The sequence below is a fragment of the Medicago sativa genome, chromosome 1 (genome assembly GCF_051527215.1).
Source record: "Medicago sativa cultivar Bolivia chromosome 1, Bolivia_mono, whole genome shotgun sequence".
Classification (NCBI taxonomy): domain Eukaryota; kingdom Viridiplantae; phylum Streptophyta; class Magnoliopsida; order Fabales; family Fabaceae; genus Medicago; species Medicago sativa.
In genome coordinates this window covers 86793968-86863800 of record NC_140749.1, presented here as the reverse complement: position 1 = coordinate 86863800, position 69833 = coordinate 86793968, and the positions used below count along the sequence as shown (strand labels likewise).

The 69833-nt window shown below is 34.1% G+C and overlaps 9 protein-coding genes and 1 long non-coding RNA gene across 15 annotated transcripts; 5 read left to right on the top strand and 5 right to left on the bottom strand.

The window, feature by feature from the left end:
- Nucleotides 1-277: 277 nt before the first annotated feature.
- LOC146958639 (uncharacterized) lies at nt 278-2017 on the bottom strand. Its single transcript, XM_085740171.1, has 2 exons — nt 1291-2017; nt 278-1206 (listed from the first exon to the last, which is right to left on the bottom strand). Exon 2 carries the CDS (start codon nt 1040-1042, stop codon nt 395-397), a length of 648 nt encoding a protein of 215 aa, XP_085596297.1. The 5' UTR covers nt 1043-1206; nt 1291-2017; the 3' UTR covers nt 278-394.
- A 2627-nt stretch (nt 2018-4644) lies between these two features.
- Nucleotides 4645-6765, bottom strand: LPA19 (photosystem II 11 kDa protein-like protein). Of its 3 annotated transcripts, none has more exons than XM_085740172.1 (4): nt 6671-6765; nt 6323-6466; nt 5409-5815; nt 4645-5272 (listed from the first exon to the last, which is right to left on the bottom strand). In XM_085740172.1, the coding sequence occupies exons 2-4, from the start codon at nt 6393-6395 to the stop codon at nt 5135-5137; spliced, it is 618 nt and encodes a 205-aa protein (XP_085596298.1). In that variant the 5' UTR covers nt 6396-6466; nt 6671-6765; the 3' UTR covers nt 4645-5134. The 3 variants fall into 3 exon arrangements, with proteins under 3 accessions (XP_085596298.1, XP_085596299.1, XP_085596300.1); XM_085740173.1 differs by having other exon boundaries at nt 6347-6466; XM_085740174.1 differs by having other exon boundaries at nt 5409-5799; nt 6671-6762.
- Nucleotides 6766-15675: 8910 nt separating this feature from the next.
- LOC146958637 (CBL-interacting protein kinase 2-like) lies at nt 15676-18585 on the bottom strand. Of its 2 annotated transcripts, none has more exons than XM_085740149.1 (3): nt 18306-18585; nt 17659-17744; nt 15676-17219 (listed from the first exon to the last, which is right to left on the bottom strand). In XM_085740149.1, the coding sequence occupies exon 3, from the start codon at nt 17196-17198 to the stop codon at nt 15774-15776; it is 1425 nt and encodes a 474-aa protein (XP_085596275.1). In that variant the 5' UTR covers nt 17199-17219; nt 17659-17744; nt 18306-18585; the 3' UTR covers nt 15676-15773. The 2 variants fall into 2 exon arrangements, with proteins under 2 accessions (XP_085596275.1, XP_085596274.1); XM_085740148.1 differs by having other exon boundaries at nt 17663-17744; nt 18306-18471.
- Nucleotides 18586-22354: 3769 nt separating this feature from the next.
- LOC146958636 (protein FAR1-RELATED SEQUENCE 6-like) lies at nt 22355-25421 on the top strand. The gene is made up of 4 exons (XM_085740147.1): nt 22355-22702; nt 22828-25015; nt 25094-25217; nt 25307-25421. Coding segments are annotated over exons 1-4 (2418 nt in total). The 5' UTR covers nt 22355-22701; the 3' UTR covers nt 25412-25421.
- Nucleotides 25422-25924: 503 nt separating this feature from the next.
- Nucleotides 25925-27297, bottom strand: LOC146958635 (uncharacterized). Its single transcript, XR_015021176.1, has 4 exons — nt 27048-27297; nt 26772-26860; nt 26422-26488; nt 25925-26239 (listed from the first exon to the last, which is right to left on the bottom strand). It is a non-coding gene; the product is annotated as an uncharacterized LOC146958635 (long non-coding RNA).
- A 588-nt stretch (nt 27298-27885) lies between these two features.
- On the top strand, nt 27886-32511 carry LOC146958634 (anaphase-promoting complex subunit 8-like). The gene is made up of 4 exons (XM_085740146.1): nt 27886-28108; nt 28214-28526; nt 30631-31878; nt 31993-32511. Exons 1-4 carry the CDS (start codon nt 28023-28025, stop codon nt 32080-32082), a joined length of 1737 nt encoding a protein of 578 aa, XP_085596272.1. The 5' UTR covers nt 27886-28022; the 3' UTR covers nt 32083-32511.
- A 996-nt stretch (nt 32512-33507) lies between these two features.
- Nucleotides 33508-41541, top strand: LOC146958633 (RNA recognition motif XS domain protein). The gene is made up of 3 exons (XM_085740169.1): nt 33508-34428; nt 36482-36789; nt 40834-41541. The coding sequence occupies exons 1-3, from the start codon at nt 33659-33661 to the stop codon at nt 41187-41189; spliced, it is 1434 nt and encodes a 477-aa protein (XP_085596295.1). The 5' UTR covers nt 33508-33658; the 3' UTR covers nt 41190-41541.
- Nucleotides 41542-48814: 7273 nt separating this feature from the next.
- LOC146958632 (FRIGIDA-like protein 4a) lies at nt 48815-51582 on the top strand. Its single transcript, XM_085740164.1, has 3 exons — nt 48815-49822; nt 49962-50137; nt 50703-51582. Exons 1-3 carry the CDS (start codon nt 48925-48927, stop codon nt 51186-51188), a joined length of 1560 nt encoding a protein of 519 aa, XP_085596290.1. The 5' UTR covers nt 48815-48924; the 3' UTR covers nt 51189-51582.
- Nucleotides 51583-56474: 4892 nt separating this feature from the next.
- On the top strand, nt 56475-59980 carry LOC146958631 (cysteine synthase-like). Of its 3 annotated transcripts, none has more exons than XM_085740166.1 (11): nt 56475-56623; nt 56973-57026; nt 57140-57249; nt 57372-57429; nt 57846-58109; nt 58199-58336; nt 58465-58516; nt 58618-58697; nt 59105-59164; nt 59280-59360; nt 59481-59980. In XM_085740166.1, the coding sequence occupies exons 2-11, from the start codon at nt 56985-56987 to the stop codon at nt 59571-59573; spliced, it is 978 nt and encodes a 325-aa protein (XP_085596292.1). In that variant the 5' UTR covers nt 56475-56623; nt 56973-56984; the 3' UTR covers nt 59574-59980. The 3 variants fall into 3 exon arrangements, with proteins under 3 accessions (XP_085596292.1, XP_085596294.1, XP_085596293.1); XM_085740168.1 differs by having other exon boundaries at nt 56619-56739; XM_085740167.1 differs by lacking the exon at nt 56475-56623 and adding an exon at nt 56723-56859.
- Nucleotides 59981-60546: 566 nt separating this feature from the next.
- On the bottom strand, nt 60547-62471 carry LOC146958630 (geraniol 8-hydroxylase-like). The gene is made up of 2 exons (XM_085740165.1): nt 61494-62471; nt 60547-61376 (listed from the first exon to the last, which is right to left on the bottom strand). The coding sequence occupies exons 1-2, from the start codon at nt 62382-62384 to the stop codon at nt 60765-60767; spliced, it is 1503 nt and encodes a 500-aa protein (XP_085596291.1). The 5' UTR covers nt 62385-62471; the 3' UTR covers nt 60547-60764.
- Between the last annotated feature and the right edge of the window lie 7362 nt (nt 62472-69833).

Sequence of the window (69833 nt, the reverse complement as noted above, 5' to 3'; positions counted from 1 at the left end):
TATTGATTCGGATTATATAATCCGAAAATTGTAGATAACTTCCGGATTATATAATCCGAAAAGTGTAAATCACCCTGTTGAAAATCAACAAAAGGGGGTGGTGAACGATGGTTCCGGATTATATAATCCGGAAAGTGATAATCCTGTCCGGATTATAAAATCCGGACTGCATCAGTACAGAGGCAGAAACCATCTGTTTTGGCTGAGCCTCTGTTTTAGAGCAGATTCAGTCAATGTTTTTGGCCTTTGACCATATGCAAACTAAAAAATCAAATTATAACATCAAAATTAACAACACAATATAATTTTCAAACTTTAATAAAACATAATTATCCAAATGGTACATAACATAATTATCCAAAATATTCAAACATTAAAATTACATAAAATACTATCAACCCCTAATAACTACACCCCCAGCACCTCTGCCACCACCCCTGCCACCACCTCTGCCACCACCCCTGCCATCCTCAGTAGCTCCCCGACGACGGTAAACTTTCCCATCATGCACCTCTTTCAACGCATCCTCCAAATGCTGCCATTCCTCAGTCTCTTTCGGCACGAGACCACTTCTCATCACATCATAGACGTGGTCTCTGATGCGGCTCATCCTTCCGCTAAGCTGTAAGTACGCAAGGTCTCCATCCTCCTGAGCAGCTCGCGCATCAAGGACCTCACGCTTTGGTGGCCTCGGCACCGGTACCGGCATGTCTGGAAGAATCATGCGTGGATGGGAATGGCGATAAAACCAATCAATGTATCCATCTACTGCCTCCACATAATGAACTGCAGTCTCTCCCAATATCTGAGGTGTCAGCGCATAATCAAGTGCATGCTGAAAGCGGTTTGTGATCTCCACCAAATTAACACCAGTAGGTGCACTCTCAAGGGGATGTCTCGGTATGGTTTGAACCCACCCAAACTGACGAAGCACCCTCTCCGGCAAATATCTCACCATGCGCTCTCCGAATCTCAGCCATCCAAAGTAAAGGCCGACCTGCTGAAACGGACTTGCTTGACGGTGCGCTCCATTTGGGGCCATGACAACTCGTCAAATCCAGCGCATCCAGATGGGTTCTGTAGGTGTCTAATGTACCTAAACCAGACAGTGGTAAAAAAACACATCGCTCGTGGGTACTGATTCTCTAAATATCCTTCCCAGACATCCTTGCTTCCCATACCTGGGAAGTGGTGAAACACCCAAGCCTGCACCAAAGACAACACAAGTTTATATATACAAACCATATACACTTAAATTTAAAAAAATAAAACATAGTTTTTAATTTATACCTGCAACAAAGTCAGGTATCCTGCCACCTGACTGGTGTTCCAACGTGCAGCATTGTTGAGCTCCTTCTACAAGTGAGCTAGTGCCGCAGCTCCCCATGAAAAACCAGCAACAATCTCAAGGTCTCTGAAGTACTTCAGGTACACAACATCCACAACCCATTGGCTCTTGTCACTGAATATCGTGATCTCCACCAAGTACAGCAAATATTTGCGGATAGCCTGATCCTGCAACCTCTCCACCTCCGGAGTCACATCATACTCGGCCGCCAAATCCCTCCGCTCCTTCAAACGGTCCTTGAAGATCCTCTCCAAGTAGCTAAATCGGCAACGTGCACCTTTGGTCTTTTCGACCTCAAAAAGAGCATCACCCGGATCAGACCCCAAGTACAACTCCATCCATTCCACCGCCTCATCCCGTGATAAGGACCCGTGGGACAGGAGCATGCCGTCAATGGGGAGATGCAGCAAACATGCCACATCATCAAGTGTGACTGTCATCTCCCTAATAGGAAGGTGGAAGTTGGAAGTCTCCTCGTGTCACCTATCCATAAAGGCACAAATCAGATCGTGGTCAAGCAAGCTGTAGCTGGTATCCTGAAGCCAACCAAGGCCGGTGTCATGCAATTTGTTTTTCCACCACCGTGCAGCCATGATAGGTTTGGTGTCATTATCATGCATCACATATATCTTCTTTCCATTGTTGACGCATTTTAATTTTGGACGCCACTGCAAATAATTAAAATTAATAAAGTGAGTTTAAACTCATGGCTTCACAAACAGAAATTACAGTAAATAAACATGCAGATTTAATAGCACATAAACAGGCAGTTTCAGATATAAAGTGAGTGAGTTTAACACTAATAAATACCTCTCCATCAACCGCCTTTCTGGCCACGTGCACATGGTACCTCCACAGCAGGCCAGTCTCGTGTGGGCCACCGAGATAGTCATCTAGTGGCTCAGGGTCTACCACCTTCTTCTTTCGCCTTTGCTGTGGCTCGGCATCTTCCATTTCCTTGTCAGCCTGCAGCTCCTCCTCAAGCTCCTGCTCCTCCATATGCTGCAATTCCACATCAGCCTGCTCCTGCTCCATGTCCATATACTGTTGCTGCTCCGGCTGATGCTCGACATCAGCACGACGCCCTCTAGCACCCGGACGCCTAGGAGGAACACCACCTTCCTCCTCCAGCCGTTGGCGACGCTCTCTCCTACGGGAAGCATGCCCTGCCTCCCTTACGCGCCGAGTATTAGAGGTTGAACCTGCTGTGACATGCACACAACACAATCAGCACAAAGCAGTAGAAAACAGACGGCCAAAACCAATACCGGTGTTTCCGGAATTTATTTTCCGGAATGTAACAATACAGTCCGGAAAACGAATTCCGGATTGCTTCAGTTCATAGGGAAAAAAATCCGAACAAATTACTTGCATGCATACAGAAATTGAACTAACCTTCCATGTGATGTTCCTCAAGGATTCAAATGCGGTCCGTTTGAGGAAGATTTCACCGATTTTGGTTTGATTTTTGCAGTTCGGATTTTGGGATTAGAGGGAGAGAGAGAGTAAGAGAGAGTAAGTGAAAAGTGAAACTGTAAAAATGGGGGGTGAACGCCCTTTTATACTTCGAATGAGTCCGGAATATGTAATCCGGACAGGAAGTTAATATTCTGGAATATGTATTCCGGAGGGTAATTTAGTCATTTTTCTAGGGCGCGTGAGAAGGGCACAGGGTGGAAAAAGTAATAGTCTTATAAAAAAGTTATTTTGATATTTAATAATTTAGGAATTCTTTTTATAAAAAGAGTAAATTACACTCCCCTCCCCTCTAAGATGCTTGAATTACACTCCCCTCCCCTCCCCTTTTATGTTAAAATATACAATCCCCTCCCCTCTAAGATGCTTGAATTACACTCCCCTCCCCTTTTATGTTAAATATTTAAATTATAAAGAAATTAATTATTTTTTCTTAAATGGTGGTTCAAAATTAAAATATAACATAAAAATATTTATTTATGTTATATAGATTAAAGTGTAGATCATATTTAATTATTAAGGGAGGAGGTTGTGATTCAAGCATCTTATAAGGGAGGGGAGTATAAAGTTTACTTTACAAAGGAGGGGAGTGTATATTTTAACATAAGAGGGGAGATGAGTGTAATTTACTCTAAATTTTACTTTACAAGGGAGGGGAGTGTATATTTTAACATAAGAGGGGAGGGGAGTGTAATTCAAGCATCTTTGAGGGGAGGGGAGTGTAATTCACTCTTATAAAAAATAAGCTACTCTTCCTTAAAAAAAAAAATACTATGTTTTTTTATTACTATAATATCACTTTTTTAAAAATAAAATCAGTTATAAAAAATGAATTTTACAGAGCTGCTACTCCAAACTGCTTTTCATTCGAAACAGTTTATTTTTTATTGTCTTCAGGTTCTATTTTTAAATAAAACTATATAACAGGCGGATGAAGATTTCTAAAAAAGTTAATTTTATATAAAAAGTGAATTTTTTCATTAAAAAAAAAGTATAACAAACGATCGAATGGTTTGGCTGAAAAAAATGCAAGGGAGCTATTGTGTTGCAACTGCAATACACTCATTCCATTGGTGGATGAATTGTGCTGCAACATCAGTACACTCATTCCATTAGAAGGGATATATAGGTGACTTGAACTACTCAACTTTTTAACATGTCTTTTCAATTTCATTCTAAGTTGTCTTTTTTGAGCAAAATTGCCCCTCATTGTTTCACACTACATACCCCATCATTTAGTGAAACAACTTCCTTAAATGATTGACATGCTCCTCTTGGCTTGTACTATACTTGGGATATCATAAAAAAAAAAAAAAAAAGGCCAAGGTGAATTTACTGATGTCATTATTCATCATGGGCAAAACTATCAACACTCCCTTTCTTGTAACACAGTCATCTCTTTTATAACAAAGCCACCGGAAGACATCGAAGCACTGTTGAGAATGACAATATTATAGACATGCAATCCTGAAAAACTTCATCAAATTTCAAATTTGTGCACATCGAACAAACATATCTGTTGGAAACTATGAACATAATTCTTCCTGTCAATGTTTTTGTGCTCAGTATTCTTACCATATTGATCATTACAAGTATGGCGTATTTCTTGTCAAAAATGTTAATCTACTTTGCTTCACCAAACAATTGAAGAGAAAACACAAAATAACGATGGCTTCCTAAGGTGAACCGCCTAGTCAGAGGGTTACCACCACCTCCGCATAAAACAAATGACGGGTTTGCAGCTTGCTGCACGGTGCAACTACTATAGGAGGGGTCTAAACTCTCTTCTTTTCTTAGATTCTAAAACATGATACAAATAATTAAGAGCCCATGGGTAAATATAGTATCATAAACATAGTGAGTTTTGATCCATGATATACTAACTCTGGATAACCATCGACATTTTAGAGTGTAAGTCGGGTATCATCTGTACGCAACTGCAAAGACAAATTCCTATTATACAACTTAGGGGTAATACATTTATAACAATATATAAATGTAATATATCACGGCCACGGGTGACGAGAAGTTGGTTTATCATGAACCAAAACTTATTTGGAACATGGTATGCACAGAATCTGTAAAACATGAGGCTCAATTTTCTTCAGTCCTCTCTGTCTTGGGTTTTTATTTTTATCAGTGGAGGTGAGGGGTAATTATCAACCAAAACTAGGTAAATATATTTCACATGACAAAAGAATAGAAAGACAGAAGTTTGATCAGCGTCTTGCTACAAAAGAATTTACTACTCCCATGCTATGTTTCCTGGGGTTTGAAATAGTGGTTTCTATAACACATCCTGGAAGATTTCTACAAAAATTCTTCAGCAGTATTCAGATAATCTAATATTTCAGACTTAACTTCTGTCGGCAGTGGGGCTGATGGCCCTGCCTTTGAGTAAAAGTTTGCCAAAGATCTTACGGCTTTTACCAAAGCAACATATGATTCCTGAAAAGAATCAACCCAAAGCAAGATTATATATATTTGCAAAAAAAAAAAAAAGCTGGTCTACACCAAAATGCTAACAAATATGCTAGTCAAAGCATTGAATTTTCTTTGCTTAAGTTCAGTCAGAAGTACATACTTCTTGTGCAACAGTCTGGTTTCCCCTCCAACTACCAAGATACTCCCGAATCGACTCCTTTGCTGCATCTGCAGTCCGTCTAAATTTGGCATTGTCATCAGGGTCTTCATTTAAAGATTCACGCAGTGTCTTCACTACCTCTTTTGCTGACTTTAAGTAAGCCTTTGGCAAAACTTTCCCTGACTTTGTCTTCTCATTGGGATCAAATAACGATTTTACGGCTCCAATAACCCCATCATCATTTTCCTCTTTGCCAGCTGACTTCTCTTCAGCCCGTACCATTAATGGTGATAAACCGTAACAGCATGTTATTGTAACCAATGAAGTGCCAACACTGATTGAAAGGTGTCTACGACTAGAAACTTCGAGAGGAAGCAGAGCAATATTAGACCTGGATTGCAGTTTATCTGTTATATTGTAGAAATGCTGTCAATAAACGAAGGACCTACTGTTACTAGGTTTATCATGTTATAAGTATTGCATGAGACTAAGACTCTGTTTGGATAAACAACTTGACTAAGTGTTTATAGCATTCACGCTTATCATATAAGTAATTGTACAAACTATTTCTATAACAAAAGATAAAATAAAGACAAATTGTTTTCATATAAGTTATACACTGTTTTCATAAATTATTCTGGATAGTTTATGAAAATAAGCTAAAAACGACTTATGGATGAGACGTGTCATCAGTTGTATCCATAACTTCCCCAAACAGTCTTACAAATGCTTGTGTCAGCTCAAATAGTGCAAAGATGTTGTCCACTTTCAATTCAAAGATACAATTTCTCTTATTTTATTGTTATCCAAAAAGGATTAGCGGCGCAGCTTGTTGTCCTCTTGCCTTCCATTTATGTATAAATTATTATAATTTAAAGAAAAAAGGTTTTTGAAATAGTTAGGACATATGATACCTTCAATGTCAAATCTTTTGATACCTTCAGAACTTGTAATGGAACACATATTTGCTGCAAAGGTAGCTGCCATTCTTCTTTATAAATTTCCAGAATGCTGACTACATCCACAAACCAGCAATAGTCTCTTCTTCAATCTTGCAACTATAGAATTTCAACTTTATGAGTCATGCAATTATTCATAATTTTTTTCTTCATTAAAGCGTGAATGGTTGAAAAAGTAGACTAATACATATACATATATTAAAACTACAAACTAATTTAGGAACAAATTAAATTCTTGAGAAATAGTAATTGAAAATTGAAGAAAGGAAATAAAGGCAAGGATGTGAAAGAAGAGAACGTTACCTGTGCAAATGGAAGGCTCCGAAAAAAATCTACAAGAACACACTTGGGGGCTTATCCGAAGATACCGATATGTTGTTCATCTTTTTAGAATCTTTTTAATCATGTGTTTCGTTTATTATTTATTAAACGTTTAATAATTTTTAAATCTCTATATTATATTATTATTTTAACATTTTGTTTTATTCTTTCTAAAAATTTCCTTCAATGTCCTTAAAAGGTTTTGGATCACCATTTTGGTTTCTATTTTAAGTCAATTTATGTATAAAATTTTGAACGAGTTTTTGTAAGAATGTTTAAAATATTATAATAACCTAAAAAAAATAGATTTTTTTAACAAAACATGAATTTTTACGTGTCAAAAACCTAAAAATTCATATTTAATTCATATTTTGTTAAAAAAATTTAAACTTTTGCAAAAGAGAATTCTATAACATACGAAACATGGTTGTAAAAAAAAAATTCAAAATTTCAAATGATATACATATATTAACTTTAAAGCAGTGATCAAAAGTAGAGATGTAAAACTTTTGAAAAATAAAAAGTCGAAGAATTTTTTTTAGGAGAATTAAAACGAAAAGTGAAATATTTATAAGGATCACAACATATTTAACCTTTGTTATTAATTTAGTGTTTAATTTAGAGTTATTTTGAATAAATTGTGATTTTTGATTTATTGAGTCAATTAGGTGTTTATGCTTTCAATTTATCTACTAACAAATATTTTGTTCGTGTAGTTTTTGTTTTATTTCATTGATTTAACATGTTGGTCGTTTGAATAAGACTTTGTACCAAAGTTGTGAAGTTATTGATGAGTTATTTATAGGCCAAATACATCTTTTGGTTCTTTAAATTTGGCAAAAATACCGGATTAATCATTTAAGTTTTTTAAGTTTCAGATTGGTCATTTAAGTTGTTACTTTAATACACTGTTATCCTTTTAAGAACCTATTTGAAACTTAAAAACTTAAAAAACTTCAAATATGTGCAATAATATAACAACTTAAATGACCTAATTAAAACTTTTAAAAAAAACTTAAAAAGGACATATTTAAAACTTAAAAAATTTAAAGGACTAACCTGATATTGTTGTCAAACTTAAATTAAATAATAAAAAAATAGTTATTCATCAAAGTCTCATTTATTCAATGACCAAAGTTAAACGAGGATCCATCGCTCGAAAACGGAGGACAAAAATTCGTTTATTTACGTCAAGGTTTCGTGGAGCTCATTCAAAACTTACTCAACCAAAAGATGTATTTGACCTTATTTATACTATGCGAAGTGCTACCATTACCAACACTATTTTCAACATTCACTTTTTCATTGGACAAAATCAATGTGGAACTCATACTTTGGTAATTGATCTCACATAAATTTGAAATCTTACACCAATTCTTATAGCTATAAATAGAAAAAACGAATTAACCACTACTTTAGTAAATTTTAGATTTTGGAAAAAAGATGTTATTAAAGAATAGGGAAATGCTAACTGGTACCCCTGGGCACTGGTTAAGCATTGTTATTTCATTGAAAATTGTGTAATAAAATTCATTTTTTTAAGTAACAACTTCCTTTTTTAGTATTCTTAACCAGTGCTCCGTCCTCGTGAGCTTAGCTCAGTTGGTTGGGACAATGCATAAAATATGCAAGGTCCGGGGTTCATACCCCGGCCACTATCAAAAAAAAAACCAGTGCTCCGGGGCATCGGTTAGCATGACCCTAAAGAATATCATACTAAGATCATCAAATGTACTAATGAGAGTAAGCCAAGTAGAAGGAGCAAAACTAATCTTTGTCATGGTCCTAATATGGATAATAACAATGATTCCAAGCACCATTGGGGCACAAATTAACACTTTTTTTCAAACAAGGTACCAACTTCGACAAAAATTTACAAAATCCCAGCAACATCTCTTGGCAGCTTTGCAACACTCTTCATGTTTCTTCAGTGCCATGGTTTCAAGTAGATACATTTACAACAAGGAATCAAAAGGGTCAAAGAAGCACTTTGTGTTTAATGGAGTGTAACCAAACTTTGGATACATCTCTTAGTTTCAGGCCCGGTCCTGAGGGGGTGCAAACAGCTCAACAGAGCTGGGCCTCCCTCAGCCATGAGCCTCAAGAAAAAAATTAATACCCACTAGTGCTACTGCCCTCCAATTTTTTTTAAACCCCGAGCCATTTTCTGTCCTCTTGTTTTAGCCTTTTAGGCCTATTAGAATTATGTTCTCTTGCTTTTGGTGTTAGGTGAGGGTTCCTCATGTATACGGTAGTCATTTTCACCTTTGGGTGTACCACATATATACGGCACCTTATATTTATCTTTTAAAAAATATAAATAGAACATTGCTCTTTTAAAAAAAAATACGTTTTGATTTTATCACTGACCTCTTTTCATTCCCAGAGCCGAGCCTCTGAATTCTTAGGGACGGCCTGCTTAGTTTACAAGTATGAAACTTAGAAATGATTTACTACAGTTGTTGCGTGCAGCACTGTGGGGACCGTTAGATATATTTAGAGAAAATTCAAGTATGGCATCCACATCCAAGAAAGTGAGAAATCAGCTTTATTTGGACCCCAAAACAAAAAATAACAAGTACTGTGTGTATGAACATCAGCTAATTCAGTAGGCAGGGCTTGTTAAGTAGTACTCCCTCCGTCCCAATTTATTTGACCCATTGGCTCATTTCATACAGATTAAGAAAAATGTATAAATAAAGGGGAAAGTGAAATATATTGTATTGGGAATGATAAAAGTAGTATTATTTAGTGTTATATTGTATTGGGAATGATGAAAGTTGTATTGAAAATTGAAATATGTCAGTTATTTTGGGACACTTTTTTTTAGAAAATGGGTCAGTTATTCCGGGACGGAGGGAGTATAAAATACTCTCTTTACACCTTGTGTAATGTTTTGTAAATTATATGTGCAAATTTGCAATCATTGGTTTATCTATCTTGATTTTGCCAATAAAATTTCACGTGCAATACAATGTTGCAATCTCTTTATTTATGGAATAGTATTAATTTTACAAAAATGCTAAATGTCCCGAAAAGCATCATCCCGAAGCTATCCCGAAGCTGATTTTCACTAAAGCACCTGGATGTATGGCAAGTGGGCCCTGTTTTATGTGCCATGCCACCCATGTTTTCCGGAAACAACACAATTCAATTGGCCAACTGCTTTTCGGGATGGTCTCGGGCAGATTTTTATCGGGAGGAATAGCACAGCTCTTAATTTTAAATATCTATGAAGTGCATTCAATTATTAGAACATTCACGGCCTTCCAAGAGATGCATGCAAACAAAGAACTTTCTTGTAAAGAGGGTGGTCGTATCGGGTGTGGCGGAGTTATTAGAGGTAGCGACGGAGAATGGTTGGGAGGTTTTCCAAATTTATTGGACAAGGTAGTCCTCACTTGGCTGAGCTTTGGGGAGTGTTATAGGGCCTCACATATGGCAGGCGTGTGAATTTTAGAGCAGTGGAGTTCTTACTTCAAATGGGAGGGGTAATCCCTAGTAGGTCTTTGGTTGAGAAGATCCGTAGCTTACTTGAGTTGGAATGAGAGGTTGTGGTGCATCATTCCTACTGTGAAGCAAATCAATGTGCAGATGCTTTGCCTAATTATGGTTGTTCTATGGGTTTTGGTGTTACTTTTTTTTAGACTTGTCGGCTCAATTTAGTCACTTGTTGATTGCTGATGTAAGGGGGATCTCTAACCCTCGTTTGATTTCTTTGTAGTTTTTTTCTTCCGGTCTTAGGCCCTCCCTGCTGTAAAAAATAAACAAGAACTTAATCACATCACATACTACTTAAGTTAATTCATTAATGGTGCTAAATTGAACCAGATATGGCTGGAAGGTTGAAACACCCATACATCCTCGCCTGTGTTATAGAAAACGGCATTTATTTGGAAAAATCATTTGACAAATCTCCACGTGATTTTTAGGATTATGATACTAACCTTAAAGATGCTTAAAAAAGGTGTGATCACTGATCAGTTTAAAACTTGAATAAAATATAAATATCATCTATAAAAAGAAACACAACAATAATAAACTACATACCCTAATTTTGTCAAAAAAAAAAAAAAAAAACTACATACCCTAATGTAACCAACAAAAAAAAAACTATAATAGCAAGTTGAGGGAAATTTTTTTAGTTTCTACTTCATTTCCTTTTGCATGGCTGCAAGTTGAGGGCAAAATTTTATTACAGCTTCAAGCTATAATAGCTTACACTCTATAACTTGAAAAGAGGGGCTAAGATGCATACTATATAGTATACCCCCCCCCCCCCCCCCCCCCCCCCCCCCCCCCCCCTCCTTTCTGAAAGAAAGAATGCATACCATATACCCTAAAGTCTAAACTTTACAAAGAAAAATATGGAGTTGGCATCTATTGATGAAACTTCCAAAGGGTGGACATTTTCACAAAATACAAGCATTTATGATTATGCGAAAGGGTGTGGTTATGGTGCATAAGGATTGCCAATTAACATGTAGCCCAACAGAATTGCTTCCTACACCCCGCACAAAAGGCAACATTTGAAATTTAACAGAAAAAACTTGGATTGGATATTAACAGAAAAAACTGAATGGAACACAATATTTGAAATTTAAATAAACTATATGGGTTGCAAAGCATGTTAATTTGCAATGAGAGCCAAAAGCATGTTTCATTACACAAGCAGAACTACTCTCAAGAAATTTACAAAAAACGAACAAGAGTGGAAGGCCAAAAGTTTTAATCGATTCACATGCAAGGCAAGAGAAAATACCTTGTCAGGCGTGGATGCACCAGATGTTACACCAATCCTTAATGGACCCTTTGGTAGAAAGTTTTCAAATGGACTGAGTGTAGAGGCAAAACTGTAGGGAGTTAAGAAGTATGTTAATGATGTTTGGATTTATGTTTATTGCGATTGATAGTTTTGATGAATTGAAACAAACTTCAGGGTATGGATTACTGAAACCATAAGTATGGTTTAATGGTTTTGATAGTCATGTATGTGAAACCAAGATAATTGTGTAATGGTTTTTAATGAAATTATTATTGTTAGATGGTTTTGAATAATGATTAAGATGTTATACACTGAAATTATTACTGAAACCATAATTATGGTTTAATGGTTTTGATAGTCTTCTATGCGAAACCAAAATAATTGTCTAATGGTTTTGCTATGGGTATGGTTTCTGTGAGTTGTACTCCAAAACCATTTTGCTGTGGAAATGATTTATGTGAGTTGTACTCCAAAACCATTAGATGTACTGAATGGTTTTGAATTTTCTTTTCCATCAATTCACAACAAGAAACCTTCGCCGGAGAAGACAGAGGAGACGAATCCGCTGAATCGGAGAAGACAGAGGTGCACAAACCCTAAATTCTTTCTCTCTCTTACAATTTTTGGATCAAACGTCAACTTTTTACAGAAATTGTCAAGAATACTATGAACTGAAGGTGAGAAAAACACAAGAAGAGGGGTTGAATTGTGTTTTTGGAAAATTCTTCGTTTCTCCTAAAAACTGAACACACTTGTCAGAAGCTAAGTGAAACAGCTTCTGAAGTGGTAATCAGAATCTAAATGCAGCGGAATAAAAACAGAGAGAGAAGAAGAACGACACAAAGCAATTATACTGGTTTCTTCCACAATCCGGAAGTAGTCCAGTCCCCCTTGCACTTCCAAGGAGATTTCACTAAGAGTAATATCTGATTACAATTGCTCAAGCACACCTGCAAGAGACTTCCTTTGCTCAAGCACACTTTGCAAGAGTCTTCCTTTGCTCAAGAACACAATCAAGAGACTTCCCTGCTCAAGCACAACTGCAAGAGACTTCTAACTAAACAAAATTACACAGAAAATTGTTTAAGGTTGAACACTTGATATACAATCAGAGGTGCTCACAATACAAATCAGATACAGACTCAATAACTTAGGAATTTCTAAGATGAAACTTTGAGACACAGAAATTCTAAGTGAATGCAGAACAATTTCAGCAGAGGTTTGACACTAGTAAAGATATTGTGAGTCTTTCGTTCAGCATTACCAAATCTCTAAGTCTTCACTCCTTTATATAGAGGTGTGAAAGAGACGTTGTGAAATTGCCAGCACATTAAAGAGTCGTTGTTGAAGCTTGATCTTTCACCAATGATCTTTTGCCTGATTTGGTTGTTGTCATATGAAGAACCAATTTGAAATCCATTCCTTATCCAAAGGAACATCTATGCAGGCGAAGCCGTATTCTGGAGCTATTTTCTTGTCTTGTAGCGTGGACACAAAACAGAGTAGTGGAGAAGGTGGTTGTACAGTTCGTACAATGTCAACGCTTTCATCCAAAATTGCAAGCACATGTCTTCAAACACCTTTGAAATGACCGTTGCAAAATTCCACTGACCTTTTGTTGTCCTTTGATGAATTTCGATCCATGACACATCTCTTGAATCCTTGAATTTCTCAAATTCAGTTGATCTTCAGCTTCTGGTGAAATGGCTTCTGATGAGGCAGCTTCTGATGATGCAGCTTCTGATAATGTAGCTTTTGGACCTCTTGTCTTCAGGAGCACTATTCTTCAGGAGCACTTTACTAACTTCAGGAGCGGCTTTACTTCAGGAGCGCTTATTCTCTTCAGAAGCAAGTTGCCTTCAGGAGCGTGTAACCTTCAATTTTGTTGATTCCTTTTGCTCTTTATTTGCTCATTTAGAACTAATAAATGATGTAACTTTTAATTATGGTCCTGTACACTTGAACAAATATTAGCTAGTCCAATTTACAATTTTTAATACCTTGTTATCATCAAAACTCTTTAAGGTTCATTGTTAAACACATTTTGTTCCAACATGAACACCATCAAGAACAGTTTTCCAGAAACGCAATACATATGAACACATAAACACAAAACCGAATTTACACCATTCAAACATCACAAATTACTTGAACTCTCCTTTCAATAACTCATTTTTGGATCCGTTTTCTTTCAACAACAACACTGTTTCAACACAAAAATTCCAGCAACGATTTATCACAAAACAAGATCAAATCTGAAGCGAAAACAACACAATTCCGACTTGCACAGAAACCGAGAACGGAAGGCGGAAGACAGATTCAACTGGATCGGAGTAGTGAGAGGTGTAATCGCGCCGGATTCATGAAGGGGAAAGGGAAAGAGATGTGTGATCAAATCTGATGGTTGTGATTTCCTTATGCACCATGCATAAGGAAATGGCTTATGCACCATAACTTTTCCCTATGTGAAAACGTATTTATTAACAGTCTCATTCCACTATGTGCTTTACAAAATGCACCAGATTGTGAATCCAAATCTGAAATATAATTATGGGAGGACCAAGATTGAGTTCATTCATTAAAGAACACAAAAGTTGAATCTACAATCGGTATATTTAAGCAATCATTTTGCACTTGTTGGCTTATTAGTAAATTAGTTAAACTTTCATTCACTGATAACAATATGGCAAGGTCGCATTTCACAATCAATCATACATATCACATATGTGATATCAATGAACAACATTGATCATTGAACAACTAGATAAGTTTCGGCCAAACATTTCTACATGTGTATGCTTTAGGTAAAGCACTAAAACATGTACGAAAATTTCAAGGACTAAAACCAAAGAACATGTATATGACATGCAGGGGCAAAAATTTTATAGAAATCTTTCGTATAAATAACAAAATGTGAAATCATCAAAATGAATTATTTCATAAACATAAATTCAAAATGTGAAATCAATTAATCTTTTCAAGACTAGACTGTAGACACCACTTTGCTAATGATGTGTTGTTGATGTTCACCTAGCCAAATCTAAACAATATATGAGAGATGACCTTGTGCGTGCCCAGGGGCGGATCTAGCTTGAAACATGGTGTGGCAGTTGCCACACCAGATTATTGCCCAACATTTTTTTTTTATATATAGTAGACAGAAATGATAATATATAACATAATTGGACAATATTTTCGCAAATCTTGATGCGGAGCAGTGGTAGGATGCCTTTTAACTATTGTCATGTTTGCGGTTCAATTCCCTGTGCCTCCTTTTTTAACTTTTTTTAAGAAGAAAATCATATTTTAACAAGAAAAGTCATGTTTGCGGTTCAATTCCCTGTGCCTCCTTTATTAACTTTTTTTAAGAAGAAAATCATATTTTAACAAGAAAATCATCAAAAAAGTGGTGGATGAAAAGTGGTGGATGGGAATCATCAAAAAAGTGGTGGATGAAAAGTGGTGGATGGGATGAGAACATGAGACTTAGAGTTGAAACAGTTTTACCTTAGCCATTCAGCTGTAGTGCTTTTTCTATTTAGTTTTCGCATTACCAATATATATATCGTATTATATATTTTTGCCACACCAAATCATCATGTCTAGATCCGCCCATGTGCGTGCCTTCAATATCTTGTGTTAGTTCGACACAAGACTTGGAGCGAACAAACAATACACAGAAAAATAAATTTAGTGGATCATCTTTGAGAGATGACCTTATGTGTGTGCCTTCAATATCTAAAAAATATGGATTTTATAACTATTGACGAAACTATATAGGGTTGCAATTTTTGTAAAATACGCTGTTATGATTATGTGAAAACCTATTCATGAATATTCTCATTTCATCATGTGCTTTAAAGAATGCACCATATACTACACAGAAAATCCAAAAACTAAATAAATAAATTTAGTGATCAAGATTTAGTTATGGAAGTTGAATTGACAATTGGTCTGTATTAATTAAAGCAATGCTTATGCAAGCATTTATTGGTGAAATATTTGAAGTTTCATTCATTCACTGATTCATACATTCATAAAAATGAAAAGGTCACGTTTCATAACCAGCCATACATATGTTGTATGTATGTAGCAACAATGAATTACATTGATAACAAAGAAATAAGATAAGTTTTGGCTAAACTTTTCTTGAATTTGTATGCTTCACGACTAAAACTAGTAAAAACAATTCAAGGACTAAAATCAAGGATGTATATAACACGGGGAAAAGAGTTATTGGAATTTTTGGTTTAAACATTGATAAGTTCAATCATCATACTAAAATTTGTTACAGAAGCAAGTAATTCAAAATACAAGAAATCAATGAATGTCTTGTGTACTAGACACCACCTCGCTAATGTTGTGATGCTGCTCACTATGCCAAATCCAAACAACATCTTTGAGAGCTGGTCTTATATGTTCCTCCAATATCTTCTGGTATTCTAATGCATCACCACATGACTTCTTTAACTCGACCAAAAAGAAAGATGGAGCAAACTCGAATATTTCGGCAGAAATGATAAGCGGCCCTTTTGGATGATCGTGCGGTCTCTCTAACTTCAACATCCCTCCATTATTCTTTACTATCTTCATCTTCAAGCTGTGTGCAATATCCTCTATTGTTGATATGATAGAGGAGGTCGAGCTCATGGAGGTAAATTTGATGTCTTCAATTTCATCATCATCCCTCTCAAAAAGGACAGACAAATCGAATCTTGCAGATAGAGAAAGTATGTGAAAAGCATTAAGATATTTCGGTTGAACCGATTCTTGATTTGGATCAACAACAACACTTTCATTTTCATACAAGTCAATAGATTTATCAGACACAACATCAGCAGCCGCATTTGGAACATCTCTTTCGACTTCAATGCTTTTCAAAACTAATCCTTTTCTAAACCAAGAATTTTCCATTATTTTAGCAGTAGATATTCTAGCACTCGGATTGGGATTAAGAATTTTGGTTAACAGTCTTTTTACGTCAATTGAAAACCAACTCGGATAATTGTATTTTCCGTGTATGATGTTCCTATGCATTTTTCTTTCGCTCAAATCATAAAAAGGCACCCCTCTTGCCAAAAGAGCAAATAAGATTAATCCACTAGACCAAACATCAGCTTTCTCTCCATAATAACCTTTTCTAAGAACAACCTCTGGAGCTACATAATCTGGAGTTCCGCACAATGTTTGCAACATTATGTTGCGGTGATGGGATTCTACAAACGTACCCAATCCAAAATCTGCTATTTTGAGGACACCATTCTCATCCAGAAGCAAGTTTTCAGGCTTCAAATCTCGATGGTATACACCCTTTTTATGGCAAAAATCTAGAGCACTGATCAACTGTTGAAAATATTTTCTTGCTTGATTCTCATTGATTCGAACCTTATCTATTTTTTCTGAAAGATCTCCACCTTTGGCATACTCCAAGACTAAATAAATTTTTGTTTTGGTGGCCAAAACCTCGTAAAGGCGCAAAACATTAGGGTGTTTAACTTTTCTCATAATCGAAATTTCTCGCATGATTTGGACTCGCATTCCGACTTTTAGAACTTTTTCCTTGTCAATAACCTTTATTGCAACATTGTCACCAGTTCTCAGGTCCCTTGCATGGTAAACTTTTGCAAAGTTTCCTTGGCCTAATTTTCTGCCAAACTCATACTTATTCATTAATACTTTCCCATTTTTCTCCATTGTATGATTAAAACCACAAGCACGAACCAAGATTATCTTAATCTTTTGCATGTGTTTGTTCCTCACCAGTGTCTATTCAAATGATAAGAATGAGAAAATAAAATATAAAAAAATGGCAAATTTAAGAAAATAATATTAAGTTAGAGACACATTTTTAAAGCTCCAAGTCAAGAGTCCATGAATAAGTTATTTCTATTACGTGAGATAAAACAAAAATGAAATTGTTTTCGTATAAGAAATAAGCTTTCATAGAGAACTCATGGAAATAAGTTAAAAACAACTTATGAACACATCAATAGTTGTTTTCATAAGTTCTTCAACAACAAAAAAAACCACAATTGTTTATGTCTATATTTAAGGTCAAATAAGTCAATCCAATGATGCCGACTGCCGAGTAACTTGACATATATGAAGTTTGTCAAAACATACACATTGATTTAAAAAAATAATGAAACAAAAACACAAACAAAAAAAACACATGATTTTAGCATCAAAGTTCTTTAAATGTTACCTACATCACTGATGACAAAGATGTTGCCGTTCCATTATATTATCAATGTGCCCCTTGTATAGAAATACTTGCGTTGCTTGATCCACCTGTACATTTATAAGTAAATATCAACTATACTCGACAAAGTTGAATTGCCATGAAAATAAATTTATGGAAATAAATAATCTAGTGAAATCACAAAGGGTGTTATAAAAATTGAAACTTGGACACTCATAGTGTTATAGAATAATTAGACCATCAAAAGAAACAAAGAATCAAACAAAACAAAACAAAACAAAACAAAACAAAACAAAGAAGAACTAAAAGGGTTGATTGTGTGCAATTTCTTTTGATCAAACATTCAAATATGAAAAAATAAGCTAGTTTTATGGTGCATAAGCGAAGTAAATGTTATACCATCCGCAAATTTGTTTCCACCATTGGATCGAGTGAGATATGATGAAACTTATTAATCTAATAGCGGGGAAGAAAATTGTGGGTAGTATAACACTGTTTTTCTTGTGTGTTATACAAATAGCTTGAAAAATAAACTAAAATTACCAAGCCGAGTTTAGGACAATATATATGAGCTCCAACAATAACAAGTCAATGTAAGAGAATCATATAAAACTAATGAAGAATAGAGATAGAGAGAAACAAATCATTACCGCTTGAAGAGAAGAGAAAGCCTTGAAGTGATCGAAAGCTGGTGAGCAAAGTGTATTATGTAATAATAATGTTATAACAAGAAGTACAAAACATGTTTGTTGTATACAAGAAGAGAGTTTCGGTTCTACCTAGTGACAAAATAAAAGTTCCAGTGTGGGTAGGGGTATAAAAACACAGCTCCCTCCGGCCCTATATAATAAACATTTTGATCAACAAAAATTAACGTACATAGTCCAAATTCTTAACCAAATACATTACTTTTTATTGGCCTAAATATTTATTATAAATAGAATCAGAGTGAGTATTTAGCAGTATCAAACAAAAAACTTTCTCTACCACATTAAGGTATCACCAGGAGGATTACACACTTGCAAAGTTGGTGGATGATGTGGCATCACATCAAAAAGCATGCATAATACAATGATAAATGATTACTATAATTAAATATGTATAAATGTCATTGTATTTTTTTTCTTCTCGTGTACTCCCTCCGTCCCAATTTAAGTGAGTCTTTTGCTCATTTCACACTTATTAAGAAAAATGTATTAATAAAGAAGGGGGAAAATGGTTTAATTTAAGGGTTATTGTCAAGTATTAGTGCATTTACCATTGTTATAAATGCAAAGTAAAATATGTTGAATGAGAGTGATGAAAGTGTATTAATTAGAGTTGTAATTGGAGAAAAGTAATTAATATTACATTGAAAAGTGCAATGAGACAGTTATTTTAGGACAATATTTTTTCACAAAAGGATCAGTTATTAAGGGATGGAGAGAGTAACATAATGGCTAGAAATTCATTATTTTAGTGTGAATAAGTGGGAAGTCTGATGTTTGAACTCCAGTCTATACATATATTATACAATATCTCTATCAAATGAGATAAACTCATAGAGATTATAGTTATTATACATTTGCCTGGTGATTCTTTTTAAAATAAAATAACATTACAAGTTGGATTGGAGTGTATCTAAGTCATTGTATTAGCGTTATAATATTAGGAAAATGTTAACTTCTGCCCTTGGGGCATAAGTTAAAAAGGCTAAATGTAGAAAAAAATCTTGGAAATTGTACATTCAATGCATTAAAAGTTGTATTTATAATATAAAAGTTGCTTTGACTTTCCATTTTAAGCTCCTTAACTTGTGCCCTTAGGGCACAAGTTAACATGACCCATAATATTATAATAATAACATTAATAATAATTCTTCAATAATAATAATAACAATAATAATAAATGTGAATTATGAATATGACTTTGAATAATAAATATAACATATACAAACAAAAATTGGTTTATTGTAATTGTATCTTTGCCCTTTGAGAATTATTGAATTATTTGATTTATCTTATGTAAAGAAGACTCACTTGTTATTTTGTTTTGATATTATCACTTTTTTTGACAAAAATTTGATATTATCACCTATTATTAATATATAGCATTGCTAATACTCAAAAAATAGCTTTTTTGACAAGAAACTCTTGGATAAACATTAAAAAAATATTCGGTCAAATTCATAGGTTAGAAATCAAAGAAAAAATTAACATAACAATTAAGTCAAATATAATGTTCAAGTCCGCATAAAGAGAAAAAACTAACATAACAATTAATATATTAACATGTGTCATTAAGAAAAAGCATGTGGTTGAAGACATCCGCAACAAATTCATTGTCAATTCCAATTTTGACGCCATTTTAATTTTTTGTAAAGTTTTGCAGTTCTATACAAAACTTTAAGATAAGTTTTATTATGAGACAATCAACTAATGTTGTTCATTTGTTTGCTAGAGCAGTATTGTCACACGCTTATTCCTAAATTCATTATCATATGTTATCTTGTATTATGATGGAAGTCATGAATGAAATTATTTAGTTTTTTTTTAAGGAAAATCAATTAGTTTTGTTTCTTTCAAAAAAGTTTATAAAATAATATCAATCTAATTACCAAATAAAAATATGCACGCTTGTGTGAATGTACACATATTTTGCTAAGTGTGTGTTGGATTGGATGGTGACAATAACTGATTTTGTAGAATTAGTTTTGATTAAAAGTGAATTGAATGTAAAATAATTTATGCTTGGTTACCTCTAAACAAAAGTAATTTATATGTAAGATGTTGTTTGAATATTTATGTCAAATTTGCTTTCGAATGTGTGAATGACCAAAATGGGTTTTAACGTGTGTATATAAATAAATTTATATAATTTATTTTTTATTAAATTGACAATAAAAATATGAGATTAATATAATTATTAATATAATGGATTTATATATCTGGGATATTTTTTTGTCAAATAACTTTTGGCTAGAAATCTACCTTGACGAATAAGTGAGGTGTTTGAGGTTTGAACCCCGACCTTTATATATAACATGCAATGTCCTATCAACTGAGTTAAGCTTACGGGGATCTGAGACATTTTTTTGTCATCTTTGATTTTCTTTTATGTTAATTCTTTTGAGAGGTTTTTTTTTTATGTTAAATTGATTAAATAAAATATTGACAAACAAGTTTATTTATTAAGTAAAAGTTAACAATAGTAAGAAAACAATAAGCCTATTTTTTATAATAAAATAAGAAGCTCATTTTTGTACTTATCCCTAACCTCTTGATAAGGTATTGTAACTTAGGAAGAAAAAGTGGGTAAAGCTGTAAAGTATCATGTGACTTTTATCAAATTGATTTTGGCCAGACGCAAAAGCTATACAGAGTAGCTTAAGCTAGAATCGATTGTTTAAAGGAAGAATCACACTTTTATCTTAGACCATTTACAATGGTTCAACACATTCAACACCCTTCAACACCCACTTTTTCACTTTTTAACACTCCACATCATCTTCTCTCTCTTAATTCAACACTCATTCAATTTTTACCTCTCCAATGGTTTTTTCATTCAACACTCTACCCCACCACATACTCTACCCCACCACTTTTTATTCTTATTCTTATTTAATTTTATATTTTTGTTTTTATAATTACATAAAATTACAATTATCGATTATAATTAAATTAAAATAAAGAAAAACTTAACAATTTTTTTTTTGTAAAAGCAAAATTTATTGGGATCCATTTCACTTAAAAGAAGATTAAAACTTCACTTAGTTTGCTAATAGAAAGATAATAATAGGAAGAAAATAGTGAAAAATTTGGTTTTTTTTTCTGTGTCCAAATCAAATGAACCAAGTCTCTATTTATAGATAAAAAAAAATCATGAATTTTGGTATATTTTTTTGTTTTTTTAAAAATATTTTAAAATGAAATAATTGAGGTTTTTTTATTAAAATTATTAAAAACCAGGCAACTAATAAATTAGCACCACGTGTCCCTCCATATTGCAGAATTCTTCTTCTCTCTCCAGCATCTGCTTTTCACGTTCCCTGTCTCAGCGTGTTCTACACGCGCCAAAAAGGAACCAATTAAAAGGTGACGCGTGGCAGTTCTGATGCATTAAATTGTGTTGAACGGATTAAACACTTCTCTCCTCCATGTCATTTCACTTGCACATTAAACATACCACTGCAAGGCTTTTTCTTGTTGAATCTGTCATTAAACAGACCATTGTAAATGGTCTTAGAGTTGTGTTATTTTATCTTAGAGTTGTGTTATTTGAACAACCATTTGATTGATAATTTTTGGGACAACCATAATTTTACAAAGAAAAAGAGGTATTGGCACAAAAACCAAAGCAATAGAGAAAAAGTAAAAACATAATGTAAGTATGAGAGAGAAAGTTGTCACAAAAATTGTCAAAAATGGTCGTAGAAATATCATTTCTCTCTATCTTATTGCCAAACCTTATTGCCAAACCTCATGCAAATGCCACAAAATCATGTTTGCAGCAGTAAACACGCGTTTAGACCTCTCGACGCAGAATCAAACAGGGGCTAATTAATTTTAAAATGCAATTATAATACAATCTTTATAAGAGGATAACGTAAAACTATTTTACACCCAAATGCATCTCCATTAAAGTATTAAAAGATGCAATTAATTGGTTTAGTTTAATCTTATAATGTAACACAAGTTATAAAAAAAGAGTATTGCTATTTCACACGACATTTCAACGCACGACAATACACGACTCACGTGCTTAGTGTAAAAGTCACGCACACTCCTTTTTATTCTTAATGATTTTGTATAAAATAAAAAAAGCAACTCAAATCACTCCCACGTTTACGGCGCCAAATGCAATTTAACCGCCACTAATTGATTGATCTCACCACCAATTCTACAGACCTTTGTCGTCTCGTCGCCGTTGTTGTCTGTTCTACCATCGCCGCTGTTGTATTCATCGCCACGGTTCTCGCCGCACAACTATAACTGCATATCGTCGCTGCATCTCCATCCTCAAACATCACTTTACTTTGATTCCCCTGTTTCAACATTCAATTCCACAAGTAAGTAAGAATAATTTGGTTTTTTATTGTTTTTATCTAGTTAGATATTTAGAAATCATGTTATATCCACTTGTTAATTTAGTTGATTAATTTAAGTTTGTGTTTTGTAAAATTTTCTGCATTAGTGGAAACGGGATCTACTTCTTCTGTCCAAGAGGAGGTTGATCACATAAATGAAAACAGTGATGAAAATTTGGAAGCAAATATTGTTCAAGCAGGTGAGGAACCTAGGATTGGGATGACATTTAGTTCTGAAGAAGAAGTTACCAAATATTACAAGAGCTATGCTAGATGTATGGGTTTTGGAACTGTTAAAATCAATTCAAAAAATGCAAAGGATGGAAAAAAATACTTTACTCTAGGATGTACTCGTGCAAGAAGCTATGTGAGTAACTCAAAGAACCTTTTGAAACCAAATCCTACCATAAGAGCACAGTGTATGGCTAGAGTAAATATGTGTATGTCTTTAGATGGAAAAATTACAATTACAAAAGTTGCTCTTGAGCATAATCATGGATTAAGCCCAACAAAATCTAGATATTTTAGATGCAATAAGAATTTAGACCCTCATACAAAAAGGAGGTTAGATATTAATGATCAAGCTGGTATTAATGTAAGCAGAAATTTCCGATCTATGGTTGTTGAAGCAAATGGATATGATAATCTTACATTTGGAGAAAAAGATTGTAGAAATTACATTGACAAAGCAAGACGGCTTCGACTTGGGATAGGAGATGCTGAAGCTATTCAAAACTATTTTGTCAGAATGCAAAAGAAAAATAGTCAATTTTATTATGTGATGGATGTGGATGACAAAAGTCGTTTGCGAAATGTATTCTGGGTAGATGCGAGATGTAGGGCTGCTTATGAGTATTTTGGTGAAGTCATAACTTTTGATACCACTTATTTAACAAATAAATATGACATGCCTTTTGCCCCTTTTGTTGGAGTCAATCATCACGGTCAATCAGTTTTGTTAGGTTGTGCCCTATTGTCGAATGAGGATACGGAAACCTTTTCTTGGCTGTTCAAAACATGGTTAGAATGCATGCATGGACGGGCACCAAATGCCATAATTACTGACCAAGATAGAGCAATGAAGAAGGCAATTGAGGTCGTCTTTCCGAAAGCTCGCCATCGATGGTGTTTGTGGCATTTAATGAAAAAGGTTCCGGAAAAGTTGGGTAGTTATTCTCATTATGAGTCTATCAAATTACTTTTGCATGATGCTGTGTATGATTCTTCGAGCATATCTGATTTCATGGAGAAGTGGAAAAAAATGATTGAATGTTATGAACTGCATGATAATGAATGGTTGAAAGGGCTATTTGATGAGAGAGGTCGTTGGGTTCCTGTGTATGTTAGAGACACATTTTGGGCTGGAATGTCAACTACACAACGAAGTGAAAGTATGAATTCATTCTTTGATGGGTATGTGAGCTCAAAGACAACATTGAAGCAATTTGTTGAACAATATGACAATGCGTTGAAAGATAAAATTGAAAAGGAAAGCATGGCTGATTTTGTTTCATTTAATACAACAATTGCTTGTATTAGTCTTTTTGGCTTTGAGTCTCAATTCCAAAAAGCATTTACCAATGCAAAATTCAAAGAATTTCAAATTGAAATTGCTTCTATGATGTACTGTAATGCTTTCTTAGAGGGAATGGAGAATTTGAATTCAACATTTTGTGTTATAGAAAGTAAAAAGGTATATGATAGATTTAAAGACACAAGGTTCAGGGTAATATTCAATGAGAAAGACTTCGAAATACAATGTGCTTGCTGCTTATTTGAGTTTAAAGGCATTTTATGCAGACATATCCTTTGTGTTCTTCAGCTCACAGGTAAAACTGAGTCAGTGCCGTCTTGTTATATTTTGTCAAGGTGGAGGAAGGATATTAAGCGGAGACACACGCTTATTAAATGTGGGTTTGATCATTTAGCTGGAAATGTTGAATTGCAACTAGTTGGTAAAGCATGTGATGCCTTTTACGAAGTTGTTTCTGTGGGGATACATACTGAAGATGATTTATTGAAAGTGATGAATCGGATCAACGAATTGAAAATTGAATTAAACTGTGAAGGAAGTTCTTCTGTCATTATAGAAGAAGACAGTTTAGTTCAAAATCAGATGGCTAAAATTCTTGATCCTGCAACAACTCGAAGTAAAGGACGTCCCCCCTCAAAAAGGAAAGCTTCTAAAGTTGATCAAATTGTGCAGAAGAAGGTTTTAAGAAAAAAGACTCAAAATAGAAACAAAAAGAGTCACAATTATCTTGGCCAAGAAGAGGTGACCTTGAAAATTTTCAAGTTTATTTTCTCTAGTTAAATGTAATAGCATGTATGTCTAATTTTATATTTTTGGTGGCAGGGTCTGTGTCTATCTAGACTTCAAGAAACTGAAAAAGCTGAGTTTTCTACATCTCAAATCATTGATGGGATTGGCACACAACAGAGAATTCAAGCAGCTCCCTTCAATCCAAATCAAAAATATTTTGTTGAAGTAAATCAGGTCCAAATAAATTCAAGCACTCTTTACTTTTGTTTGAACATTTATATTCATATTATGGAAGTATCTGATTCAATATAACTGTTTAACAGGTCCCATATTATTCTCAAAGCATAAATCATAATATTACATGTTCAGAACTTTTAGAGGTATTGGTTCCTTCTTTTCTTTCTGTTAGTGATCTAGTCAAGTTTTAATATAAATCAGCAATTCTTACATTTATGTGTTTTTTGTAGGCACAACACCATATGATTGATAAACCATCATAATGAGGACATGAATGAACCACTTTCTTTGGGAGATGAGAGTTGAAGATGATTGTTGCAGACTTGCAGAAACTATTTAAATTTATATTTTGTTAAGTGATTAAGACACTACATTTTACATGTTAGGATGGCAATTGGAATCTACAGCTTGTACTGTTATTGAATGTAGTAGCAACTATTTAGCTTTATTTTATGTTAGAATTATAATATTTTGATTTGGATGATTTTTATGTTATTGGTGTTGAAACAATTTAGCTTCAGCCTCACTTTTGTTCTTTGCACATTTTGGAGGTTTATATTTATGTCTCTTTGAGTCGACATGTTGTTACTCTGTGATGAGGCTCTTGATTGTGTTATCTGCTAGCTGCGTTATGTATTTGTTATACACTTTAGCAGTACAGAAACATGACAATTTGGAGATCATGACACCTTTTGCTAACCAAGTTGTTTAGCATGTACAAGAGCAATATGCCTTTTACATTATATGGAGTTTTTATACAAATATGCATTTACATCAATAGGCGTTTACAAAAGCAATACACAAACATGCCATATAGTCTTAGTGGCATACACCCTCTTGTAAAAAGCTGGCCAAATGCAGAATTTTAAACCTCTTCTACCCTTGACAGATTCTATATCTAGACACCCACCCCATGCTAAATTTTAATCCCCTTGTAGCCTTGAATACAGTTACACTAGCATTCAACTCCGCATCAGAACCACGTCATCCACCAGCCTTGAATTCGCCTCTCTAAGTACCTGAGCAAAAGACACCACTTGGTAAATACCTATTTGGCACAAAATGAACAAACTTGTAACAATTGCCATTAGTTTCTAGACAAATACACAATATGACTTTGCAAGGTTCTGATAGAATTCAAATTCAGAACACCTTACCTTAAGGACAAAAGCATGAGGCAGCAGGGTGAAGGTTACCTTACCTTAAATGGTTCATTGTCAGTTTGGAACTTAATCCCTGGAATGAAGTGAATCCAAAGAGGGAAACCACTGTTAAGAAGTTAAAGCCCTCAATTAGAAATGAACACCCCAGAAAAATAAGCTATTTCTATTCAAGTGCTTATAGCATATAAGTGCTTTCAACAATTGGCAATTCAGCAATACTCTTCAGCTTATACACAATTTTTTTTTCTTTCCCTTTAACTACTAATTAAAGCTGCAAGCAATGCAAAATTTTCCATCACACATTAAACAATGCAATGTTGAAAGGCATAGAAATATGAAAGAAAATGGTAAGAATATGACAGAACAAATTAAGATAAAAGAACCTAACCTTTAACTGGTTCATGTAAGTTCCAGAAACATAGTTTCGATGACATCAAGTCCTCCATCTATAGATTTCTGAATAAGGTTTGGCTACATCTATAACCAACAAAAAATTCAACACTGTTTAAAATCAAATACAACGCAAAAACTCAGAAAATACATAGAAAATCAAGGAGATAGAAACCGATGGAGTACTAGGAGGGTAGTGAATAGAACAAGAAATCGATACTCAAATTTTTGTATGTAGTAATTGCAATAGAATAAAAGTGGAATTTAAGCAAACCTTAAAATTTTCCCTTCATCGATTTCATTCTTGAATTGAGAAAGATGAGTTTGGATTGAGAAAAATTATAACCCTTTCCCTTCATCTGCTGCGATCATAAACACAATGTTTGGTGGATTTAAGTTTGGATTGGGAACGTTGAGTTTGGTGGTTGGAGAAAGAGAACACTGTTTTTTTTTGTTTTCTTAAAGTTAAAAAAGTCAAACAATAATTTTCTTATTTTGTTCTATAAAAAAATCAAACATTAATTGTTGCCATGTCATCACTCGTGTGATTTACACGACTGTTATGTCGTGCACACCAGCATTTCCCATAAAAAAAATCAAATTTTTGTATATTATAGGCATTTTTTTTTGTGTAATTTTGATTTTTTTTTTTACATAATTTTTTAATTTAAACTATGCACTTTATAAATTTTTAGTGATTTTGTCAAAAAAAAAATTTTAATTGAAAATAACACACAAAAAGAAAAATACATGCATTTTTCAATCACCGCCGCATATTTTATGAGATTAAGAAAAAAAGTCCTTGTGAGCTTAGCTCAGTTGGTATGGACAATGCTTAAAAATATGCAAGGTCCGAGGTTCAAACCCCGGCCACCACCAAAAAAGTAACCAAAAAACATTAAGAAAAAAAAGTTTAAGTGAATCGAGTTTTAGACGTTCATCTTTGGAGTAGGTGTTAATACTCAATGAAAATTAATAGAGGTATTTAGTGATTATTTATAATTTTTTAATGTTAGTAGAAGGTTACCATTGAAGATCTAATTTGATCTCTCACAGTTTTCTCACAGCTTAATTTAGTGTTTAACAAAAAGTAATATGAAAATAGTCTATGATATTTTCAAATTGAGGACAAATTAGTCATTTTGTTATAATGAACTAATGAGCCATTGTTCAAAATTTTATAATTGAAAATTCAAACAAAACTTACCGTTGCAGAGAAGAGAGTGGGAGGGACCAAAAGCAGAAGCAGATGAGTTCAAAGGAAAGTTGCAGAAGCGAACTTCGCATCGCAATTCGTCAACTCAGCAATCGTTGTCTCTATTCCGCTTCCAAATGGTATATTTCAAACTTCTTTAAACCCTAATCTAAATATCTATTCCTTCTCTCATTTTCCCTATTCCTTAAACGACGACGTTTCATTTCGTATTGATGAAAATGCAGGGCGGCGGAGCAATTGGTAGGAATCGAAGTGCAAGATCCATCGAAATTCACGCCTTCGAATACGAGGTTTCAGCGTGGAAGTTCAAGTATTCGTCGGAAGTATCGTACTCATGAGATTACAATGACGACGCCGATTGCAGGTGTTTCGTATGTCGCTACGCCGGTTATGGAGGAGGACGAAGTTGTTGATGGTGATTTTTATCTTTTGGCGAAGTCTTATTTTGATTGCCGTGAATATAAGAGAGCTGCTCATGTTCTACGGGATCAAATTGGACGCAAATCGCTCTTCTTAAGATCTTATGCTCTCTATCTGGTTAGTTTAATTACTTTTCTGTGTCAATTTTTGCTTACGCTGAAATTATTTTTACCAACATTGGATTAGTAGTACATTGTGGTTAGGTATTTGAATTTGATTTCTAGCTGGTTCGTTTGGAAAAACATATGTTGTGAGGGTTTAACTCCTTAAATAGATCTCAGGATTAGTTTTGCAGTTGAGCGATACGTTATAAACGAAATTGTTGGTTAATTAGTTTTTTTATAATGTCAAATGCATTGGAGTTCTTATGTTTATTGTGGACTTTGATGTAGTAGTATTATGGAGAGTTTGCATTTTCTGTTTATATGGGTGTGTATGTTGTGTTGATGGGTCATTCTTGATGTTTGATATTTTAATTAGCACAAACTTTAGTAACGACGAGATGATTTTGTGAAGGTAGAGGAGAGTTAAAAGCATGTCAATTATGCATGTGTTTACTTCAATTTTTGTGGCAAAGTCTGTTTTGGGTTGGGGGATGTTTGTGCTTGTCAGCTAAATAGATTGTGATTAATTATGCTGATTTTGTTGAGTTCCATTTTGGGGGGATATTTGCTATGTTGTCAGTTCAGGATAGCACAACGGAGCAGTCAACCCCAAAACTGAGATGACTGCAGGAATTATTATTAAACGTTACTTGATATATTTAGGAATCATTATACATTTAATACTAATAAACTATAATTACTGGAAAATGAAACAAATTACTCAAACTCTTTTGTGCTGCAATAGCGAAAAATCGCAAAAAGCTCAACTCTGGGATGCTATGGCGTGTGTGGAGGTTGTCACCCACCGTGACACGACAAACTTCCGTGTTAGTGGTGCTAACTGCCATTATTGACAACATATGCTTTATTGTATATTTACTTTTTGATTGAAGCTAAATTCCTATAATTGTTGAAGTGGGGTTGCAAAGTTTACTGAGCATGTAGCAACATTAGGCCAGAACATAGAAGGCAGTCTATGTCCATTCTCTTTTATTTGATTTGAGTTGGGTGCAGGGTTACAATGAACAAAGCACACCAGGTGACTGACATGTCATCTCTTCATGGTCCCCTCATGTCAAGTCTAAGATGTGTCTCAACAATGTCTGTCTTGAGTATCTATTTCAAATATCTGTTGCAATTTGCTATGCTGCCTTCAAATTAAAGAAGGTCATAGCCATCTTTTAAATCTGATTAGTGCTGTTGGAAAGTAAGTTGGATATGTAATCACCGATTAGAGAGATAGTATGCTGATATTAGATGTCGCAACCCAGTAAAAGTTAAAACTCTGGCTGGCTGTTGGCCTTAAAATTGGTATTTCTTATAAATGTATCCTATTAACATTTTGTTTAAAAGGATACAAACTTTCCATGAAGTTGTGTGTGTAATATGACAATGTTGCTGAATAAGTGAATATTCATTTGCATGTATTAGTCATTCAAAAAAATGTTCTACATCAAACAGCGTTTTCCGTAAATAAAACTTGGAAAGTAGGCACAGGTGTCAGTTTAACAAGCACTTATGAAAGAAATAGTTTTATGCCTGAAGCAGAATGTTTTTAAGAACGAGAGATTACAAAAATATATTCAAGTTAAAGCATGAGGCCGCTTTTTAGTTATTTTTGAAATCTTGCTGTTTGCAGCATAAATGTAATTTTTGAAAGCACTTTGTGTATGCAATATATGAAGCTAAATCCAATAGCAAACGCAGTAATTTCTTGTTACTTGTCTATTATCAATGTAATGTGCTTTCTGTTACACAAACTGACTTCAGGTCTTTCTTTAAGACATTGACAGTTTTCATCTAAACCCTTTTCGAAAAGATTTTTTTCTGCCTCTTATGGTTAGTTTTGTCAATCCCTAGTCTTCTGCCTCTTATGCTATTAGTCATGTCATATTCTTCCATTTAACTTCTCACTTTTTCTTGAGTAAAATCTAAATGAAGATAATCCATTGGGCACTGTTGCATGCTAATATTAGCACAAACAACTCATGGTCTGATGCAGTATATTTTTCTTCTAAATTAATGTACATCATATCAGTTTGAAAGAACTGAGTTTTTTTGGGGTTTTGGAATTTTACATGTCTAACTTCTTTGTCCATGCTCTGCACTTCCTACAGGCAGGAGAAAAGCGAAAAGAGGAAGAGATGATAGAACTTGAGGGTCTGGGTAAAAGTGATGCTGTGAATCAGGAATTGGTTTCTTTAGAGAGGGAGTTGTCTACACTCCGCAAGAATGGAACAATTGATCCCTTTTGTTTGTACTTATATGGTCTTATACTGAAACAGAAAGGCAATGATAATTTGGCGCGTACAGTTCTTGTGGAATCTGTAAATAGCTACCCTTGGAACTGGAATGCCTGGACTGAGCTGCAATCCTTATGCACTTCAGTTGTTATTTTAAATAGTCTTAATGTCAGTAGTCATTGGATGAAGGATTTTTTTCTTGCCAGTCTCTACCAAAAACTAAGGATGCATAATGAGTCTCTGTCAAAATATGAATATTTACTCGGAACTTTTGGTTTTAGTAATTACATCCAAGCTCAAATTGCTAAAGCCCAGTACAGTTTGAAAGAATTTGATCAAGTTGAAGCTATATTTGAAGAACTGCTGAGGATTGATCCTTACAGAGTGGAAGACATGGATATGTACTCCAATGTGCTTTATGCTAAGGAATGCTTTTCTGGTTTGAGTTACCTTGCCCATAGAGTATTCATGACTGATAAATACAGACCTGAATCTTGTTGTATTATTGGGAATTATTACAGTTTAAAGGGGCAACATGAAAAATCAGTTCTATATTTTAAGAGAGCCCTTAAACTGGACAAAAATTATCTCTCTGCTTGGACACTTATGGGTCATGAGTTTGTTGAGATGAAAAACACTCCCGCTGCTGTGAATGCCTATCGTCGGGCAGTTGAAATAGACCCGTGTGATTATCGTGCTTTGTATGGACTAGGACAAGCTTATGAGGTGATGTGTATGCCTTTATACGCGCTTCATTACTTCAAAAAAGCTGTTTTCTTGCACCCAAATGATTCCCGACTGTGGATAGCAATGGCTCAATGCTATGAAACTGACCAGCTTCGCAAGCTCGATGAGGCAATAAAGTGTTACAGAAGGGCATCAAACTGTGATGATGGGGAAGCAATTGCTGTGCATAACCTTGCAAAGCTGCATTCAGAGTTGGGACGCACTGAAGAGGCAGCATTTTACTACAGAAAGGATTTAGAGAGGATGGAATCTGAAGAGAGGGAAGGACCTAACATGATTGAGGCTTTGCTCTATCTTGCTCATTATTACAAATCAACAAGAAGAACTGAAGAAGCAGAGGTTTATTGTACACGTCTTCTCGATTATACTGGTCCTGTGAGTAAAAAATATTTAACTACACTCAACTTATTTATTTGATAATATCTACACTTTCAATTTGAAACAATTTGTTCATACCAAATCATTTAATAATCAAAGTCATTCTTTCAGGAGACGGAGACTGCAAAAAGTTTACTAAGAGGACTGCAATCGACACAATCTAGTTTCCCTCCAGCGGATGTTGAGCACTTTCCTCCATAATGTCTTTTGATGAAGCACTGGTGTTGTGCTGCAATTTTCAACTTTGGTTTAGATTCATTCCCATACTTTGTGCTGGAGCAGAACTAATGGCAAATATGAAAATGATAAGAATCATTCTCGTACTTTAATACTGCAAAATGCACTACCATGCTGCACTAACTAGTAGACAAGCATCATATCACATTTTGTTCAAAGTAGTGATCTGGTTCTCAAGAACAAGAGTCTGAAAGCTAGAAGAACCTTTCTTCTATTCTATAATTGGATAAACAGATTAGGGACCGTTTGATTTTGTAAAAATGTAAGAGATTAGACAGCATAAAGGTATTGAATTTGAAAACCTAATATTAATTTTTTATTTTATTTACGGATATCATTGTACTAAATGAAATGAACCAAACTCGGGATATGCAGAGATATTTTACATACAAAGGTAAGGGTTTAAATATGCAATTTCTCACTTTTTAACACTTAACGTGTGTCGTTTCTAAAAAATACACTTCATGTGAGTTTTATTTTTATTTTTATTTTTGTATGTGCGATTTTGTCTTTAGACTCTTTGGAGAAAACAAATAAGTGGACCGAATTTGAGATGAAGTCTTTTTGAATAATAATTGCTCTGGTCTAAAACATAATCCTAGGGTTTTGCCCTTATAAAGGGGTGGTTTCCTAGGTTTTTTTTTGGATGTGTAATAAAGGTGATCCTTTATCTCTCATGTTAATACATATTAGCGCTATGATTTATTAGGGTGTAACATCTATGTCTTTGTTTTGTAGTTTTCTTTGTTGGGGTAAATCACCAATCCGTCTCCTAAAATTGTTAAGTTGAGCATCTACCCCATTGGAATATGCAAATAAGCAAAAAAAGAGCCAAATTTTGAACTACGTTGAACAATTTGGACGTTGTATTAACTTATAAGGATCGATTTGACAAAATAATATAAGTTATGGACTAATTTGCTAGCAAGAGGTATAATTCAAAGACTAATATAATTCGGGAACTAATTTGACACTACATTAGATACAAGTTATAGATTAAGTTGCTTGGCATGATTAAAAGGGTTTAATTGATATTGATATGCATTGTCTACGTAAACAAGTTTTACAAATGCATTAATTATATTGCCACATGTATTCATTGATATACATTGCAGTTTTTTTAAGTGTCATAAACAATTCTAACTCTATAAAATTATGTTCGACATTTTTTTCTTTTGAGAAATTAATTTTGGGGACTAAACCCCTAAAGAAATTGGGGACTAAAACAATTATACATAAAGTTACTATTTTTAACCGGTTCTAAAATCTAACATAGTAACACACAAATTTATAATTTAACTCACTTTTACATGACGTGTGGTAGAAACAAAACTTACTTTTTTGTCAAACAAAAAATATAAACAAGCTAACTTAATCCTTACCCACTCCACTTGTGAGAAGATAGCAAGAAAAGTGAAGTTGAGGAAGGAAGAAAAAAGATTTAAGCTATAAAATAAGAGAAGAGAGAATAATCAAGCAACAGCGAACATCTTAGTTTAAGCAGCTAGCATTATTCCCTAATCCATTTCACTGCAGCAGGATGGCCGGCGGCAACCACCGCAAAACCCGATGGGAATCCAACTCCTCCTCCTCCGCCGCACCGGCCACCACCACCACCACCAGCACTAAATCTCCCTCCGATCCTAAATCCAAAGCCAACATTAATAATTCTAATCCCAAACCTAACCCTAACCAAAAACCTAACCCTAATCCCAGCCCCAAACTCTCAAACGACCACCCTGCACTAATCCCCTTTCAATTCCCTGAACCTGGTCCACCACCACCTCCGGCCTACGGCTTCCACATGCTAGAACGACGAACTATCATCCTCGCGGACGGTAGCGTCCGATCCTACTTCGCTCTACCTCCTGATTATCAAGACTTTGCTCCCCCACCTCGCCCTTGCCCGATTGACCGCTTCACGTTTCCTCCCCGACCCGATTACCAGAATCCAATGGAAGCCGCCTCAGTGAAGAGAAAATACGGGGAGGATGGTAGAGATGAATTTGCAAGACAAAGGGAACAGCTTTTGCGTAATGCTAATGGGTTTGCTAATAGAGTTCCTGTTGGTGGTGAGTTTCCGGCGGGTCCCAGTGATTTGAGACCTTCTAAGCAATTAAGGGTTGATGGGGTTGGTAGTGGTAATAATGCTAGGCATGTGCAGGTTGATCAGGATTCTTTGAAGAAAAAATTTCTTCACTATGTTAGGTTGATAAATGATAATCCTTTGTTGAAGAAGAGTTTGTTGGAGGATGGAAAACAAGGGCGGGTTCAGTGCATTGCTTGTGGCAGTGGCAGTGGCAGTAACAGGTTTGGTTGAATATATTTCTGCTGATTTTCATTGTTTCTGTTTTGTTCATCTGTTTTGAATTTATTCGTATGATATTAAAGGTAATGAGGTTACAGGCTTTTAGGGCGTGAAAAATTAGAAGAAAACTGTATAGTATGATCGTTTTGCTTTAATGATTAATCTGTCTGTCACGTAAACTTGTGAAGCTCAGTTGTGTAGTGGATGTTGGTTGGTTGATTTATGACTTAGCTTTAGCATTCAGGCCGTGATCCTATTTTTTTTAATCCCCATTTGACCGACACTATTATTTCCATTTTGTTAACTGAAGTTACTCTCAAAATCTGGGCATGAATAACCTAGCAAACTTGGCCCTTGAAACAGTCTGCCAAATTTGGTTCCTTGTTTGTATTTGACTGCAGTGGATTTAGTTGGAAAACTTGCTATGTCATATTTATGGGTATTTGGAGTTATTACTCTAAAAGTCACAATTTATTTGGTCAGCTGTGAATTCACACTTGCTGGAAACTAGTTTTGTTTTTGTTCATGCGACATTGTCTAGGCTACCCAGTAAGTTTTGATAAGGATATTATATGTTGCGATATACAATTGGAAAATAGCGAGTTAGTGAGCCCTTTAAGTTTATCTACTTGTATTTTACATTGTTGATTTCTATTGCTTATAAAGAGTTGTTTACATATAACTTATTTGTATGTGAACATTCTTATTGTATGTGTTTTTAATATTTATTGAGCTTATATATTTCTGCTGTTGATATGCTTGTTCCGTTAGAAATTCCTGGAAGTGGTGCTTACAAACCACTTGTAGTTCAGATCAAGTTTGTTGGTGGTCTGTAGGATTTAGTATATTGGGAATTTAGTTTTTCATCAGATACACTTACAATCTCATGGTTCCATGTCACATAGTTTTATGTAACTTCTATGACCTACCTCTAATGTCTGTTTTGGTGATTGGCAGGCGGCAAGGTTTTGTTAATATTTTTTTGCCTTGTAACCTGGCTACAGCTCCTGTGTTTTCTGACATACGTATGCTCTGTTTTTGAATGTTTGAAGTTATTGTGCTACATTAGAGCCCTTGTGCCTGTGAACAGTTTATATCTCTTTATGGCTTCTGCCTTCTACTATGTCAACGCTTATGTGTCATTTTGTATTTTAATTCTAACGTTGATTTATGAAATGACAGTTGCTCTCGTCATTTTCCAACTTACTAATTCTTGCCTGTGTAAGCCTCCTGGTCCAATATATAGTTTCTTTAGTCTTTCGTATAGGTTGGTCATGAGGCGGACTGATAGTTTGAGTATGTTCTTTGTTAGTTATTACTTATTACGATTGAAACTGATTTTTTATTTATGGTAAATTAAATTTAGTATCAAAACATTTTGAATTAGGGTAATAGAACTTCATTTAACAAAGTTAGTTTCTGTTTATTATTTAAATAGACAAGAAAACTGCAATCTATCTCTGATCCTTCAATCAGAACTTTAGAACCGGGTTTACATATATAAATTTTCTCTTGCTTCTTTGTACGTTCCTTTTTGTCAGACTTTTAGAACTTAGTTGTCCCTTTTCTATTGGAACTTGGCTTTACCGGTTCCTTGTCATAACCCTGTTGGTGCCGTTTAGAACATTGCTTCTGAAGTTGAGTTTTGGTTGTTCGCCTGCTCTGTTATATGTCTGCATATATTTGAATCCCTTTGAGAGAAGAAAACTCTGTTGAGGAATATTTGTGCCGGTTAGAGTTACTCTTGTGTATCTCTTTAGAGCTACTTGGGAATTATCATATCCGGAAAAATGAGTCTATTTGTCGTGCATTTTAAAGGTGTCTTTATAACTTTGGTGATTGTTATGTATGTCTGAAAATTTAAACATCCAAAACATTTATTACCAAACCTTGTAATGATGCTGATTTGCGAGTTGGTGGGGGTTCCTCGCTTTTTCTGGAGTAGTCCCATGATGTTTTTTTTTTTTTTTATATGTAACTTAAGTTTATTTTCTTTTTGTACCTACGATGCACCTAAAATATATTCTTCAATGAACTTCATATTCCAAATTTCAGGGCTGCTAAAGATTTTTCAGATATACATGCTCTCATTATGCACACGTTCAACTCAGATTATGCTGATTTACGTGTTGATCATTTGGGATTTCACAAAGCTCTGTGTGTCTTAATGGGTTGGAATCACTCAAAGCCTCCTGATAACTCAAAGGCATATCAGTATCTATCTGCTGATGAAGCAGAAGCAAATCAGGATGACCTGATCATGTGGCCACCTTTGGTGATCATCCACAACACAAACACCGGAAAAGGGAGAGATGGTCGTATGGAGGGTTTGGGAAACAAATGGATGGATAATAAACTTAGAGGTATAATACGCCCCTCCATTCTTTATCATTTTCTGTTACAACGTCTCTTTAAGATTTGAATAATTAGGTTAAAATCTTGCATGCTGGCTGTGCAGCCCTTTATAGCAGTTTTGTCTGGAATCTGGATACACGTAGTTACCTTCGCTGATGTTTCTTTGTTAGTCAATCTATGCTTTAGGCTACATTTCAATGGAAATCTTATAACGCATGACACATAAGAGTAGTTATGACGTTATCTCTTTGAGGATAATGCGAGGACAGGCAGTTTCAATTATATAGGACTTGTGTCATGAACATAAAATCAGGAACTGAAACACCAGTGAGACTCAGTATTTTAAGTGGTTACCAATTTACACTTGTGGTAGGTGCCAATTGTCTGTGTTTTCTATTTTTGTAGAAGTTGGTGTTTTTATTTTATTTCGAAAGTGTCTTTTATTGTGAAAATTCTGTTTGAAAGCGTCTTATGCCAGTTATCCAATGGTGGATTTGCTTATCTGTCCATCGGATTAGAATTATAGCTCTTGGGAAGTTAAAAGCATCTGCTGCTTTGTCCATCTTTTCTGTTTTTTGCTTATCTTTACTTTTTTGCTTGACTATTTACTAGCATATTTATTCTTATCTGCTATCTAGTCTCTTTTTTAGTCATGGGTAAACCTTTGCGGTTATTTATGAGGAATTATTGACTGTGATAATTCTTGTTTCCTTGAAAGTTCTTGTGGTTAATCCTTTTGGCTTACTTCTATACATACATAAAGTCACATATTATATAGACAGATACATACCCCCACATATAGGCAGGTAGATTGTTAGAAGTAAATGCGTGTGTATATCATTTACATTATACGTTAGTCCTCTCTTACATATTTTCACCATAGGTTCTTGCTCTGGCTTGACTATTGTACTGCGTTTTTTTTCTTTTTTTTCTTTATCAAAAGCTAAGCCATCAATAATCTGCGTGACCTTTCATTACTTCCCTTTTATGTCATCTTTTTGTATGTGGTTATTGTCAGTTGTGCTACGCAATCTACATTATCACATATTGTTCTGAAAGGGACTAAGAAAGATTGAGAATACACAACAATGTAGATTGAGAATAGGTACATCATCTCTGTCCTTCATGATTTACTTAGATTAGAAATTCAGAAGTGTTGACCATGGCACATTGGCGATTCATACAACTTGAGTAGATGGACTTTGGGCCATTAGATGGTTTTCAAATATTGATCATTTCCTATTTTAGGTATTCGTTAATTTTGCTACTCAGACAACTTGAGTAAACGGTCTTTGGATCATTAGAAGGTTTTCAACTTTTTCATCAATTCATATTTTAGGTATTCGTTGAAATTATTTTATAAACTCAAGGTTCCGGAATTGGGCAGGCTTCGGCTGCTCGCACTTTCTTGTAGGCCTATCTACCTGACAATTCGGCTGCTCATTAGTCATTGCTCAATATATATAACTCTTCAATGAGAGAGAAACTACATGGAATGTAAGGATGTGTTGCACAGTCAATTGTGTATTATATTGAAAAGTTTAGTACCAACTGCTCAGATAGTGAAAACGGTATTGATGTCTGATGATGTGTTTGTCTGTGGTGCATTTCTTGAGTGGAGTGGGGCCATGTCATCAGCAGTTCCTTGAGATGATGCTTATAATTTAGTTAGAGTGGATGTGATTTATTTTGTTTTAGAGACAGTTGAGTTGAAGATCTATTAGAAACTCTTCCTCTTTTAACCCAAGGTAAACTATCCGTTCCATTTTAAATGTCCACTGTACTCTTTTCCTTTCCACCACCCTTCCTATCAAATGAACTGTCCTTATCCATAATTATATTGCGGTCAATTTCTTGTTCTGGGCCATTGGTTTTCTATTAAATCAAATTGTTTTATACTGTGGGACCCGAAGCGAGAACAGGAAAGCAATAATGAGTAGTTTGAAACCGAGTTTTGATACTATCGATACTATCATGACCCATGAGCATGCAAATTATGAATTGTTCATAGTAATTTAAGCTTTTGTGTGTTTTTTTATCTTCTATTTGAAATACTTTGGTGTAGGGCTGCACACAATGACAAGTGAAGGCCAAACCTTGTCACATACTATTGATGAACTTTGTTTATTCTATTGTTTGTAGTTTTTTTTCCCAGCTGTTTTTTTTGTTTCTACATACCTACCTACTTAATTACATGTATGTAAGTATGCATGTTTATTATTTTTTTTTATAGCCACAACGCCAAGCACTGTATTGTTATGGGGAATTTTGAACTTGCTGCCATAAAATGTCATTCATCATTAATATCATTGATTTGTGTTGATATTTTTGGGCTAGATTCATAATTGTACAATTATGAAAGTAGTGTGAAGTGTGAACCAATATACCTGTCCATTTATATACATAAGAACTACAAACGCATGTAGCTATGCATTTATACATGTGCTTGTGTTGATGTTTTAATTTAATGACAATAGATTGTACGACCTGAAGAAAATAAGTCTGGTGAATGTTATTGTGAGGGAACTCTTCAATATATGTATATTGTTTCTGAAATCATTTTAGTGGATGTGAAACTGTTTTGGTTTTGCATCGAGTACCCGGTTATTCATTGAGTTTGAAAATATTGAATTGTGCATGTGCACACCTGTTATTACCTATCCATTTATGCATGGAAGATGTGACAGTACATTTATGCACATGCATGTTTTGTTCTTTTATTGACATCTGATGTTCAATCAAGAGAGTAGGTGTCAATAATTGTGGCTTAGTTCTTCATTTAGTGTAGCAAATCCCTACATTAACCTGGTTGATGCTTAACTACGTTGTTTTTTGCACATAGCATTAAGGATGTTATTTTGAGGTTAGACATTTAAAACTAGACTTGGAGTTTGGTTGCCTTTTTTATCTAGACAATACAACACGATTGCCTTGTTCTTCAACAGGGAAAAGGGGTTGATTTATTCTATGCGCTTCCTGGCCTAGTTTCTGTTTTAATTTGTATGAGTTATGTTGTTTTCGTTGTGTGTTTTGTCACCTGAGCTCATGCAAATGGAATGATTATTGTTGTACTCATTGGATTTAGCTTTTCCTGATCGTATATTTTTTCTACCTTTTTTTAATGACTGGTGTGAAATATAATTGCATCTTGTATGCCCATATTATTGTATCATAAGTCATAACAAGTGTTTAAGTTTGTTATTTATTTTGTGATTACAAATACTCTAAAGCCAATTTCATTTAAACCTGGTTTTGGTTTTAGTAATATTAGGTTATACATTGGTATGTTTTGTCCCAAAGGAATAGTCTATACTGGTGGGGTAGAAATTTAGATAACTTCAAATCTGTTTTTTATTTTTAAGCATCCTCTTTTATACTCTCCTTATTCTCATGATATAGATGGTTTACAGATGGTTTGTTTTAAACCCTTTTCCTCCTTTCTACTTCCATCAGTTTCAATCTAATGATTTTCTTTGGCAAGCATAGCATTGTGTTGGGCTCAGAATCTCCTCTAAGATGTAAATTAACTGGCTTATGTGCCTTGAATGACAATATTTATGGCCAATGCTGCATAACTTTCAAGTATAATGTCGTGGAGACATGATTCATACTGGCTTAGGGATAGAAGCAAAAATAGAGAACTCTGATTGCTCAAGGAAACTTGTTATTGCTTGGTGCCAATTCACTTTGTGATGAGCCCTATTATACTCTTCTTGTAGTGCTTTATGAAATGGAAAAAATTAGAGGCATTTAAAGCAAATAATTGATTACAAGAAAAGTTAGAGATGTTAAGGTTACTCTAATTCACAGCTAGAAAAATCTAAAGATACAGTTGCTTTAGTGTCGAGGTTGCTCTAGTTCCTGTCTTATATAAGTTTGTGTTTCATATAAGTTTCATATTATACTCCATCATTCTCCATCTCATATATACTATATACCGTAATCACTTGAAGGAAATCTTGGGTCTTCTGAACCTTCCACTCAAATATCTGATAATGATATACTTATTTTGACCAAATATTTATCCGTTCTGATTTTCATGCATTATCCAGAGCTTGGATTTGGGGGTGGCAAATCAAAGGCATTGTATGGAAAAGAAGGTCATTTGGGCATGATATTGATTAAATTTGCTGGTGACAAATCAGGCTTGGAGGAGGCCATGCGGCTTGGTGAACACTTTAAGAAGGAAAATCACGGCCGCAAGGACTGGGTTCGCGTGCAGGCACAAACATTAGGAAAGGACAATGAGAATAACCCAAACCTTGTGAAGTTTGATGAGAGAAACGGAGAGAAAAGGAGGGTCTTGTATGGCTATGTAGGAACTGCTTTTGATCTTGACAAGCTTGATTTTGACACAAGAAAGAAGGTAGTCATAGAGAGCCGGAGAGAATACAAGCCCTCCATGTAGTTTCCGAACTATACATACATGGAATAATTTGTGGATTGTTCGATGAAGAAGCTTTTTTCGTTATGTTGTACTGACTATTTCGATGTACAATAGGAGGTTTGTTAAAAAAAAAAAATGTACACTAGGAAGCAACTTTTCCAATAGTTTTTATTCTAATTTTCCTTATTCATCTTGATTTTTCCTGCTGTAGTTAGCAGTAGAAATTAGGAAGACTTGTTTTCTTTAGAGCCATCTCACAACCTGGAAAGCATTAATTTTCTTTTTTTTACTTTAAAGTCAATTGGCTGGAATTGAAAGTCTTTGTTTATGTCATCGCTTTTCCCCTTGTTGGGTGGGGACTATTTATGTACAATTGGCCTTTATTTTTCCTGTTGTGTTGGTGTGGCAGGGAATGAAAATTTGTACCTACCGTTTCCTGCAAACCGTATCAATTAATCTCTAGCACGTTATGAAGTTATTCTTGGTTGATTGTCTGTAGTTAGTTTAATTTAATTGATGAATGGAATGAAACCCTCTTCTAGCCACCGATTCCTAGTTAGTTGCTAATCATTTCCTACTAATATTTTTTTATTTTGGATATGCAGTTAGTATAGGGCATGGTAATAAATGAATAATGATGCTTGTTATGATATTTTTTTTTTTATATGGTTGTTCAAGATTGTAATTGAGTTTAACTAAATGGTTGTGGTGGATGTGGTGTCGATAGTTTGTGGATTCAGTTATCTGTGTTATTGCAATGGTCACTGCTCATTTATGGTATTGCAACTCGCAAAGTTGACGTCACCACTACTACATAGTCTTTGTGGCACTGATAATTGGTGCGCTAATTCTTTCATGAGAAATTCTTGTGTAGGAACGAACCTAACATATCATTCTTACAAACAACAAATTAAAACATGACACTCCATTTTTTTCTTTTAAAATAATTATGAAAAATTAACCAGTGCTTTCTCCATCTCTTCTTACCACAACTGGTTCATGATCTTCCATTCCATCACCACCACCACCATTCATGGTGGAACTTTCTTTGTTTACTCTTGCTAAAGTATATCTTCCACCACCATTCATGGTTGAAAAACAACAATGACCACTTTCAAGATGATGTTATGTTATTTTTAAAAAAATGAAAGATTATGTTATTATTTAAAAATGAAAGATTATGTTATCTAAGTAAAACACGGTGATTACTTTGTCTGTTTCCTTATATCCCTTTCTTCCCATTTCATGTTTTCTTCGCAAAATTTAAGGAAAATATGAATTATTTAAACTCTTCATTGGACATATGAATTATTCAACATATGAATTTCAAAAGGAAAATCGTTTATTTCCAAATTATTTTAAAATAAAACAATGATGTGTCATGATTTAATTTGTTGTTTGTAAGAATGATATGTTAGGTTCGTTCCTACACAAGAATTTCTCTTCTTTCATAGAAATGCGTGGATGCGATTGGAGTTCATCACAACCTTTTAATGAGTGAATCGAATTATCGCATATATTCACTGCTTAAAATTTTATTTGTATTTTCTCACTGGGTTTTCCAGCCGTACTTTTTTTTTTGTTCACGGGGTTTATGGTAGTTATTTAATTTAGGGTCTTGTTATCTTGTGCCCTTAGGGCACAAGATAAAGAAACCATAATTAGAAATTTTTCATAGAAAAGTACAAAATTTTGACTTTAAAAAGTTAAATCAAGTTGAATGCACAATTTTTAAGACAATTATTTCTATTTTAAATTCCTTAGCATATGTCCTTGGGGTACATGTCAGCATTAACTTTAATTTAATGGAAAATGTTTGTACACTATTTGTCAAATTTTCTATTGTTCGATCGATGAAGCAAACATAGAATAAATTATCTTTTATGAGCTCCTATTAAGAAATAGCTCTATGAAATAAATTAGCCATATCTCATGAAACTAAGTTTAAATTGTTTTTTTTTTTTCTGTTCTCTTTTTTATTATAATTATAAGGTGTTGTCGGTGGTACATTGGGATGTCGATGTATCACATAAATCACAATAACACTTATAACTTTTGCTTAAAAAATTATGAAATGAAGTCCATATTATTGTTTTTTGGTAGAAATATATTAAAATGTCAAACCACAAAAAATATAGTATTTAATAAGAATTGTGAAAGTATAATTGGCGTTGATTTTGAATAATTATTAAGTGTCAAAGAGATATAAAGGTTTGGTGGATAGGGTGAGAGTTAATGAGCATAGTGATAAGAAACTCGATGGATCTATCTCACTTTCAACGTGATACGAAGATTTGTTTGCGAGTTTGGAGGGGAAGGAAGATGAGGACTTTGAAAAAAGGAAAGAGCAAGTGAAAGAAATAGATGATTTTGAGAAGGGATGACTTTGGGGAGTGTGGTTTAATCGGCTCAATCTCAATTCTTTTTGGCTTAATTAAACTACAAAACAACCATCATCATACTTACTATTAAACTGACCAATTTCTGGTTGAACCATTTGAACTAAGATAATTGCTTTATAGTCCACTCCTTTCATTATTGTTCAAAGCCCTTAATTGATCAGAATGTATCTCCCGATAGCACAAACCTATCAAAAAGTATCTCCCTATTATCTCTTTTTTCCATCAAAAGTTATCTTATAATCGACATTTATTCATGTTTGAGCGACCCAAAGGCCTATAGAGTACCTTTCTTGAACTAATTGGTTCAGTCTAATTTGAGAAGAATTTCATCTTTCATCCATGAGGTTATCTACTGTATGGCCTAGGGGTCCTTAGTCTAATTTGAGAAGAACTTCATCTTTCATCCATGAGGTTATCTACTGTATGGCCTAGGGGTCCTCAACAATTCAAGTTAAACTGAACCAAACTACGATCCAAACCAACCTGCAATGTTTGGGTTGGGAAATTTTTTTATTGAGAATTTAAACCGTTCGACCTTGTGTGAACATCATATCATAAGATTTTTATTTGTATGTATGTTTGCCCACCCGGTGTTCATATGATATTTTTTTCTTCATTAATATGTACAATACCTAGATAGTATTAAATGTCAAGCCAAATCACGTTTGATTTACTAAAAGAATGAAAGACAGAACATGACAACTTCAGTTGTACATCGTTTGATTTGTAAAACTGTTTCAAAGACAAGACAAAATGGAGGCAAGAGACCGAAATTCTTGTCCTTCACTAAACCTCAGCACTACTTTTTGTTCCACATACAAGTTGGCCTAAAATTGTAAAATAGGATCTTGTCCATAAAAAATCGTATAAGACCAAAAATTATTCAATACCATAAAAGTTTGTCCTGTGTTGTTTTGTTTTGTGTTGTTCCGTACTTACTGTTTAACAAATCAAACACACCCTAAGTTTCAATGAACCTTTAGTGTGGTTGACGTATTATATTTAATATTTGATTTTAAATGTAATTTGCCTTTCATATTAGCTCAAGTGTAGCAATGAGCATCAATACAACTTAGTTATAGGTAGGCGCACCCTTAGTGTCTTATTTTATTAATAAAGGTCGAGCTAACAAATGCCTTATGAATATTGTTTAGAAAATACATAAAAAAATAATTTGTATTGAAAATACGTGTCAAACAATTGTCATAGTTATAATCACCCTACTTTATGTGCAAAAGTTATTTTTTTCTTTGTTTTTTAAACAATATGCTAAATATACTTGTTAGCATTTTTCTATTAATAATATGACTGACTTTTAAAAAAAAAAAATTAATTTGATAAAAATTCTCAGATAAGTTTGTACGTTGTTTTTAATGTGCCTGATCACTCCGAATTAAATCAATCCATTGTTTATTAGTTTGGTTTGGACTTTATCCTAAAAACGTGTAAATCCAAACCAATTTGTATATAAGTCATGTTAATATGTGTCATAAGGTTTATTTTTATTTTTATGAAAAATGTCATAAGGATATTGTTTAAGGAAACTACAAAAGAAAATATTCTCTTGAAAATATAAATCGAACATACGTAAAACTAATAAATACACATCCACAGTACAAAAAAATTGATACTTTTGATATTTTAAACAGTGACTTAACGGTATTTGTTAGCATTTTTTTTTATATTTTTGATCGGTTTGACCCATAAATTCTCTCAAAACAGAATTAAACGGGTATGTGAACACCCCTAAATATACCTATGCGAGTTTTTAATTTGAGGTTTTTTTCTTCATTCAAATAATAACAACTATTTGAAGAGTGAAGATGACGATTTTTTTTAAATAATTAAAACCACTATTAAAAAACATAGTAGATCTAAGTCCAAGAAAGCCAAGCCAAATGGTGAATTATACCTTATCCTCAAATCTCAATAGTGCATTTGTACGCGTGCTTGTGTCTTTCTGCAGTGGCAGGTACTGCACCCTCCACTCAAACCAAACACATCCTGTTCTGTGTGTGTGTGTTTGTGGTTTTTTGTTTGTTTTTAACTCTTTCTTTATTTATTTATTTAAAATTAGAATTGAGAGATTACTACTACACCTCCTTCCTCGTTCTCTCTTTTCCGGCTGTTTCCCTTTTACTAGCTTTATCTGACGCTTCCCATGTGGTGCTCAACACTCTCGTCAGTTGACCCACCACTCTCGTCTTCTTCTCGATCTAGCTTCGATTTCTGGGAAAGTTCCATCCATGTGTTGTGCCAAATGCCAATACACAACACACATATACATCACTACACACAATTATACTACCAACATTCTTGCATACGCAACGCACAATATATCTATCATAATCTTAGTACATTATACTACTATATGTATTTTTCCAACAATAATGTTGCATGCAGTAACATGCTTTTGTTTACTACTTTAATGGTATTGATATTTGATAGATAGATTCTATAGTGTATAGTATGATTGAGAAAAATCTTGCATTACACATAAATTAACTGTAGTTGATATATCATCAGATAAAAAAATATCACCATTAAATTAAATGTATAATGTGATTATTGTTCCAGTTGTTAAAAATACATTTGTATAAAGCGCAAAATTATATTGCTTGTGCATGATAGACGTACTATATATTTATGCTTTAAATTTTGTCGGTATATACTTGCATAAGCTACTAATTTGCAACTGACATAGGAATATTTTCTTGTTGTCTAATTCATACTTTTTGTAACTGGAGCTGGATATAGTTGAGAGGCAAGAATCCATATCTTATGCGTCTAATATATGTCCGACAAAAATTTGTCTCTGTTAACTATATTGGACATTTTATGGCTAGCATACTTAAGAAAGGTTTTGCATTTTGTCAAACAATAAGTTTTATATATATTTATATAAAAAAATTACATTGACGTCTAATAACATATATGTATAAAGATATTTAAAGATATATGGAGTTAAATGTTCATAGTTGAAATCTTGACAAAAAGAAATATACTAATATTAGTCATTAAAAAAGATGATATGTGATATAAAAATGGGCATCATTGTGGATGCACACAATACTCATCAACATTTATTGAGAGGGCGTCCTAACAATTTAGAAGTTCTATTCTAATTTTATATTTATTTAAATAGACTATCCTGATAGACTCGATAGTTTTTTTTATGACCCGTAGTCTGATATTTTTAATTTTTTATGATTCAAATATAACTATTTTAGTTAACTAAGCTTTTAAAAAGAATTTAGCCTCCTATACTAAATCTAGATTTACCTCGACCTATCGTAGATTAGGGTTTTTGTTGATCAATTTGATCTATTCTCACCCCTACTAAATCGAGTATGACATCGATCTACTTTATGCGGATGCCTTAACAACGATGGGTTGTAGAAATGACTCTAAGATTATAATTTATGAGCAATGTCCAGCTACTTTTTGTTGATTGTGCTGGGATATTATATTTTCGTAGTGTTGCCTTGTAGTTGTTTCTTTTGGACTTATGCCCTCTTTGTTTAAAATTAATATATATATATATATATATATATATATATATATATATATATATATATATATATATATATATATATATGTTGTCGACTCTTTCTATCGATTTTATCTATTTTCATCCCTATTCAGGAAAACAAGCTTTTAAAAGCAAGTCCACCTAACTCGACTAGTTGTAGTCTATATACTCCCTTCGGTCCTTTATATAAGAAACAAAAGACATAAAACATCAAGACCAAGGAAGTACATTGAAAATAGTCATCTTTATTTAATACCTCTACATTTAAAAAAATTCCACGAATACCCCTAAATTAATTACTCTTTATTCCATCAACTTATTTACTTTTAATATTATCTCTCATAATAAATAAGGGCAAAAATAAAATTTAACTTCAAACATATTTGAAACTTGGTCAATGTTTCTTATATAAAGGACCAAAAAAATTCTCACTTTTGTTTCTAGTAAAAAGAACCGGAGGGAGTATTTCATTTTCATGGCATTAAATGTGTAAATAAAAATTATTTTTGGTTGTGCAAAATATACTATGATAGCATGTCTTCAAATTGGTAATCGAAAAATCGATTGAAATATGTGGTGATAGTTTATGTAGATACCTAAATATAGAGGATAGGGTTAGTGTAAACAATTTTTTTACAAGAACTTCACAGTACATTGTAGGAAAATAAAAATATAATAATTAAATTAAAATAATTTTGTCACCTGGTATCTTTGAGTAGGTTGGTAAAAGTCGCATCAGTTTGGTCCTCCTGACTCATGTATAATATATATTAAGGAAATGCATATTATATTATAGTATACACCCTCCGGTCACTAATATAAGCAAAAATTCATTTTCTAGATACATTCAATTAATGATGTATGTGACATATAATAAAGACCACATACATAATTAATTGAATGTATCAAAAAAGTGGATTTTTGCTTATATTAGTGACCGGAGGGTGTAGTATACTACCTCCGTCCCAATTTAATTGACACAATTTTGTTTTTCACACATATTAAGAAAAATGTATAAATAAAGGGGAAAGTGGAATATATTGTATTGAGAATGATAAAAGTAGTAGTATTATTTAGTGTTATATTGTATTGGGAATGATGAAAGTTGTATTGAAAATTGAAATGTGTCAATTATTTTGGGACACTTTTTTAGAAAATGGGTTAGTTATTCCGGGACGGAGGGAGTATCATTTTTAAAATATGAACAAGTGTGTGTATAGTAGTTAAAGTTAACATTGAAGAAAAACATTGAAGAGAATGACATAAATGATTTCTACCAGAAAAAAGAAAGAACAGAACGCATCTGATAGATCCATTTTGAGTGGAGTGATTGATATATAAAGAAAGGTTGTTTTGTGTGAAAAATCCAAATATCTAACACTGTTATTTGCACTGTCAGATAAAATCTAATAGTAGTAGGTATTTTATTTTCTTCTTTTGCTTTTAAATAAAGAAATGATGATCGTAATAGTCTAATCTTAGCATAATTAACGATTTTTAACTGTTTAGTACTATGTCTATGATCTTATCTTATCCTATGCACGTTAGATTGATTCATTTCATTTCCCTCCACTTACATTCATACGCATACCCCGCGCATTTTAGCAGCGCCCCTCAACCACCTTTATTCATAACCCTAACACGTGTCCCCCATTCTTCAATCCACGTCATCACCTTCGTTGTCTTCTATCTTTTCTCTTTCTCATTTCGCCACCACCTTTACTCTTTCATCTTACACTCTCTTTTCTTTTCTCTCCTCTCTTCAATCTCTCTCTGAATTTCAAATCAAATTAGGGTTTTCAAATTTTCTTCTTCTTTCACTATGGGGTCAATCCCCGATCCTGGTGAGTTAACCGAGTTAACTCAACCAAGCTTTGATGATTTTCAACGTCAAACCTCCCTAATGACTTCTTGCACCCTCCTTTGGAAAGAACTCTCTGATCACTTCTCATCTTTAGAACAAGATCTTCTCAACAAATCTGAAGCCTTAAACCGCAAAATTCGCTCCTTAGATAATCAAACTAATGAATCCCTTAACCTCCTCCGTCACCGTGAATCCACGCTCGACGACGCGCTTCAGATCGCGCTTCGAGATATCGATAACCGTACCGAAGCTGCTCTCGCTGCACTCTCTCGTGTCCGAGAGGATGTTGAGGATGGTGATGGTGAGGTTGATAATGGTGAAGGTTTGATGCTGAAATTGAAGTCGTTTTGTTTGAAGATGGATGCGTTAGGGTTTTGGGGGTTTGTGATAGGGAAGAAGAAGGAATTAGAAGGTTTAAGAGCTGAGATGCCGGAGGCTTTAGGGGAATGTATAGATCCGGCGAAGTTTGTGCTTGAAGCTATATCGGAGGTTTTTCCGGTGGATAAGAGAGGTGATAAAAGTGGAAATGATCTTGGTTGGGCTTGTGTGCTTGTGTTAGAGTCTCTTGTTCCGGTGATGGTGGACCCGGTGTTGAAGTCGAGGATGTTGGTGACTCCTACTGTGAAGAAACTTGCAAAGGATGTTGCTGAGAAATGGAAGGTGAGTTTGGAGGAACGTGGTGGTGTTGAGAATGTGAAGACTCCTGATGTTCATACATTCTTGCAGCATCTTGTTACTTTTGGGATTGTTGATGGTGATGATTTGGGATTGTATCGGAAGCTTGTTATTGCTTCTGCTTGGAGGAAACACATGCCTAAGCTTGCACTTTCACTCGGTCTCGAGAATCAAATGCCCGGTAAATTCATGACATTTTTACTCATTATTCATTATTGTGATGATTTTTGTTAACAAACTTCATGTTACTATATTAGTCTTTGTTTATTTGTTGGGTTTGTGTAATGAATGCAAATGTGAATGTGTGTTTGTATTTTCAGATATGATTGAAGAGTTGATCAGCAAGGGACAACAGCTTGATGCTGTTCATTTCACATTTGAAGTGGGTCTTGTGGAAAAGTTCCCACCTGTTCCCCTTCTCAAATCATACTTGAAGGATGCTAAGAAAGTTGCTGCGTCTATATTGGAAGATCCTAATAATGCAGGACGAGCTGGGGTATTCTTCTTATCATTTTAATTTAGTAAACTATAAAAACTATAATTGATCATATAAATAAAAACTATAATTGATCAAATATGTTAAATGTTGTGGATGCTAAATTAAGCTGTCTTTTATGCTGGTCAATGAATGAGTTACATAGCTTTAATTTCACTGCCAATTTCATATTTCGGCATGCATGGTATTGGTACCTTGATATAGGATCATGTGTTCTGTTGTCTAGTGAGTGCGTATATGATAGAGTCCAGAAATTTTATATCTATGGTTTACTTGTATAGAGTATGCAGCTTAGGAAGGTTGCACTTGAGACTTGTTAGAGATATGTTAGAGATAGGGGAATAGATTGTTAAAATTATCCTTTAGGCTACATTTACAAATTGTTTATAGTGTGTAAATACTGATTTAAGTTTCTGGTTTATCTCATTTATTTATGTTGTTTGTTTTTATTAGTTGGAAGAAAAAAGTCGGCAATGGTAACAGTGCTCTGTTATATTTTCTTGACTTATTACAAATGGGGTTTACTATTTTAACTGATTTTTTTATGCTGAATGTAATTTCACAGTATCTAGCTGCAAGAAAGGAGCAGTCTGCACTCAAGGCCGTGATTAAATGCATCGAAGAATACAACCTTGAGGCTGAATTCCCTGCCGAGAGTCTGAAGAAGCGACTTGAACAGCTGGAGAAGGTTAAGCCTGAGAAAAGGAAACAGATCGTTGTCCCTGCCAATAAAAGAACACGAGCAAGCAACAGCAATGGAGGTCCAATGCCACCTGCTAAAGCTGGACGTTTGACTAATGCATATGTATCATCTTTCCCTGCCGCACCTACATTTGTTAGATCTCCATCACACGGGCAATACCCAGCTGCTCTTCCACCGTATCCTTCCCCACCCCACATGTATGGAAGCAGAAGTCCATCCTATGCTTATTCACCAGAGCCAGCACCAGCTATTGCAGCGCCATACCCAGTACCACCCATGAGTTATCCTGCATATGGTGGCTATGGAAATGTTTTGGCACCTACTTATCAGCAAGCTTACTACCGATAGAAATGACTACACTTGGAAGATGGTAACTACTGATATGATGACCTTGATCCCATTTACTTTCGCAATGTTGTTTGTAATCACTAACCGTTTAACGGTAGCAGTTCTGTGTGTTAATTATAACTACTGTCTTACTTCCTTCTCTGCATGGGGGGGTGAGAAGATGTATTTCTAATGTTGATCCCATAGTACTAGCTGATTGTGGAAAGTAACTAGGACGGCCGTGAAACATCAGAAACTCTACTACCACTGTTCGGTTTAGTTGTAGAAAGACTTACTTTTTTACTCTGTTTACATTATATGTTTATCCTGGGATCGTACTGAAGGGGAAAAGAAAAGAAAAAGGTAATCTGTTTACTATGTTATAAAACTCTATGAAGGAAATAATCTTATCTAATATCTATGATGAATGTATTTTACTTTGGCGATTGGTCCTAAAATCATAATCTAAGAGTTAGTCATCTTTCATTGCATGCTCTTTTTATGGCATTCTTTTATTTAAGTGAAAGATGACCAAGTGGGGTAGAATATTGCCAGCTAAGTCCTGTTTGTGGCTTTTAAAAAAAATGATGGCATGTGATAGAAAATGTGAATGTGCCCTTAAAGTATTTACGTACGCCACTTAGCATACTGAGCCCACTAATCTTAGGGAGGTTTGGAAGGGAAGCCACGAAGGGGGCAGGAATATCTTCTCACATGTAAATCTAGTTTCATAATAAATGAAATAACCCTTCCTCGACAACTCTAAGATTTTACCCTGTTAACATCACAATAAAGTTTGACACACAACTGGGTTTAGCACATTTACATTATTGTAGATAGGTAGATATCAAAACTCAAAAAGCCTGTGTTCACGTGGAGGGGAAATTCCTAGCTTGAGGCCGTGGCATATTTCATTTGACGTAACTTCTAAGATTGTTGGTATAGGGGTAATTCTTATCAGCGTGCATTTGGCAATGATGTTTTATATCGTAATTTACAATCCAAGAAAATGACAGACAGAAGCAGAAGCTTCACAGTTCAGATTTATTTTCCCCCAAATACATCATTGGTAATGGCGTTAGTTAATGTGAAGGTGGCGAATCTCTGTATAGATTGAAGACTCGATTACAAAAGGGAGGTCACATTCAATACCAAAATGATTAGATTAGTCAAGTAGATCATTCTCTGAGATAGTCCTACCACACACATTTGTTCACTTAGATCAACAGAGCCACTTACAAAGAACCCTCCAAGATTGCAGCCAAACCAGAATCCAATGCCTTTGATGGTGTGGTATCATGGTTGGACCACCCCACATTCTCAACCAAACAATAATATAAAAAAAGCATACTGGAATATACAAGATACTACTATGATCCTACATTTGATCTTATGCAAGCTCAAGGGTCATAGATCGACTGAGAATCTGAGATACACTCGGTCAAGATTTGTCTTCCCTAATAAATGTTGACTAAAGTTCAACCAACCTGAACCATGTCCCCATTATTGATGAAACCAATAACTTCAAGATCATGATTCATGAATCCATGACAAGGTAAAACACACGGGCCGAATTTCATTATAAGACTGCATCTTGATTATTGACTATTCATAAAGTGTAGCTAGACGATAGTTGGACTTGGTTTGGATAACCACAGCAAGTGTTCGAATGAAGAGCAGTGGAAAATTTGTTTGTAATGGTGGGGTTTTGTTTGAATCTCGCTCTTAAAACTTATTTGAGTTTTACTTTTCCCATCCTGTGGGTTTCCTCGCGCGCCCTATTTTTTTTCATTTTTATCCCTGGTTCGAAATTCGTTTTCCGGAATGAATTGTTAACGTTTTTCAGATTTATCCGGATTACACATTCCAGAATGGTCTTTTTCCAGAACTTTTTCAATTTTAAGCTTTAAAATTCGTAAAATAAATGCAAATAAACATATAAAACAGAAATAAAAAGACAGAAATATAAAAACAACTCATTTTATTGATATTTGAATAATACATTACAATAATGTTGAAGCTTTTTAAGCTTTTTACATAAGAACCTAAAACTATTTCTAATCTTATTACATAAGAACCTAAAATTATTTCTAAGGGAGGGGGTTAAGCTATACCAAGGGCTCCTGCTGATAGGACATAGCAGTAGCTTCACTGTTGGAGGGGAGACAGGGGAGGAGGAAAGAGGAGGGCGGGAAGAAGAAACCAATGCCCCTGAGCCCCATTGACCGTTCATACAAACCCTGAAAGTTTTTAACGAAGCCCTTATCTATGAAAGGCCACCGATGGAAAACCATGGTTGTAGAAGGAAGAGGATGAGAGGGTTGTAGAAGGAAGAGGGGGAGAGGGTGGGAGAGAATGGTGTGGTTTGGAAGGCTATTTATAGGGAGGGTGGGTCAAAAGCGGTTGGGAGGCCTTAAATGCAGTCAAAAAACGTGGTAAAACACGTTTTGTTGACTTGACCCAAGACCAAAACAATTGACAAACGTGTTATGTGTGGTGCAGACCACCGGCTAAATGATTCTGATGCAGTCCGGATTTTATAATCCGGATTACACATGCATTCCAGATTATATAATCCAGAAAAATACGACTCTGGTTGAAACAAACGAAACTTGGTGCTTTTTGTAGGGTGAATGGTGTTTCAGATTTTATAATCCGGACAGCCTCAACATAGGATTCTTTTGTATGGACAACATCGCACCAAGAGTTTATGTGGTCCACAACATCCAAGGACCTCTATAAATACACCCTCTTCGGTTTTTAGCTTCAATACCAGCAAAACACACAAACACACCAAAGAAAACCTTGCAAATTTTTGTCATTAAGCTGAGGATCTTTCTCTCGCGGTCGCAAATAGATAGCTCTCTATTTGACCGCGTCCGTGTGATGAAGATCCTCCGCATGCTGGCAAAAATATATAGATATTGATCTATATTTGACTCCAAAAGAAGAGGTTCTTATGAACTGGATCATGTCAGCCTGCCGATCGTAACATGTCAGTTGGCAGGCCGGCAGGATCGAGTTCAAAAGCTCCTCTTCGAACACCTTCCCAAAAGATTCATCATTTATGTTATTATGGTTTTTTTAAACTTTTTATTTGTCTTATGTTGCTTCTATTTATGTTATGTACCTTTGTTCTATTTTTTTCCGAGGCATTCGCAACGAAAACGATTCAAATAAAAGGTCTGGTGCACTTCAGATTTTACAATCCGGACCACCTTCATGCATTCCGGATTATAAAATCCGGAAACTCTTAGTAATGGTCTTTTTCCAGAACTTTTCAATTTTAAGCTTTGAAATTCGTAAAATAAATGCAAATAAACATATAAACCAGAAATAAAAAGACAAAAAGATAAAAAACAACTCATTTTATTAATATATGAACAATACATTACAATAATGTTGAAACTTTTTAAGCTTATTACATAAGAACCTAAATCTAATTCTAATTACCTAAGAGCCTAACCACTGGTATGTGATAGGACATACCAGTAGCTTCCCTGTTGGAGGGAAATCAGGGGAGGAGGGAAGAGGAGGGCGGGAAGAAGAAACCAACGCCCCTGAGGGAGGTAGAGGGTGCTCAAACTTACTCCCAGACAGGCCAAACTAAGAACCACACTGACCCACATGACCCCCAGATGAACCGCACTTCTTTGCAGTGCAGTTCCATCCTCATTGAACGTTCATACAAACCCTGAAAGTTTTCAACGAGGCTCTTATCTATGAAAGGCCAACGATGGAAAACCATGGTTGTAGAAGGAAGAAGAGGAGGAGAGGGTGGGAGAGGATGATGTGAGAAATGGTGGGGTTTGGAAGGCTATTTATAAGGAGGGTGGGTCAAAAAATGGTTGGGAGGCTATAAATGCAGTCAAAAAACGTGGTAAAACACGTTTTGTTGACTTGACCACCGACAAAAACATGTGGTGCAAACCACCGGCCATGACACTGATACATTCCGGAAAATACAATCCGGAATACACATTTGTTTTCCGGAATATATTTTCCGGATTAATACGATACTGGGGAAAAACTTCAGCATTGGATTCTTTTGTGTGAAGACATTAATGCAATTTTGGACGGTTACAACCACTAACACGTTTTCATTGACTGTACTAATGACCTAGGACTTGTTTTAGCTATAAATAGGCTTCCATCTTCAACAAATACCTTCATTCTTCACTTCACCTCTTTTCTTCCATTTTCTTCAAATTTTTTTAGTTTTTTAGGGGTGTCGGTGGTGTCATGGTCATTGTTGACCGTTCATATGAACCCTGCAATTGCATTGCAGCTTGTGTGGGGTTCATATAACGTTTAACAGAGACCTTTGACATCAAAGAAAGACACAAAAAAGCACATAACAATATGGTTCGGAGTTCGTTTTCCGGAAATCACTAACAATCTGGTCTGAATTTTATAATCCGGACCGGGGGTATTTTTGGAAATTTTGCAGGGCGCGCGAGAAGGCAGCAGAGTGGGAAAAGTAATACTCAACTTATTTCTTCAAACGCTTCTCTGTAAAACCACAAAGTAGTAGGATTGAGGTCTAACATGAATTTTAGGACGTGATATTTTTGAAGCCCATAATAGTCTTAGTAAAATTACTAGATTTTGTTTAAATTTTAGAATACAAAATTGTTTTTAAACTTCATTGAAACAATACTAATTTTAGATAAGATTTTTGTTATAGATAGATGAAATGGCAAATAACCATTAAAACTCACGCAAATAAGTGAAAGAGATTGGTTCGAAACCCATCACGACGTCCGACCTAATAATTTCTGCATTTCTGCCAGTTGAATTGGGACATGTGGACAAAAAGTTTTTATTTCATTTTATTAATTTTGATTATAGGGGACACTTGGACGGATAATTTTTTTTAATTAATTTTAATTTTAATAATAGTAAAATATGATTTATTCATCAAATAAATGTTTCAATCTTGTCATGTCTCCTAGGTCCATGAATGTTGTGTTTACGAGGATTGATTTTGCCATCCAAAAAAGTCTAGCGGCGCAGCTTGTTGTCTGATTGCCTTCTATTGTGTAAATAATGATTTATATATATAACAAATGAAATCAATTACAATAAACAATACGGTATAGATGATGTCCAAGTACATTAACACACTGTCCTTCTCTTTTGTCAAACATAGAATAAAATCATCATCGTTCAAAAAATCATGATCAGATTTGAATATTTTCCAAATCTATAATCCAATTGCATGGATCAGAGCCACCCATGTTTTGCTAAGATAGTTGATGAGATATCTTTGAAACTTTATCAAGACGAAAAACAGGCTATGTTCATAATCTACTCATTTATCAAAACTTCCAAAACTTACAAGTCATATATCACATTATATAAGTCAAAAAATATAAAACGTCACATTATATATACACCCAATTTGTTGTTACATTTTATTAGAGTCCTAAGCTATTGTCATCATTTTTCATAAGGTGACACATAACAACATTCTGAAATATTTAGCCAATTGATTAATCATGTTTAATTTCTAATCAGATATCTAAACCAGGGTTTATCTTCCACCACTGAATAATTCTAATTTATCAATGTAACATTGTTATGTCCTTTTTTTGTGTTGTGTAAACGCATGCATCATGGAATTGCATTTATTTTTTTTTCCTGTGGAATCAGGATCCTGAATTTTGATTAATCATTACTATAATTAAATGTAATCATAGATTTTATTTTTGTTTTAATATGAAGGATTTTCTCGTATCCAATTGGATTAAGGCACATTTGGATGTTATGTTAATAGTTTGTCTTTGTTTTCCAATGTTGTAGTGAGCTGAAACCATGGCAGTTGAAAGGTCTGGAATAGCCAAAGATATTACAGAAGTGAGTCTGTGTATTTTGATGACATTTTGTGTGATATTTTAATGTGTTTTCTTTCTAATTAAATGTTTCTTACTGTGGATTACATCCTAATGTCCGTTGTTTATTTTGTATAGTTGATCGGAAAAACCCCGTTAGTATATCTGAATAAAATCACGGATGGTTCTATTGCTCGAGTTGCTGCCAAACTGGAATTAATGGAACCATGCTCTAGTGTAAAAGACAGGTAATTTCTTACAATAGTGCTCTTGTATATTATTTGAGTTTTGGTTCTTGCTTTTGCGAGCAACATTCTTTTGAATTGGCTTGTGACTTTTTTCGCCTTTGCAATTTATGTTATAAATGTAGGATTGGCTATAGTATGATTGCTGATGCAGAGGAGAAGGGACTAATTATGCCTGGCCAGGTTGGTACTTGTTAAAGATTAAAATGAAAGTTCGTAGGATTGGTCATTGAAAGTGATGCTTCTAACAAATTAGCAGTTGTTTAAATTCCAGATGAACTATACATCGTTAATTTAGTTTCTGCGACAACTTTTATGTTGAATACTAGGAAATATGATAGGTGAGAGAAATACTAGTACTAATTTGGTGTTTCTTAGTTCATTATCACTGGCAGTGTTATCACAGAAAATAGTGGTTTGTTCAAATTCCGCTATGCAACAGTGTTATAGCGCCGCTATTTCACAATCTTTTGTACTAAATAGTGCATCACGGAACAATAGCACTTCGTTCAAATTCCGCTAAGCAATAGCGCTGCTATAGCTATTATTTAACCAAACTGATCACTGGTATTTATGTTGTTGCATGCGGACTATTGAAGAGTGTCCTTATTGAGCCAACAAGTGGCAATACGGGCATCGGATTGGCCTTCTTGGCAGCAGCCAAAGGCTACAAGCTTATCATTACAATGCCTGCTTCAATGAGTCTTGAAAGAAGAACCATTCTTCTCTCTTTTGGAGCTGAGTTGGTTCTCACGGATCCTGCAAAGGGAATGAAAGGGGCAGTTCAGAAAGCTGAAGAGATATTAGCCAAGACTCCAAATGCCTATATCCTTCAGCAATTTGAAAACCCTGCCAATCCAAAGGTACCTATCTACTCATTTGTTCTACAACTTTGGTAGTTAATGGTTGGCAACTTTGGATGACACATTTGTTATCATCGTTGTATTTACAGGTGCATTATGAAACCACTGGTCCAGAGATATGGAAAGGCACAGGAGGGAAAGTTGATGCATTTGTTAGTGGTATAGGTACTGGTGGTACCATAACAGGTGTTGGGAAATATCTTAAAGAGCAGAATTCCAATATCAAGGTCATCTTTAGTTTTTCTTTTTTCCGAGACAACACTAAGTGCAAGATTTGGTTCTGATTTATAGCTGTAGTTATCCTCTCCTCTTTCCTCCTAATTTCTTGTTTTGTTTCAATTTTTATATTATGCAGCTGTTTGGGGTGGAGCCAGTTGAAAGTCCTGTACTGTCCGGAGGAAAGCCTGGTTAGTTATAAGTTATAACACTGATTTGTTTCTTACAGTTGAAATAAGAACTTACTTTTGAAGCTGTTGCTGATGTGCAAATTGCCATGATAAACGTCTAGGTCCACACAAGATTCAAGGGATTGGTGCTGGTTTTGTTCCTGGGGTATTGGACGTTAGTCTTGTCGACGAAGTAATTCAAGTAAGTTTTAATGTTTTTTGAATAATTATAATGCCCCATCACGTATTAAGTTTGATGATATAACCTTTGATACCTAAATATATCTTAATGACTTGACTTTTAGTTTTATTTTTCTTTAAATTCTCCTTTATCTTTTACTATTGGCTTCCTAAATGGCTAAAACCCTTCCTACCAAAACCATTCTCTCAAATAATTTAACTGTTAAAGTTTCTGGAGAATGCACAAAAAGCCAATTGTGGACTTAAAATCCTGGTTTACTAAATCTTACATACTGACTAATGTACCACAATACAAACTTATCTTGTGAATGTAATTTTTAGATGGATTATGATCATGTCTTTTTGCAATTTTTTTGGACATCTGTGACAATTTATAATTTGTTAAACCTGATATGTGTGATTTGGCAGATATCAAGTGATGAAGCAATAGAAACTGCAAAGCTTCTTGCCCTTAAAGAAGGCCTATTTGTAAGCTTCGTTCGTGATTATATTCAAATTTGTTAAACAGATAAGAAATGTTTCTACTATTTTACTGTCGTACTTGGATTAATTTGTTGAGCCTCTAATATGAATATTGTTTTAGGTTGGAATATCATCTGGAGCTGCTGCAGCAGCTGCCATTAAGATAGCAAAAAGACCAGAAAATGCTGGAAAGCTTATTGTTGTAAGTTGATTGAATCCATAAAATTTTTGATAAAAATATTTTGAATATCTGGCACAGTTGGTATGTTATAGAAAAAAAAGGGTTTACATCATTGACAATTTTCATTTTGATATGGTGCAGGTTGTTTTCCCTAGCTTTGGTGAGAGGTACCTATCTTCTGTGCTGTTTGAATCGGTGAGACGGGAGGCTGAAAGCCTGACTTTTGAACCATGAATTCCAGTTGAAGGCCGAAATCTGAATCGGTATTGATAGATGGATTTTCATTGGCAAAGCCAGGTTGCGTTTCTGAATTACCATAAAAGTTATTTCAAAAGAAGAAGAAAAAACTGTTACTTTTGCAGAAGACTCCTGAATCTATTCTGTATTCAACATTTAGAAGAGTACTGATCAAAATAATTTCGTTGGTTGAGAAGCCTTTTCTATAAAACTAAATTTACTTTTATTGTCATCATCATTTACATAGCATAAATTTAGTTGTAAAGTGAGAGTTGGACTTTCATTATATGTCATGGAAGTATCATCTTATTGTCCTGTAATTACAACTCAAATGATAAAAGACTACATAGTGATTTGATATTCTGGGGCGTGGGTTCAAACCTGCAATTCGCCACTTCTCAACACTTAGAGTGTGTGATTTTCGCCGCTTGACTCTTTAGAAAAAAATTTAACAGTTTAGCCTCTTAGTCTTCTATTAAACTCTAATTTCATATTAATTGGGATATAAAATAATTTTCAGATATTGGATTCCAAAAAATAAAAAATAACCCCCTCAACATCAAGACATTACTAAGTACTAAACATGTGCGAGAAGTTGAAGTAAAACCACACTAAAGTACAACATGTGCCAAAGGTGGGCTAAACAGCACTCTGAGTAAAAGTGAAACAAACTAAGTAACTGCCAAAATCTTCTGTCAAAAACATGACACCAGTAAAATAAACCAGCTAAGCAAGACAAGACTGAATCATTGCTGACAGATGCATACCAGCAGAAAGGATGTTGTACAAAACTAGGGACAAATTTGATCTTGACTACAAGAATTAAAATATTGATGGTTAAATTCAAGAAATTGTTTTCTTTTGAATGAAAAATTAAGATACTGTCTCCGCAAAAACTAAATATTTAGAAAGGACTTCTTAATTTTAAATATTACAACAGGATTCCTTGCCATGTACGATTACAATAACATTTTTTACTAATAACATACATAAATTTTATTTATCAACAATGTTGTACTGTATGAAGAAGTTTACAGCAGTAACATTTGTCACATGAATACAATTATTTTGACTCAATTATTACACTAATTGAAAACAGAGAAAAGAAGTGATAAACAATTTAATAAATCTTGAGAGGAAAAAGAAAAAGGACTATCTAATGTATTAGACGTACAAAAGAATGACACTTTATTTGCTTATTCGGACAGGAACAACTCTAAGGGGTTGCGCCTTTTGCAAGGTAATGCCGAATTTATCATTCATGTCCATATCTTCTGGTTTCATGTCACCTTCAAGCTTCCAATCGAAGGAGTTAACTAGCGACCCCAACATTAATAGCAGCATCCTATTAGCCAACTGTAAGCCGGGGCATATTCGTCGTCCAGCACCAAATGGTGCAAGCTCAAAATTCCGACCTTTGACATCAATATCTGACCCCAAGAACCTTTCTGGGGAGAACAAAGTTGGATTCACCCATATTGTAGGATCTCTGCCAATAGTCCACACATTAACCATCACCTGTGCATCCTTCGGTATAGTGTAGCCACCTATGTCAACATTCCTCTCAGCTTTTCGTGGTAGTAAAAGTGGCACTGGCGGGTGCAACCGGAGTGTCTCTTTTATTATTGCCTGTAAGTATGGGAGCTTAGAAATATCTGACTCCTCAAGTGGGACACCACAACCAATCATTTGCTCTAACTCTTTTTTGGCCTTCAACATAGCTTCTGGGTTGCGGATAAGCTCAGTCATTGCCCATTCGAGTGTAGATGCTGTTGTATCTGTTCCGGCAACAAATAGATCCTGCGAACCATAATTCATAACAATTTAAGTAAGCATTTTTTATTATATCTAGCTTGATCATAGTTAATTTGAAAGAAATAAATAAAACTAGGACAGAAGAAGAGAATATATACGTACATGTGATAGATGTTGGATCATGTTTTTGTCCATAAACTCATTGTCTTTGGAAATGTTGAGCATGGCATCTAACATGTCTTTGTTGGTGTCTGCACCGTTGGCTTCCCTCACCTTCAAACGTTGGTTAACCAAGTCTTCAAAGATGTCTAACACTTTCCTTACATTCTTTGCTTGTTTTCTTTTTACGCCTTGTGGGTCAAGCATCTTCAATATAGGAAAAAAATCTGCAACATTTGGCGAGCCAACGAGTTTTGTAATATTAGTCACCAAGTCCTTGAACTCTCCTGCTTCACCATTAGACTGAATCAAATCCACTGAGAAAATAGTGTTTGATAACAGATTTATGGTGGTCTTGAACACCGCTGTTCCAATATCTATTGCTTCACCGATTTGACTGCTTTGATCGATATCAGTGAGAAGCTGTTGCATTTTCTTGCGTCTAACGTCTTGACTAGCATCAAGAGTCTTGTGAGAAAATAATTGAGTGTTGCATATTTTTCTCAATTCTTTCCAAAGAGGTGCAACTGGTATGAAAGCAAGACTATAATGCTCGTGGTTGAGAACCGACACAGATTGTGGAATGGTTCTGTTAGACAAGAACTGGTCATTGATTAGAAGCACCTCCTTTGCCATGTCTGTTGAGGAGACGACAACTGTGGTTATTCGGCCAAACTTGAGACTTATTATAGAACCATGAATCTTTGCAAGATTGGCCAAGGATTTGTGAGGTTTTTCTCCTAATTCAAGGAGGTTCCCTATGATGGGAAGAGGGGAAGGCCCTGGTGGAAGCTTATAGTTTGTTTTTTTGATCCTTGCAAAGAATGAACGAAGAAAAACAATTATGGTAACACATGTTAAGACAATGAGAAACATAGAGTTAGGAAAATCCATTGTTATAATTTGTGAGATGAATGAATGTAACGAGTGTGTGAATAGTTGATAAATAATGAGAGAGAGTACAAGAGAGGAAATGCTGGTTGATGCATCTTCTGCTACTAAGAAGCTCTATTTATACATGATTTGTCAAACACTATAAATTAATATGATATTGTCAAACTCCATGATTTGTTCAATAATAGTTCTAAAGTCAAAAGACCAAGTCTTAATACGCATACTTCTATTATCAATGGATAATGGTGTTGGCTCCTCTGCACTTGCCATAAGTAAGACCAATTCTGTTTTATTTAATTTTTGAAATATATTTTTTGAATATTTTGGTGAGTCTGTTGATTTTGCTTAAATATTTTGTCATTGATCTTTTGCAGGCGATAGTTTATTTTGGCTTAATGGTGTGTTTCGCCCCTGCAAATAGGCGGCGTTTAAAAATTGGTCCCTGTAATCGCTAATCCTGGCATTTTACCCCTGCAATTGTTAATCATTTAAAATTTGGTCCTTTGACCAACTTAATCACTGCCACGTCACCAGATTAGCAAAAATGGCATGGAAAATGACGAAATTACCCCTGGCTTATTTTTTTTTTGTTTTTTTTTCCTTAAAAAAAAATTCAGTTTTTTCCCGAATTTTTTTACGATTTTTTCCCGAAAATTTTTCAGTTTTAATTTTAACAATTTTTTTCCGAAATTTTTTTTGACTTTTAATTATTTTTTCAGATTTTTTTAATTTAAAAAAGAATTTTCAAAATTTTGAAAAAAATTTTTTTTTGAAGGAAAAAAAAAAATTAGCCCAGGGGTATTTTGGTCAATTCCCATGCCATTTTTGCCAATCTGGTGACGTGGCGGTGATTAAGTTGGTCAAAGGACCAAATTTTAAATGATTAACAATTGCAGGGGTAAAATGCCAGGATTAGCGATTACAGGGACCAATTTTTAAACGCCGCCTATTTGCAGGGACTAAAGACATCATTAAGCCGTTTATTTTTAGTGAAGTTATTCATGAATGTGGCTGCATTTAAATTAAACAAAAATGCATTCATCATCTTACATATTAAGCATGTAATTGATTTAATATTTAAATATCCATCTCAAACTATCCACTCCTTTTTCCACTTTTTTTATTTTCACTCAAACCTCCTAAGACTTTGTCGAATTATCGGTAGAAAGTCTTGTAAAAATATATGTTAATCGGTTATAGTATTGATGTTATTACTGATATATCAGTCTATGCTTTTTAAGGCTTGCCAAACTATAATTAAAGTTTGAGCGCCGGTCACGATATTGAATTTTGGGTCGTGACAAAGTTGTCGGTATGGAGTGGAGGGGAATGAAAGGTTTTGGGGGGAAAGAAATATAGAGGGAAATTGAGAACTCTTTCACAATTTTTGAAAGAATATTTTTTTTAGAGAGTGATAAATAAATGTTTATGATTAATATTTAAATTTTAAGAATATTATAACATATATTAAATTTCAAAAATTTATATAAACTCTCCCAAACCCCATTCAATACGTCCTCGTGAGCTTAGCTCAGTTGGTTGGACTATGCATAAAATATGTAAGGTCCGAGGTTCGAACCCCCGCCACTACCAAAAAAAAAAACCCCATTCAATACAATTTTTTAGTTCTCTCACACGAGGAAGGTTTTATATTTTGAAGAAAAATAAATCCCACAAAACTCCTCCTCTCAATGTCCTCTATTTCTTCCACTTGCTCTTACATTTTTTTTCTATACTCTCCCTCCCCTCCAAACTCGCAGCCTTAAAAGTGAATTTGTTGTTGTATGGTCGGTCATAGTTGCGCGTGGTATACCTGTTTGTATCGTAAAATGATATGTGAAGAGGGTTGTGCGGCTTTTTTTTGGCCAAATTTGGGTTGACTTTTGAAATATAATTAATTATTATATAATGTTTGTAATGAAAACCGTCAAAATAGTGATGCAGAAAATTGATTTGCTTGAATGGATTGAATAACTCTGCATGGGTTCCTTATTCATTTTTTTTTTGACAAGCATGGGTTTGCTTATATACTAACGAACGCGTTGGTTGAACTTATCAATGAATCAAAAAATTTGCATGTTTGGTATTATTGTGATTCTTGCAAAAAGAAAAGAAGAAACAAAACTTAGAGCAACTAGGCCAAAACCTAAGAAAGCACAAAATACATAGTCAACTACCTCGTTAATAACCTTACTTGAAAATCAATTTAGGATAAAACTAAGATGAAGGAAAAAATAATGCAGTGCTCAAATAACAAAGGAGTAGTTAACAAAACCTACATTTAGGAAGTCCAGTTCTAGTTTTAGTGAAAATATTTAAAATACCAGGAGGAATAGTGTCCCACCAATGATAGTTGTCAAAATGAAGATCAAAGTTAACGAATTTTATCAATACATTGATTGCCTTCTCTATAAATATGTGATATAATGAAAGTCGTTTTGCTTGTGAGAAAAAGGTAAATTTATAGTAAGTTTTGCTTGAATAAAATAAATTATTTAATATTAAATTAAATTAATAAAAAAAATATGATGTGACATTGAACGATGAAATTGGGTATTTATACTCAATCAAACTCTATGTTTATCAAACATTGCATTTTTTAAAAGCAAAAAATCAATTATTGTGTTTTATTATGTGAACATGGTTCCGGTAGGGTTGAAGTAGCTTCTCAACACTAATTAAGAGGAAGATATTTTTTTTTTTGGTTACAATTAAGAGGAAAAGAATTAGTGTTGAAAGATTAAAGAAAGAAAGAAATATTGTATTTTTTTAAGAGAAAAAAATATTGTGTTTTATTATGTGAACATGGACATGGTTTAAGCCGGTAGGGTTGAAGTCGCTTCTCAAAATTAATTAAGAGAAGAATCAACTCAACTTAGCATAGTACATGCAGTAAGACCCGGTCTTTGTCACCAAAAATAAAAAAACACATGCATGGTCTTATCATTTTCTCGTCTTGAACCTGTTTTTATATGTATGAGTATTGAATATTCATGTGATTAATTATGGCCGTCGACTATCGATGGGTCCATTGCCTTGTGTATATGCTACATTATATTAGAGTGGTTATGAAACATACATGTAAATCAATTCAGTGTGGTATGAGGTGGTGAAACGACGTGAGAATGCATCCAATCCATCTGGTTAGCTTTCATTTGGTCACTTTGAATTTCAAAATTTAGAAATTTTTCGCAACATGAGATGAATGAAGGAAATATCGTCGATATTTCAGAGGACTAGTTTAGCTTTTAAAAAAAATTACGGAAATATCGTCCATATTTGCGGTTGTGAAAGCCAATGTTGAACCCTTGTCGGCTTAATAGATATAGGATGTGTCTTCTATTAGGGGTGTTCGTGGATTGGATTGGTTCGGTATTGGGAGGAAAAATCATCTGATCCAATTACTTCGGTTCTGTTATTTATTCATCCAATTGGTTTGATTTTAAAATCAAATCCAATCCAATCCGATCCAAATTTTTTCGGTTTGGATTGGATTGTTTTTCGGTTTTCATTGTTGTATAATTTTTCATTTTCTCTTAAGAAAATATATTATTTTATGACATTTCATAAAAATGTAAGGTTACGAAAAAGATGAATAAGTAGAAAATAAAATAGTAAATTAAGTATAATAGTTACAAAATCATAAATTAATAATATTCCTTAAAAGAAAAAAAAAATCAACATTATTATAAAGAACAAGTCTAGAAAATAGTTTCCTTCAAAAAAAAAAAGTCTAGAAAATAGTTACAAGATTGTAAATTAAGGAAACATTTATAAAAATTTCATATAGTAATATATATACAAGTATATATTTCGGTTTGGATTGGATTGAATTGGTTTATACAAAGGGAACCGAAAACCAATCCAATCCATTTAAAATTGCGGTTTTTTTTTTCGGTTTTTGGTTTGGTTCGGTTTTTGCGGTTTGCATTGGATTGGATTGAACATGAACACCCCCTATCTTCTACTCCTGGAGACCCTTGACTCTCAACGAGAGGATCACACCCCTTTAGCATAAAATTCTTGGGCATGGGTGAAATTGTGATCTCTATCATTTGAATTCTCATTCAACCCCTTGTTTGTTTGTTTCGGTTAAAATGTTGCTTAGGAATAGGATCTTTGACTTGAACTTTCTTGTTATTCTCTTTCATGACACATCTTATACAATAATTGTTTTAGTGTAAATATATTTATTTGGCCTTCTAAAAAATATTATAGTTGTGTTATTTAAACACACAATTTTAAACATAGTATGTGACACCTTAGACCTATACTTTTATGGGAGAGAATTCTCTCATTTTTCCTCCTGTGTAAAGGTGAAAAAGGGTTTTATCTATCATTAGGATTCTCATTCAACCCCTTTTACCAGGCGAGAGAAAAAAAGGAGATAAAAATTTGAATTTAAAATTGGAAAAATTGGATTTAATGGTTGAGCCCTACATTTATCTTTCACTTACTTTTTTACCCTATACAATTTTCACATATTACAAAAATATACAAAAGTACAAAAAAAAATACGGTATTTTTGTCAAATTTATGTATCCATTTAACATTTATGATTATATTACATGCTCATAAAAAATATTTTCCGTTTTTGACACCATATTTTCCTTAATCGTTGTGAAAAAAGTTTAAAAAACTTCCCTTACATCAATTAATAATTTAATTAAAAAGTTAGTGGTATTTGAACAACCATCTATATGACAACTTATGACACAATCATAGATTTGCAAAGAAAATGAGTCACAAAAACCAAAGCAACAATATAGATAGACTAGAACATCGACCCGTGCGTCGCACGGGTCCAACCAACGAAGAAAAGCGACGAATAAGTTATATCGTCTAATTGGGTTGTAATTTAATAGTTCCATAAGGAATATGATGTATTACATAATTAATATTAAGTTGACATCGTTAGAGTATGACATCATTAAAGTACAAATAAGAGACATGAACAATTTATGCAAACACGTTCTTGGATTTACATGGACAATTTACAAAGCAAATTTTTACTACATTAGAATATATAACTATCTTTGATTTTTATAAACTCTAAATGGGAATGAAGATAGTGGAGGTCAGATGTTTGAGACATGCTAACCTCTAAGGCTTAAGAGAGGTTACACGTTCATTCAACATTATGTTACTTAAAATAAATGGTTTCAAACATATACATTCAATCATAGTCATGTGTGCTTTACCATATGACCAACTAACTTACATTAAAAAAGGATAACTAATGATAGAAAAGTATCTTGACCATTTTCGGATTGAAATTCCATATGGATGCAAGTTAAAATCATAAAATAAGTTGAACTTTTTAAAACTTGATTGTACTATTAATGTATCCAAACTGAGTTGAACTTGTTCAAATTTGAGTATTTTAGATCCTCTAAATTTATATGTAGGTGACCTGCTTATACTATATATTATGTGATGTCTGATAATTGTTAACTTGTAGCTTTGCTTCTATCTCAGCCTGTTTGATGTCTTATAACTTTGCTTCTATCTCTTAAAATCATAAAATAAGTTGAACTTATTTAAATTTGAGTATTAACGATGTATCCAAACTTTGTTTAACTTATTTAAATTTTGTTTACGCTATGTCAGCGCATAAATTTTTTTTGTCTTTTATATTTTCTTCTAACACTATATCAGATGGAATAATTTGCAAATACACTATATTATACTAAATCAAAATAAAGGTGGACATATAACTTAACGCAAAAAAGACATATTCATTAGATTTTCTGAGGATAAGGAAACATCTTACACGTTACTGAAAACATAAAACAAAAATACATCTCTAAATCATCATTGGTAAGTCTGAGATTAAAAACAGAAACAACTTAAAAACATATAAGAAAAATACATAGAACTAACCACATATGAATCTCGTGTAATACAATCAAAATTCGATTTTATCTACAACTTGAAAAACCCCAATTAGAAATTTCTAAAACATGGATTTCAAAGAAAATATGGTGTATCTAAAATACCTCAAAAAAAAAAGACACAAATTTCCTTGACTATGCTGACCCGTGATAGGGTGAAGATGATTTCTGCTGAGGGGGTTAAACTTTAATAATAAGATATAAACGTGAGCATATGAATGACATTCATTGCGTGATAAAGGGTTAGAAGATCAAATGTTAGAATTTATTGTGTGGTAAAAGAGCATTTAAAAGATTGATCTTAAAGAAAAAGGTCAAACAATTGCATTTAAATGAGGAGAAATTTTTTGGATTTGATGTGAATGAAATTCATTGCGTGGCAAAGGGGTTAGAAGGTCAAATGTTAGAATTTATTGTGTGGTAAAGGAGCATTTAAAAGATTGATCTTAAAGAAGAATGTCAAACAATTGCATTTAAATGAGGAGAAATTTTTTGGATTTGATGTGAATGGTAAAAGTGCATTTAATGAATGGCAAAGGAGAGAGAATGTCAAATGTGAGAATTCGAAATGATTTAAGGACATTTAAATGAGAAATTCAAACAATTGAATTTGAAATGAATGACATTTATTGCATGGTAAAGGGGTGAGGAGATCAAATCTGCGAATTTATTGCGTTGAAATGGGAGGGAAAAAGCTAGGTAAAAATTAGGGTTAGGGATTGCTTGACCATACAAGCTTTAGAAACAAAGATAATTTGACTTGAACCATATTATTTTAATTTGCAATATCGTTTATTTTTTTTAAAAAAAATTATTTAATGCATTTCTTTTATTTGAACCGTGTTTATTTTTTTGAAACCATATTATTGAAAATTTGCAACCATATTATCTTATTTTCCAACTGTGTTCTATTATTGAAACTAGACCATTGACCCGTGCTCCGCACGGGTCCTACCGACTAAAATATGTACGAATAAGTTATATCATAATAATAAATAAAAAAATAAAATATTCAAATGATAAAAATGTGTTACATTAATCATATCATCTTGACATTAATATAGTTTGAAAACCGTACATTTTACATTATTTATCATACATTACGAAATACTATAAAAACGACATTTGAAGTGACATTAGTATTTTCACATTCATCATTGGTTATCATCAACCTTTTTTTTTTTTTTTTACATTCAACCCATCTCTTAAAGTAACTCTTGTTAATAGTCATTACAAATAAAACAAACAAAAATTGACTCCTTTGAAACTTGATCTAAGTCTTACACCAATTCCATATTAAGTTTGTGCTTGTGTGGCAAGAGTTTGTGATTCCCCTCATTAAATCCTACCATGACATTATCTAGCTTATATGTTCCTCCTTCTTCAATCATTCCATGAATCGTTGGCACCAGGAACTTATGAACAGTGGCATAGATCCGTCCTCGCTAAACAAAAAATAACATGTCATTAACATAAACCATAATATATGTTATAGTAGTGGCAACTTGAAAAAAGGATCATTTATTTATACAATCGATTTATATAATATACCCTC

Coding starts and splice junctions, on each gene's coding strand:
- LOC146958633 (XM_085740169.1), top strand. CDS start 33,659: ATGGCCGGCGGCAACCACCGCAAAACCCGATGGGAATCCAACTCCTCC. Junction 34,429..36,481: donor AGTGGCAGTGGCAGTAACAG/GTTTGGTTGAAT, acceptor TCCAAATTTCAG/GGCTGCTAAAGATTTTTCAG. Junction 36,790..40,833: donor GATGGATAATAAACTTAGAG/GTATAATACGCC, acceptor TGCATTATCCAG/AGCTTGGATTTGGGGGTGGC.
- LPA19 (XM_085740172.1), bottom strand. CDS start 6,395: ATGGCAGCTACCTTTGCAGCAAATATGTGTTCCATTACAAGTTCTGAA. Junction 5,816..6,322: donor CAAAAGATTTGACATTGAAG/GTATCATATGTC, acceptor ACAATATAACAG/ATAAACTGCAATCCAGGTCT. Junction 5,273..5,408: donor ACCAGACTGTTGCACAAGAA/GTATGTACTTCT, acceptor GATTCTTTTCAG/GAATCATATGTTGCTTTGGT.
- LOC146958632 (XM_085740164.1), top strand. CDS start 48,925: ATGGGGTCAATCCCCGATCCTGGTGAGTTAACCGAGTTAACTCAACCA. Junction 49,823..49,961: donor TCTCGAGAATCAAATGCCCG/GTAAATTCATGA, acceptor TTGTATTTTCAG/ATATGATTGAAGAGTTGATC. Junction 50,138..50,702: donor ATAATGCAGGACGAGCTGGG/GTATTCTTCTTA, acceptor GTAATTTCACAG/TATCTAGCTGCAAGAAAGGA.
- LOC146958631 (XM_085740166.1), top strand. CDS start 56,985: ATGGCAGTTGAAAGGTCTGGAATAGCCAAAGATATTACAGAA. Junction 57,027..57,139: donor TAGCCAAAGATATTACAGAA/GTGAGTCTGTGT, acceptor TATTTTGTATAG/TTGATCGGAAAAACCCCGTT. Junction 59,361..59,480: donor ATGCTGGAAAGCTTATTGTT/GTAAGTTGATTG, acceptor GATATGGTGCAG/GTTGTTTTCCCTAGCTTTGG.
- LOC146958639 (XM_085740171.1), bottom strand. CDS start 1,042: ATGGCCCCAAATGGAGCGCACCGTCAAGCAAGTCCGTTTCAGCAGGTC.
- LOC146958637 (XM_085740149.1), bottom strand. CDS start 17,198: ATGCAAAAGATTAAGATAATCTTGGTTCGTGCTTGTGGTTTTAATCAT.
- LOC146958630 (XM_085740165.1), bottom strand. CDS start 62,384: ATGGATTTTCCTAACTCTATGTTTCTCATTGTCTTAACATGTGTTACC. Junction 61,377..61,493: donor TGATCCAACATCTATCACAT/GTACGTATATAT, acceptor TATGGTTCGCAG/GATCTATTTGTTGCCGGAAC.
- LOC146958634 (XM_085740146.1), top strand. CDS start 28,023: ATGAGTTCAAAGGAAAGTTGCAGAAGCGAACTTCGCATCGCAATTCGT. Junction 28,109..28,213: donor CTCTATTCCGCTTCCAAATG/GTATATTTCAAA, acceptor ATGAAAATGCAG/GGCGGCGGAGCAATTGGTAG. Junction 31,879..31,992: donor TTCTCGATTATACTGGTCCT/GTGAGTAAAAAA, acceptor TCATTCTTTCAG/GAGACGGAGACTGCAAAAAG.
- LOC146958636 (XM_085740147.1), top strand. Junction 25,016..25,093: donor GTGACCTTGAAAATTTTCAA/GTTTATTTTCTC, acceptor GTGTCTATCTAG/ACTTCAAGAAACTGAAAAAG. Junction 25,218..25,306: donor ATTTTGTTGAAGTAAATCAG/GTCCAAATAAAT, acceptor ACTGTTTAACAG/GTCCCATATTATTCTCAAAG.